A 72,089-nucleotide genomic window follows, 5' to 3' on the forward strand; every position below is an offset into this window, starting at 1 on the left:
GCAGTGCATGGATCGGGCACCGATCTCCTGACCAGCATCCTCATACATGCTGTGAGGCTGCTGAGTTCATGTCAGGAGACCCGCGGCCCATCCCAAGTGTAGACCGATATTCACCAACGGTTCCACTAGTCAGATTCCTCTAGTTAGATCAAGAGTTTACCTTGTCGTGGTGGTAGGCTTAAAAAATCTTTTGGTCAAAACAAAAGCTGATGGCTATGTATGTGATATGGTGTTAATGTGTGATTGGTGAGGATGTCGTGCAGAAGTGGAGTTGTAGCGCCCCCAATGCCACAGGGCCGAAGGGTACCCGGTACCGGGCCTCTGAGTCACTGTTCTGGGTTTGTCACGGTGGCTAGACCCGGTCCGTGACCCTGCTGAGGGGCGTACAATGAAGGTGGAGGTATGGTGATGATGTTATGATGTGGTGCAGGTCGCGGTAAATAACAAGGACACCAGGTTGCAGTCTCTTTACCTCTTTACTGAAGGCTTCAGGATCCTCAGTCCGGAATACGGTTAACCAGGCTGCGCAAGTCCGGCCGGTCCGATGGCACCTCCAGAGTTCCCTTTGCAGGTGGAAATCTGTGCCTACCTTCTAGCGCTTGTGTGTTGTGGTCCTCCCCTGCTGTGCTTACGGGATAGTCCCCACAACTGTTGTGTCTGTTTCTGAAGTTCCCTCACAACTCGATTATGATGTTCTGCTTCGTCCCCCAGATGATATGGCTAGGACGCACCCGTATGACGGGTAGGCTCGGAGGTCTTCCGGGACCCTAGAGTCGCCCCTCTCCAAATGTTGCCCCCTATGTTTTCTTAGGTGATTTGAGTGAGACAGCCCGCCTATAACTGACTGTCCTGATGTAGGTTTGAAGTAAGGCCTGGAGCTCAATACTTCCTCGGCGTTCCGTCCACTGGCTACGCGCCTCAGTAGGATGTTGCCTCGTCTTACAGCATGACTCCTACTGGTGTTTCTCCTTGTTGCGTTGATCTTGTTTCTCACTCAGCACAATAAACCTCGCTTCTTGTCCTTTCTTGGGGTACCGCCGCGATGAAGTGCAGGCGCGGTCCTGTAACATTCTCTCTGTTCGCTAGGCCTCTGTCAGGATCCCACCCCTGACAGGGACCCCCCTGAATCTTCCCCTGCAACACCCTCTGCCACAGGATGTTGCCTGGTTCCAACCCAGTCAGCTTCTCACTAACTTCCTATCCAACCCCCAGTTTTACCAGATTGTGAGGAGTGGCCTAATACATAGCACCCTTAGCTCCCCCTGGAGGCCAGACTGTGAAGTGTATTGGTGTCTGTGATACCTGGTCAGGTGAACTCCTTCAGTGCCATCAGACATACCATAGCCCCCCTTAGCGGTGGAGCATCAGTACTGCAACGACCAGGACTCTGGGGTGCTGCAGAGTTTTTCCAAGAGAGGGCAGAGGGACTGTGGAAGGTTTGATGGGTGGAGGTGGAGCTAGGGTGGAGGTGGAACTGGGGGTTGAGCCTGGGTGGAGTTTGATGGGGGGCCCCAAAATTTTGACAGTATGGGGCCCTGAAATCCCTAGTGGCATCCCTGGCCGGGTGCAGTGACGGGTATTGCCGTAAGAGACTCATCCGAGTTGTTCGCAAGTGAGTTTGAGCCCTAAGAGTTAGTGTAGGTCTGCAACTGTTCAGTCCACGACTCCTGAAAAACCAACAGTCCTTTTTAGGGCCAATTCGGGGGTCCCGAGATTGCAGCGCTAGGTAGGCAGGGGAGTCTGTGTACGCATATGACATCAGTGCAAGGCCTGCAGGCACTGTATGTGCGTACATAGCTCTCGCTGCATGCCTCCAAAAGCTCCATTACTGTCTGTGCTGCTTATTTAACATATATCTAGCTGCAGTTTTCTGTGGCTTTTTTCTTCACCTGATACTTGCTCTTTTTATTCTAAAGCATTCCATAGCTCCCTTATTTTAACAATTATTTGCTTGTTCACGCTGCCTACTACAGCCAGGTTATTGAAATCTAAGAACGTGCAAATCAACTTTTTTTTTTTGTCCCAGACACCAGATGTGAGTGCGCCAAAAAATCTTTTTTTTTTTTTTTCGTCATAGCCAACTTGTTGACACAATTTAGTTGTGCCAAAAAAAATCAAGGCCACATTTACATCAGTCTGTTATGTGAGGCTGATGGCTGGTTTATCGGTGGTGGAAAAATCGTAGCTTTGCATGCATAAATTTCATAGTTCTGTCTGCTAGCCTTGTTCCACTCTTTTTCTTTTAATTTTAAAAATTTTCCACCCCCCAAAAAAAAAATTATACAGTCTGTTATGTCAGGCTGAGGCCTGTTGTATCTGTGGTGGAAAAATCGTAGCTTCGCAGGCATAAGTTTCATAGTTCTGTCTGCTAGCCTTTTTCCATTTTTTTTTTTTTTTTTTTAAATTATCCAAAAAAAAAAAAAAAATTACATTCTGTTATGTCAGGCTGAGACCTGTTGAATCTGTGGTGGAAAAATCGCAGCTTTTCAGGCATACGTTTCATAGTTCTGTCTGCTAGCCTTGTTCCACTCTTTGTTTGTTATTTTAAAAATTCTCCAAATCCCCCCAAAAAAACTATGCAGTCTGCTATGTCATGCTGAGGCCTGTTGTCTCTGTGGTGGAAAAATCGCAGGCATACGTATCATAGTTCTGTGTGCTAGCCTTTGTCTCCTTTTTTAAAAAATAAAAAATTTCACTCCCCAAAAAAATATTTTATACAGTCTGTTATGTCAGGCTGAGACCTGGTGTATCTGTGGTGGAAAAATCGTAGCTTTAAAGGCATACTGATCAGATATAATTTTGTTCCAAATAAATACATTTGTGATGAGCTTTTGAAATAGTTCAGTAGACCATTTAAAATGAGCAAGGCAAGGGGCAAGGGATGGGGAAGTAGACATGATGCTGATGGTGCATGCAGAGGACAAGGCCGTGGCCAAGCTGAAAGTGGGCCAGAACAAAGACTCACATCTTCTCGCTCGACCTAACTGTCCCAGTTTCTAGGGGATCGCAGCACATCACTATTGAAGCCAGAGCAGTGTGAAACGGTTGTTGGTTGGATAGCAGATAATGCTTCCAGTCACTTACCCACCACCACCACCATGTCTTCCACACTGTCAAGTCTGAGTAGCCATGAGTGTGGACTGGATATTCCTCACTCTGATCCTCCTTCCTCCCACCATGCCGAGTGTCCTGATAAAACTGATCACACACTTGGACACTCCAAAGAGCTGTTCAGTTTTCCCTTTCAAGATTCCATACTCTCGGCTGGTCAATTTGAAGTGGGGCCAGATGAGATTGCATGTAGTGATGCCCAAAGCTTTAACCAGCCACGGTCACATGAAGGCAATGGTGGGAAAGTGTAACAAGAGGGGAGTGATGATGAGACAAAATTGCCAGAAAGTCAGGCGGAGGACCAGGGTGCGGATGTGGAAGACGAGGTGGTGGATGACATAGTGACTGACAGAAAGACATGCACATCGAGGATAGCAGCACAAATGGGGAAGGAGGCATATCACCCCAACAGGCAGGAAGAAGCAGTGTGGTGGCCATAGACAGAAGACATGCATCTGTTCCTCGTAACACCAAAATGAGGGAAGTTGCCATTTCAACTGTTAGATCTTCCCGAGTCTGGTTATTTCCAATGACCCCAGTCATTGGAACATAAGAGGAAGTATCCAGCCAACGCCACAGTCCAAATATTCTAACATTTATTTTCTGCTTGTGCTTGAAATGTTGCCTTTTAGGCTCGTTGAGATGGAAGCTTTCCACCACCTGATGGCAGTGGCTGTCCCAAGGTACTTGATCCTCAGTCGCCACTATATCTCCCAGTGTGCTGTACCAGCATTACTCCAGCGTGTGTACCACAACATTACCCGTACCCTCAACAATGCTGTTACTTGAAAAGTCCACCTAACCATGGAAATGTGGACAAGTGCTTGAGGCAAGGGACGGTACATCTCACTGACAGCGCACTTGGTTAACATAGTGGAAACCGGGACCCAGTTGGACGTTAGGATGGAACACATCCTCCCCACGCTGAGGATTGAGGGCCCTACGTCAATCACGGTTGCCCCCACAGTCTACAGCTCCTGCACCTCCTCCTCCTCTTCAGCCTCCATCACTGAAATCAGCACATCAGTCAGAAGCTGGAAGCACTGCAGCACTGTCTCTGCCAAGTGATAATAGGCTGTGATGAAGCTAATCTGCATAGGTGACAAACTGCACAATGCAGAAGAGCTGTGGACAGCGCTGAAAGAGCAGTCAGATATTTGGATGACACCGCTGAACCTACAGCCAGGCACTGTCATGTATGACAAAATATCCAGAACCTGGTAGTAGCTCTGAGGCAAGGTGAGCTCACACACATACCTTGCTTGGCCCATGTGCTTAATCTCATGGTTCAACATTTTCTGAAAAGCTACCCAGAGCTGCCGGATCTGTTTGTGAAAGTACGCCGTCTGTCTGACCATTTTAGAAAGTCAGCTACAGCCTCAGCCGCACTTGCCGTGCTTCAGCAGTGTTTGCAGCTTCCAGCTCACCGACTGGTGTGTGATGTCCCCACGCGCTGGAACTCTACGCTGCATATGTTGGAAAGGATTTGTGAGCAGAAGAGGGCAATTGTTGACTACCAACATCAACAAAGCCGTCGATATTCAGTTCAGACTCCACACATAAGACCTCAGGAGTGGACATGAATGTCAGACATATGTACCATCTTACAAAACTTTGAGGACTGCACCAAGATGGTGAGCGGTGATGACGCCATAATTAGCATCACCATCCTGCTTCTCAGCATTCTGTAAACCTCACTGCTCACAATTAAAGAGGATGCACTGCAGGCAGAGCACGAGGATATGGATCAAGGAAACATACAGGGAATTACTCTCAGCCCAGCCCCATGTCTTCCCAACATTGATTGGTAGTCAATGAGGAGGAGGAGGAAGAACAGTAGCTACTTTCATGTGCTATAGAGGGTACTACAAGCACAGCTGTCATACCGTCTGTTCAGCGGGGATGGCCTGAGTAAAGGGAGGAGGAGGAGGACAGCATGGTTAGTCATCCTATTGGTGAGGACACGGAAGTCTTGTCTGTTTGCAGTCTGGCACGCATGGCTGACTTTATGTTGCGCTGCGTTTCACGTGACCCTCGCATTATAAAAATTTTTGGTGACACTCATTACTGGTTGGTGACACTTCTAGACCCACGCTACAAGGAGAACTTTCAATCTCTTCTGCCAGAGGCAGAGAGGTGTACTAAAATGTTGCAGTACCAGAGAGCCCTTGTAGCGGAATTACTTAGAAAATTTCCATGTGAGAACGCTGGCAGCAGACATCAGAGTTTGTTGTACAACCAAGGAGTCCAAGTGAGAGAGACAGAAGTGCAATCCAGCTTAGGCAGGGAACAATGGCAAATGTTTGGGACACTTTTCTCAGGCCCTCCCATCGTGCCATGGCAGACGCAAGGGGTGCTGTCACAAGAAGTGCAATGTTTGGGAAGATGCTGAAGAAGTACCTTGCAGATCGTACAAACATCCTCTGGGATTCCTCTGTGCCTTTTAATTATTGGGTATCCAAGCTGGACACGTTGCATGAACTGGCTCTCTACACCTTGGAGGTCCTGGCCTGCCCTGCTGCTAGCGTTCTGTCAGAGCAGATTTTTAGTGCCGCTGGTGGAATTATAACAGATAAGCTCATCCTCCTGTCAACTGAAAATGCTGACAGGCTAACTTATCAAAATGAACAAGGGCTGGATTGGGCAAGACTTCTGTACACCACCAAGTGAAAACAGCAAAACATAACCTCTAATACATTTTCTTTTTTGGGAGATGTATTCTCATGCACCTGTTTACAACCACACATGGGTATACGCTTCCAGATTGTGTCTGTTTGTTGTTATCCTCCTCATCCACAACCAGTAGAACACCAGGGTGAACGGATTCCGTGATGTCAAAGTCACAATTTTTTTTGTGCAAGCGTGTTTTATGATGCCCGTTACCAATTGGAAACCAAAACAAATGTTACCCCCACAGGGTGAAATATCATAAAAAAGAGATGTACGTCTATTATTCCCATTTATTCTTATATTTTCCGTTTTCCCTATCTCTGGACAGTCCTCTAATGAGGTATTGTATACCTCTACAATAGAAAATAATTCAAAGACTTTTATAATATATTTTTATTTATAGCCCTGTCTCTGAGCTGTTGCTAGGGACAAAAATATCTCATTGGACACATTTTGGCTTCAAATCTGTGAACCTGTGTTTGCCCCTCTTTTTTTTTATTTACTTTCATCGGTGGATTCACATTTTTTTTTATTTGTTTTATTTCATTATGATTTATCTTTATGTCTCCACATTCTCCACCACTAGATCATCAGGTTTAACGTCTTCTGTTCTGCTACACAGTCATTTTTTTGGCAAGGGTGTCTATGATGCCCATAGTAATATTTTTAAAATATTTACCCCATATGGGGAAATGTTTGTCAGCCCATACACTTAGTGTATGGGCATTACAAGCCTAGGACACCCGCTCCTTTAAATTGGACCTAGTTTTTAATGAGGCTTTCCTCAGGCTCCACCTCTCATCATTTTTCACCACTAGATCACCAGGGTTCACATCTTCTGTGCTGCTACAGACTGTCAATTCTTTGGCAAGTGTGTCTGTGATTCCCATAGTATATTTTTAAAAAATGTACCCCCCTTGGGGAAATGTTTGTCAGCCCATGCACTGCGTGTATGGGCATTACAAGTCTAGGAGACACACTCCTTTACATTAGACCTAGTTTTTAATGAGGCCTTCAGCAATGTCTACTCATTCTCCACCACTAGATCACCAGGCTTAACATCTTCTGTGCTACTACAGACAGTCAATTTTTTGGCAAGGGTGTCTATGATGCCCATACTATATTTTAAAAAAATTTACCCCTCATGGGGAAATGTTTGCAGGTCATATACTTAGTGTATGGGAATTACAAGTCTAGGAGACTCACTCCTTTAAATTGGGCCTAGTTTCTAATGAGGCCTTCCTCCACCTCTCATCATTTTCCACCACTAGATCACCAGGGTTCACGTGTTCCGTGGTGCTACAGGCAGTCAATTTTTTGGCAAGGGTGTCTATGATGCCCATAGTATATTTTAAGAAAATGTATTCCCCTTGGGGAAATGTTTGTCAGCCGTGCACTGCGTGTATGGGCATTACAATTCTAGGAGCACACTCCTTTACATTGGGCCTAGTTTTTAATGAGGCCTTCAGCAATGTCACCTCATTCTCCACCACTAGATCACCATGCTTAACGTGTTCTGTGATGCTACAGGCAGTTCAATTTTTGCCAAGCCTGTCTATAATGTCCATAAAAGATTTTTTTAAAAAGTACCCCCATGATGAAATTTTTTTCATCCCATGCACTTCGTGTATGGTCGTTACAAGCCTAGTAGACCCGCTCCTTATCATTGGACCTAGTTTTTAATGGAGCCTTCCTCCACCTCTCATCATTTTCCACCACTAGATCACCAGGGTTTACATGTTCCGTGCTGCTACAGACAGTTAATTTTTTGGCAAGGGTGTCCGTGATCCCAATTAAATATTTTTTTCACAAATATATCCCCCATGGGGAAATGTTTGTCAGCCCATACGCTTAGTGTATGGGCATTACAAGTCTAGGAGGCACGCTCCTTAACATTGAGCCTAGTTTTTAATAATGACTTCCTCCCCATATCATCATTCTCCGCCACTAGAACACCATGATGAACGTGTTCTGTGCTGCTACAGCCATTCAATTTTTGGCCAATGGCATCTATGATCCCCATAAATAATTGTTTAAAAATGTAACCCCCATGGGGAAATGTTTGTCAGCCCATGCACTTAGTGTATGGGCCTTACAAGTCTAGGAGACATACTCCTTTGTAATGGGACAGTTTTTTTATGAGGTTTTCCTCCGTGTTTCTTCCAAAGGGGATTGGGGTGTGTGCAAATTTGGGTCAAGGCGGAACTTGCATTCAATGCATAAGGAAACAGTATGGCGGGACCAACTGAAGAATGTGAAGTGGGTTTTCCTGTGGCCATCCAGTACCTGGGTTCAAACGCTTATTGGAGTGCATATAACTTGATAGCAGATGTGTCTCCTTATGTGTCACACACCACATGGCCAGCTAGGGTTGTTAAATGGTACAATGACATTTCCAAGTGATATGCATTTGTATTGGTTGAAAGCAATGTAAAAGTTGAAAAACGCATCAAAAACGTAGCGTGTGAACATAGCCCTAGTGGTGGAGGAACATTTTGGTCTGGGGTTAATTATTTTGCCTTATATACAAGTCATTACGCTGGAAAGGATGTACCTTAACATATTTCCCAGCAAAATCTAATTTGAGTTTGTTTTTGTATGTTTTTTGGTGCACCTGTAAAAATGGTGGGAAACTCTGACAACATTGCTTACAGCTGTGACCTTGGAGTCAGAAATGCTTCCAGGGGCGATCCCCATGATGTTTCCATGTAATTTGAGCAGGATTTCCATCATTTTCACATGTTTTTAGACCTAAAAAGGACCCCCGGGGGGATCGCAGTAAAAATACTCGGGTTTCCCATAGAATTACATTGGGCTCATTGCTCGTGTCGAGTACCTGAGTATTCCAATTTGCTCGACCCTAGCAACGAGCACCCGAACATTTTAGTTCTCGCTCATCACTAATTACGAGTGATTTTATTCACAGTAGCTCTGTATATTGTGTCAGTGTATAGGTAATACAGTGATCATTAGTGATATTATATCCAGAAGCTCCATATATAGTGTGTGTTTAGGTAATACAGTGACCACTAGTGACATTATACACAGGAGCTCTGTATATAGTGTCAGTGTACAGGTAATACAGTGACCACCAGTGACAATATATACAAGAGCCCAGTATATAGTTTTGGTGTGTAGGTAATACAGCAACCACCAGTTACATTATACACAGGAGCTCTGTATATAGTGTCAGTGTACAGGTTATACAGTGACCACTAGTGACATTGTACACAGGAGCTCAGTATATAGTGTAAAGGTAATACAGTGATCATCAGTGCCATTATACAGAGTAGGTCTGTATATAATGTATTGTGTACAGATAATACAGTTATTACCAGTGACATTATACACATGAGCTCTGTATATACTGTCAGTGTACAGGTAATACAGTGATCGCCAGTGAAATTATACACAGGAACTTTGTATATAGTGTTTAGTGTACAGATAATACAGTGATCACCAGTGACGTATATAGGAGCTCTATATTTAGTGTCAGTGTACAGGTAATACAGTGATTACTGGTGACATTATACACAGGAGCTCTGTATATAGTGTCAGTGTACAGTTAATACAGTGATCACCAGTGACACTATACACAGGAACTCTGTACACAGTATGAAGTGTATATACTCTAGTTGAAGTCCTTCTTCACTTTTCTACTTCAACCAACACTGAACGCCATCACTTCTTCCAGCCAGGACTCATCTCTGTAAGAAATAACACACAGTCTTCAAAAGCTGATCCCTTCCAATCACCTTCCCCACTTTTTCCCTGACTTCTACACTACATCAGATGAAGAAAAAAAGCGATGTAGTGTCGCCCTGCACAGTAAGAGGACCCCCCTTTTGTTCCCTCCATGGAAAACAGTTTCCTATAAAGCAAATTATATTACAGTAGTAATAATGTCCCTAATAGGACCCCAAATAAATTATGCTCACGACATATAACATGTTCCTCATTCTGGCCCCCAAACAATAATTAAGTCCCTCATCCTGGCCCCCTTTATTTAATAATCTCGCCCATCCTGGCCCCCTTTATTTAATAATCTCGCCCATCCTGGCCCCCATAATTTAATACTCTCTCCCATCCTGGCCCCCTTTATTTTGTAATATGCCCCAGCCTGGCCCCTCTATGTCCCTGGCCCCCTATGTCAATTGTGCAGCCTGACCCCCCAGATATCCATACTGGCCCCCATATGTCCCTTGTCCTGCCTCCCCATATATCTCTTCTGGACCCCCATATATCCATCCGGGTCCATTGTCCTGGCCTCCCCCATTAATCCATCCTGGCTCTCCCCATATACCCATCCTGGTCCCACTTATATATGCATCCTGGACCCCCATATGTATGCATCTTGACCCCCTATATATGCATCCTGTCTCTCACATATATAACCATCCTGGCTCCCCAATATATATCCATCCTGGCTCCCTATATATATATATATATATATATATATATATATATATATATATCCATCCTGGACCCCTATATATCCTTCCTGGCCCCCGATATATGCATCATGGTCCCTTGTCCTGCCCCCCATAAATCCATCCCGCCCCATATATTGATCCTGACCCCATATATATGCATATTGGCTCTACCATATATCCACCCTTGCCCCCCATATATTTGCATCCTGAATCCACCATATATATATATCCATCCTGGCTCCCCCATATATATCCATCCTAGTACTGCACCCCCATATATCCTCCAGACCCCCCATATATATATCCATTCTTGCCCCCCATATATATGCATCCTATTCTCTTGTCCTGCCCCCCAAATAAATCCACCCTGGCCCCCATATATCGATCCTAGACCCCCATATATATGCATCCTGCTCTACCATATATCCATCCTGGCTCCACATATATATGCATACTGGCTCCCACATATATATGCATCCTGCCCCCCCCATATATATGCATCCTGCTTCATTGTCCTGCTCCCCCCATAAATTCATCTTGCCCCCCCCTTATATATATGCATCCTGGCTCTACCTTATATCCATCCTGGTCGCCCATATATCTGCATCCTGGCCCCCCATGTATATGAATCCTGGTACTTTGTCCTGCCCAAATATATATATAGTGGCCTTTCCATATGTATCCATCCTGGCTCCCCGTGCCCCATATGTATCCATTCTGGCCCCTCATATGTATTCATCCTGGTTCTTTGTCCTGTCCCCCAAAGATCCATCCTGCCGTCCCCCTAGTATCCATCTTGGTCCTTTTTTTCCTGCCCCCTATATATCCAACCCCTTATCCTAACCTCATGGAGAGAGACAGACAGAGAGACAGACAGAGAGAAGATTCCTCTTACCTTCCTGCTCTGCCAGTCATGGGCGCCATCCTCCTTCTCTGCAGGTCTGGCGCACACATAGTAAAATTGCCACCCACCTAGCAGAGCCTGGCGACTGATGTGCACCCATTGCATGTGGCACATGACACTGACATCATACGCCGGTGACGACAGGTACACACTTGCCAGTATTGATCGGGACATGCAACACCATGGTTTAGGTAATGACCGCTGCATGCGTGTGCCCCTGCTATTTCTCTGTCTGCGCTTTTAAAGGGCCTGTGCTCCTAAAAACGACAGACTTTTTTTTCTTTTTTCTTTTCCTTTTTCTCCTCCTCTCCTTCTTCCCACTGCCAAGGACCCACCAGGGATTTCCCTGATACCCTGCCAGGCCAATCTGACTCTGGTGGCCATGGATGTTGGCCTTCCCCAGCCTAAAAATAGCGGCCTGCCGCCTCCCCAGAAAAGGTGCATTTATTAAATGCACAATTTGGGAATTTTGCCATGCTCTTTTCACTTGTCGTGGTGCAGTGGCAAGTGACACAATATTTGTGCTGTTGAGGTCAGCTTTGTAATGTCAGCTGACATCAAGCTCAGGGGTGAGTAATGGAGTGGCATCTATCAGACACTCCTATTACTAACCCCATAAGTTTAAGTTAAAAAAAACACACACACAGAAAAAAGTCCTTTAATTTAAATAAATACACAGAAACAACTCCTTTATTTTAAATAAACACTCCCCAACCTATTTTACTCATTTATTACAGTAAAATTAAAAACAACAAAACACCATTTTCCCCACCTGTTCACCGATAATCCATTTGTCACACAAAGAGGACAACTCTAGTTCAACTGGATTGCATGGCTGAGCTGCGTAATGATGCTACTACTCTGCTGTGAATCCAGGAGGGACTGAGCTGAGCTTGAGACCCTCTGCCTGTGACCAGCGGTAACCTGAATGATGTCACAACAGGTCACTGAAGCTGCATTTTAAGGCTCAGCTTAGAAATGTTTTGAATCTGAACACCATCTGCATGATGGGGCATTTCGAGCAAAAAAGGAGATACTCCCTCACAAGCCATGGTCCTGAATGCCAGCATTTCAAAATTACTGACCTTTGAAATGCTGCCATTTTGGTTGATGGAAACTGATAGTCCCACAGTATTTATTTTCCAGCTGCTACTACTTTTCAAGGTGAGTCATCCCTGCTATGCATACACATGTGGGGGAGCAAATCAGGTGTGCACTGCGCAATGCCATCAGTGGCAAGGTTCACATAACAACTGAAATGTGGACCAGTAAGCATGGCCAGGGACGTCACTTAACCCTAACTGCCCCCCTAGGCCAATGTAGTGGTGGTTGGGCCAGAATCGGAAGGCGATGGACCACATGTCCTACCACCATGGAGGACTGCTGGATGTTCCTCAATTCATTTTGCCTCTTCCTCCTATTCTGCTTCCTCCATGTCTTCTCATTCAATCACAGTAAGATCTGTACCACCAACTTGAGCACAGTCGGAGTAAATGAATGCAGGTGGTTCTGAAACTGATCAGTTTGGGGGATATCCCATACCGCACAGTAGCTGTGACATCAAAGATCAAATGACAAAAAAAACTGACTGTCAGATTCATACTAGTGTGAATAGGTGCATACCAGGAGGAGCTACCTACATGTACAATATACAAAAAAGGTGCACTATATCATGCTAAGACATATCAATGTGAAATATTTGAAAAAAGAACAGCAATATGGCTTTTGAATATTAGGAAAAAAATTTGAGATGCTTAGCAGAAAATTTGGCCAAATTATATCTGCCGATCAACCATCGTCAAGGTGGTCTCAAAAACTGATGACTGAGAGTCTCAAAATCGTTTTCCTAATATTCAAAAGCCGTATTGCTATTCTTATTTCATATATTTCACATTAACATGCCTTAGCATGATAGAGTGCAACCTTTTTTTCTATATTGTACATGGAGGTAGCTCCTCCTAGTATGCACCTATTCACACTAGTCTGGATGTGCCAGTCAGTTTTTTTGTCATTTGTATGTTAGCTTACTGACCGAGCACTCCACCCTTCAACATGTGGTGAATTTAATTATGGCAGGTTCCTACTTACCCATAAATGCAGGCATTGGTGACAGAGGTGTCCACATTCATACAGGAATTCAGACATCAGCCTAGGGGCTCATAATCACTTGCACGAGACTCGGATGAATACCCGGCGCTGCTGTTGGCACTCAGATCGGAGCGTGCAGCCGCATAGGAATACATGCAGCCGCACGCTCCGCTCCTCTGTGCCACGTGCAGTGCCGGGTATTGCCATGCGAGACTCATCCGAGTCTCGCGCAAGCGAGTATGAGCCCTAAGAGAGGTGTTCATACACGTAGGTATCCATAAGTTTTTGAAACCACTTTGATGATGGTAGATGGGCAGATAACAACATGGGTTTACAAGGGACTGTCAAACTAATCTGATAAGCTTCTATGAAGAGGTAAGTTCCGGACTGGACCAAAGAAATGCAGTGGATGTGGTGTATATGGACTTTTCAAAAGCTTTTGATACAGTGCCACACAAAAGGTTGATACCTAAAATGAGAATAATGGGGATAGGGGAAAATATGATTAAGTGGATTAATAACTGCCTCAGAGGTAGGAAACAAAGGGTGGTTATTAATGGAGCACACTCGGACTAGATCACAGTTAACAGTGAGGTATCACAGGGGTCAGTATTAAGCCCACTTCTTTTTAACATATTTATTAATGACCTTGTAGGGGGCATACTGAGTAGAATTTCAATTTTTGCCGATGACACTAAACTCTGCAAGGTAATCAATACAGAGGAGGACAATTATATTACAGGATGATTTATGTAAACTAGAAGCTTGGGCTGACAAATGGCAAATGAGCTTTAATGGGGATAAATGTAAAGTCACGCACTTGGGCAGAAGAAATAAGATGTATAATTATGTGTTTAATTGTGAAACACTGGGCAAAACTGTCACTGAAAAAGACCTGGGAGCATGGGTGGATGACAAACTCACATTTAGTGGCCAGGGTCACACAGCTGCTGTAAAGGCAAATAAAATAATGGGATGCACTGAAAAAGGCATAGATGTTCATGAGGAGAGCATAATTGTACCTTTATACAAGTCACTAGAGCAATCACGCTTAGAATACTGTGTACAATTCAGGTCTCCGGAGTATAAGAAAGACATAGCTGAAGTACAGCTGGTGCAGAGAAGAGCGACCAAGGTTATTAGAGTACTGTGTAGTCTGCAATACCAAGACAGGATATTACACTGGGGGTTACTTAGTTTGGAAAAATTAAGGCTAAGGGGTGATCTTATTACTAAATATTACTTAATGTATAAATACATGAGGGGACAGTACAAAGACCTTTCTAATGATCTTTTTACTCGTAGACCTGAGACAGGGACAAGGGGGCATCCTCTAGGTCTAGAGGAAAGAAGGTTTAATAATAATAACAACAGATGTGGATTCTCTACTGTAAGAGCAGTGAGACTATGGAACTCTCTGCAGTATGATGTTGTAATGGGTGATTCATTACAAAAATTTAAGTAGGTTCTGAATGCCTTTCTTGAAAAGTATAATGCTGCAGATTATATACACTTGATTCCTTGATAGGGTGTTGATCCAGGGAACTAGTCTGATTGCTGTATGTGGAGTCGAGAAGGAATTTTTTCCCCCAATGTGGAGCTTACTATTTGCCACATGGGTTTTTTTGCCTTCCTCTGGATCAACATGTTAGGGCAAGTTAGGTTAGGATATGGGATGAACTAGATGGACTTGAAGTCTTCCTTCAACCTTAAAAACCTTTTTACTATGATATAATTTGTCCAAATTTTATGCTAAGCTTTTTTTTCCTAATATTCAAAAGCCCTATTGCTATTCATATTTCATATATTTCACATTGACATGCCTTAGCATGACAGAGTGCAACCTTTTTTTGGATATTGTATATAGAGGTAGCTCCTCCTGGTATGCACCTATTCACACTAGCCTGGATGTATCAGTCAGTTTTTTTGTCATTTGTATGTTAGCTTACTGACCGAGCACTCCGCCTTTCAACATCTGGTGATTTTACTTATAGCAGGTTCCTACTCACCCATAAATGTAGGCATTGCTGACAGAGGTGTCCAGATTCACCCAGTAATTCAGACATCATCCTAAGAGAGGTGTTCATACACGTAGGTACCCATCAGTTTTTGAGACCACCTTGATGATGGTTGATGGGCAGGTATAATTTGGCCAAATTTTATGCGTCTCCAATTTTTTTTCCTAACATTCAAAAGCCATATTGCTATTCATATTTCATATATTTCACATTGACATGACTTAGTATGATAGAGTGACATCAAAGGTCAGACAAATGAGTGGTTGCTGCTGCTGCACCTCAAGCCTGGACTGATGGTGTGCGATAACAAATAAAATCTGGTAGCAGACCTGGGCCTAGCCAGTGTAACAAACATACATCCTGAAAAATAACCAAGCAACATGGCCAGTGCTGATGACACCATCTGATGCTACAATACTACTTGTATGCCTGCTGGAAACATCACTGCAGGCAATGATGCATGACGTTGTGGTGCAGTAGAGACAGGGACCATTTTCAACATCATCAGGCTGGTTATCCACACATGTCTCGGAGGATGGTTTGTTGTACTAACAGCAGCCTGGTACACAAGAGTCAAGCCAGGGGACAGAGTTAGAGGTTGAGGAGGAGGAGGAACAACAGCCATGTTCATAGCAGGGTGGTTCTAAGATCAGCTCATAGGCATCGCTGGAGCATGGCAAGGGGGATAGTGAGGACCCAGACAATACATCTTCCACTGAAGACAGCTTATCATTGCCTCTGGGCAGCCTGTGACACATATATGCTGCAGTGCATGTGCAAAGATAGCCGAGTTGTCCATTTTGTCACCAATGCAGATTACAAGGTGGCCACCCTGCTGGATCACTGGTACAAGAACAACCTTCCATCATTGTTTCTGTCACTGGAGCTGGATCGAAAAATGTATCAATACAAGAACGCAGTGGTAGACAAATTACTAACGGCATTCTCACCTGACAGCAGTGACTCAGTGAAATAACAAGGCAGAGGCAAAGGAGGAAGTCACCAACACAGCTGTGGCACCACCACCACCACCTCAAAATGCAGGGTTAACATGGCCACAATTTGGCAGAACTTTGAGCACATCACAATATCTGACACCACCATGTGATACTGCCCGTATCAGCAGGAGGCAGCATTTCATTAAAACGATGGAAGAGTAAGTGTCCACACATATCCACACAACAATGAGCGGGATTGGCACCCACCTGTGAACTGTTGATTGGACTCAACCTTAATTGGCTGGATTTTTTCATCACGTCTGCAGCTCCCATACTTCTCTCCTGCACATATCCACATAGTAATTGATGTGTCTGCCCTATTTAACTATTGGGTGTCCAAATTGAATACATGGCCAGATTTTACTCTGTATGCCTTGGAGGTGCCACCCTTCTTTGCAGCAAGCATCATGTCAGTGCATGTCTTTAGCGTGGGGAAGCTAACATTCATAAAAATGAATTAGGCGTGGATCACACAGGACTTCTCCACCACTTTGGCTTACTAGACAATTATACCAGCCTCTCCCACACTCTATTTTGCATTTGTTTCATTTTGTTGTTTCCCCAAATTTAAGTAAAAAAATACAGATTCAATAAAACAATGTTTGCCTCCTCCCCCTCTTCCACATCCACCTTCCACTCTCCTTCACACTGTCCTCCACTTGGACACTTGGACCTTTGCCTCATAGTTCAATTTTTTGGTATATTTTGTTGCTTTCTTTGTTGTCACTGTTATTTTTCAAAATTTTCCTTAAAAAAAGCGTTCAGCTTCAGTGACCTGCAGTGACATCATTGAGATTACCACCGGTCACAGGCAGTGGTTCTCAGGCTAATTATGGAGTTAGCAATTTTAGATGCTTCTCCATTACTAACCCCTTGGCTTGATGTCAGCAGATATTACAAAGCTGACATCAACATCACAATTATTACCCTACATGACACTGCACCAGGGAAAGTGAGAAGAGCAGGGCAAAGTGCCAGAATTAGCGCATTTAATAAATGTACCTTTTGTAAGCTGTGTGCTGCTATTTTTAGGCTGGGGAGGGACAATATTCATGGTCCTTATCAGTCTAAGAATACCTGCCCACAGCTGTCTCCTTTAGCTTGGCTGGTTGGAAAAAATGGGGAGGACCCCATGCTGTTTTTTAATTATTTATTTAAATAATTTAAAAAAAACAGCATGGGGACCCCTCTGTTTTTAATAACAAGCCAAGATAATGTTGGCAGCTGAGGGATGCAGCCTGCAGCTGTCGATTTTGCTTGTGTCAGTTATCAAGAATAGAGTGGACCCCACGACATTTTTAAATTTTATTTATTTATTGCACAGGCATTCAGAGATGAATACTTTCATCATCGTAAGCCTGCTCTCAATGCTATCAGTGAGATCAGCCAAATGATAATTACAGTAGTAAATTCATCAGCTGACACCTGTGACCAGCGGTAGCATTTTTACCACCAGTTACAGCTGCATATGCACTGACTTGACAACTGGAACATTGGCCCACATGGCGGATTATGCCTTGCGTATCCTCAAAAGGGACCCACACATTATAAAAATGATGACAGATGACGATTACTGGTTGGCCTGCCTCCTTGATCCTCGCTATAAAGGCAAATTGCAAAATATCATGCCACATGAGAACCTCCAACAGATATTGACAACCAAACTAGCTACTCTTGTAGACCGTTTGATTCAGGCATTCCCAGCACACAGCGCCGGTGATGGTTCTCACACGAGCTGCAGGGGGCAACAGGGCAGAGGTGTTAGAGGTGCACAGATCAGAAGTGGCGTAGGACAGAGGGGTTTTCTGACCAGGTTGTGGAGTGATTTCGCAATGACCGCAGACACGACAGGTACAGCAGCATCCATTCAAAGTGACAGGAGACAACATTTGTCCAGTATGGTTACTAACTATTTTTCCTCCATTACCGATGTTCTCCCTCAACCGTCATTCCCCTTTGATTACTGGGCATCCAAAATAGACACCTGGCCTGAATTGGCTGAATATGCATTGCAGGAGCTTGCTTGCCCAGCAGCTAGTGTGCTGTCAGAAAGAGTATTCAGTGCTGCTGGTTCAATACTGACCGAAAAAAGGACTCGTCTGGCTACCCAAAATGTTGATGATCTAACCTTCATTAAAATGAACCACTCATGGATTTCAAATTATTTTGCCCCACCTTTCCCGGCTGACACCTAGCTTTCCTGTAAAAAGGTCTTGCTTTGGGACTGGTGTTACTGACTGTTCCAATCTCGTAATTTGCAGCTGCTGTTTGTCCAGCATACGACATCTTTACACCTCCCTAAATGCCCTAGCTCCCCCCACGGGGCCGTTGTCTCGCCACTTGTGGCAAGCACCCGTCAGAGTGCCATTTGTCTGAAGAGGTGGGTGTGCCCACTTTTGGTCGATGGCACTGGCACTGGGTTCCTCATAGTACAATGAAGTGTCTCTGGCGGTGGTGGCGCGCACCCAACGTCAGACACACCGTTGTAACATGAGGGGCCCTGGGCTTGTACCGCCAGCCAGGAGAGAGTGTCCCCCCCAAGGTAAAACAGTGCTCTACCACTTGCAAAATTATCTGTCGCTACTCCACCACTTTTTAGTCTATGCACTGAAATCCTTCCATGCCTGGCACAGACAATAACAATTTGTTGACATGTATGATGCTAGTTAAAATAGTCAGGGGCCCTGTCCTACATTTACACCAGTAAATACTTTGCGCAAAATTACAATGTCTGAAAGTCAGCATAGGAGCACACCCCTGTACCTAAGTATGCCACCCTTTTTTTTTGGGGGGGGGGGTTGGGTTTTTTTGGGGGAGACATTAACATCTTGTTTGTTTTTGGGAGTACTTACTGTGTCAGACACTCCTTCCAATTGTCCTCCACTGACCACACCAATGCTGCCTGTGTACCCCTGTAACCAATTTAAAATTGCATAGAGCCTATTTTATTATTTTAGGCCTAGGAAGTCTGTCTGCGGTCCCTCCTTCCAATTGTCCTCCACTGACCAGACCAATGCTGCCTGTGTACCCCTGTTGCCAAATTTAAGCTGCATAGAGCCTATTTTATTATTTTAGGCCTAGGAAGTCTATCTGCGGTCCCTCCTTCCAATTGTCCTCCACTGACCACACCAATGCTGCCTGTGTACCCCTGTTGCCAAATTTAAGCTGCATAGAGCCTATTTTATTATTTTAGGCCTAGGAAGTCTGTCTGCGGTCCCTCCTTCCAATTGTCCTCCACTGACCACACCAATTCTGCCTGTGTACCCCTGCCACCTAATGGAAGCTGCATAGAGCCTATTTTACTATTTTGGGCCTAGGAATTCTGTCTGCGGTCCCTCCTTCCAATTGTCCTCCACTGACCATACCAATGCTGCCTGTGTACCCCTGTTGCCAAATTTAAGCTGCATAGAGCCTATTTTATTATTTTAGGCCTAGGAAGTCTGTCTGCGGTCCCTCCTTCCAAATGTCCTCCAATGACCACACCAATGCTGCCTGTGTACGCCTGTTGCCAAATTTAAGCTGCATAGTGCCTATTTTATTATTTTAGGCCTAGGAAGTCTGTCTGCGGTCCCTTCTTCCAATTGTCCTCCACTGACCACACCAATGCTGCCTGTGTACCCCTGTTACCAATTTAAAACTGCATAGAGCCTATTTTATTATTTTAGGCCTAGGAAGTCTGTCTGCGGTCCCTCCTTCCAATTGTCCTCCACTGACCACACAAATGCTGCCTGTGTACCCCTGTTGCCAAATTTAAGCTACATAGAGCCTATTTTATTATTTTAGGCCTAGGAAGTCTGTCTGCGGTCCCTCCTTCCAATTGTCCTCCACTGACCACACCAATGCTGCCTGTGTACCCTTGTTGCCAAATTTAAGCTGCATAGAGTCTATTTTATTATTTTAGGCCTAGGAAGTCTGTCTGCGCTCCCTCCTTCCAATTGTCCTCCACTGACCACACCAATGCTGCCTGTGTACCCCTGTTGCCAAATTTAAGCTGCATAGAGCCTATTTTATTATTTTAGGCCTAGGAAGTCTGTGTGCGGTCCCTCCTTCCAATTGTCCTCCACTGACCACACCAATGCTGCCTGTGTACCCCTGCCACCTAATGGAAGCTGCATAGAGCCTATTTTACTATTTTGGGCCTAGGAATTCTGTCTGCGGTCCCTCCTTCCAATTGTCCTCCACTGACCAAACCAATGCTGCCTGTGTACCCCTGTTGCCAAATTTAAGCTGCATAGAGCCTATTTTATTATTTTAGGCCTAGGAAGTCTGTCTGCGGTCCCTCCTTCCAATTGTCCTCCACTGACCACACCAATGCTGCCTGTGTACACCTGTTGCCAAATTTAAGCTGCATAGAGCCTATTTTATTATTTTAGGCCTAGGAAGTCTGTCTGCGGTCCCTCCTTCCAATTGTCCTCCACTGACCACAACAATGCTGCCTGTGTACCCCTGTTACCAATTTAAAACTGCATAGAGCCTATTTTATTATTTTAGGCCTAGGAAGTCTGTCTGCGGTCCCTCCTTCCAATTGTCCTCCACTGACCACACCAATGCTGCCTGTGTACCCCTGTTGCCAAATTTAAGCTGCATAGAGCCTATTTTATTATTTTAGGCTTAGGAAGTCTGTCTGCGGTCCCTCCTTCCAATTGTCCTCCACTGACCACACCAATGCTGCCTGTGTACCCTTGTTGCCAAATTTAAGCTACATAGAGCCTATTTTATTATTTTAGGCCTAGGAAGTCTGTCTGCGGTCCCTCCTTCCAATTGTCCTCCACTGACCACACCAATGCTGCCTGTGTACCCCTGCTACCAATTTAAAACTGCATAGAGCCTATTTTATTATTTTAGGCCTAGGAAGTCTGTCTGCGGTCCCTCCTTCCAATTGTCCTCCACTGACCACACCAATGCTGCCTGTGTACCCCTGTAACCAATTTAAAACTGCATTGAGCCAACTTTTTTAGTTAACACATACTACCTTTGTCTGTCTGCGCCACTAAATCACGCTCTCCTCCACTGAAAAAGCTGAGCTTCAACCTTCAGGCTCTCATTAAGTATTTTTAATTGTAACACGGCAATTGCCCTACTACATGGGTTGGGGCCTAGTAACGGTGTCTGCCGCTCCTTGGTGTTCTCCTCCTCCTTGGTGTTCTCCTCCAGGTTTCCTTGTCTGAGCTTCAACTTTCAGGCTCTCATTAAGTATTTTTAAATGTAACACTGCAGTTGCCCTACTACTTGGGTTGGGGCCTAGTAACGGTGTCTGCCGCTCCTTGGTGTTCTACTCCTCCTTGGTGTTCTCCTCCAGGTTTCCTTGTCTGAGCTTCAACCTTCTGGCTCTCATTAAGTATTTTTAAATGTAACACTTTTGTTGCCCTACTACTTGGGTTGGGGCCTAGTAATGGTGTCTGCCGCTCCTTGGTGTTCTCCTCCAGGTTTCCTTGTCTGAGCTTCAACCTTCTGGCTCTCATTAAGTATTTTTAACTGTAACACTTTTGTTGCCCTACTACTTGGGTTGGGGCCTAGTAACGGTGTCTGCCGCTCCTTGGTGTTCTCCTCCTCCTTGGTGTTCTCCTCCAGGTTTCCTTGGCTGAGCTTCAACCTTCTGGCTCTCATTAAGTATTTTTAACTGTAACACTTCTGTTGCCCTACTACTTGGGTTGGGGCCTAGTAAGGTGTCTGCCGCTCCTTGGTGTTCTCCTCCTCCTTGGTGTTCTCCTCCAAGTTTCCTTGTCTGAGCTTCAACATTCTGGCTCTCATTAAGTATTTTTAACTGTAACACTTTTGTTGCCCTACTACTTGGGTTGGGGCCCAGTAACGGTGTCTGCCGCTCCTTGGTGTTCTCCTCCTCCTTGGTGTTCTCCTCCAGGTTTCCTTGTCTGAGCTTCAACCTTCAGGCTCTCATTAAGAATTTTTAAATGTAACACTTTTGTTGCCCTACTACTTGGATTGGGGCCTAGTAATGGTGTCTGCCGCTCCTTGGTGTTCTCCTCCTCCTTGGTGTTCTCCTCCAGGTTTCCTTGTCTGAGCTTCAACCTTCTGGCTCTCATTAACTATTTTTAACTGTAACATTGTTGTTGCCCTACTACTTGGGTTGGGGCCTAGTAACGGTGTCTGCCGCTCCTTGGTGTTCTCCTCCTCCTTGGTGTTCTCCTCCAGGTTTCTTTCTCTGAGCTTCAACCTTCTGGCTCTCATTAAGTATTTTTAACTGTAACACTTTTGTTGCCCTACTACTTGGGTTGGGGCCTAGTGACGGTGTCTGCCGCTCCTTGGTGTTCTCCTCCTCCTTGGTGTTCTCCTCCAGGTTTCCTTGTCTGAGCTTCAACCTTCAGGCTCTCATTAAGTATTTTTAAATGTAACACTGCAGTTGCCCTACTACTTGGTTGGGGCCCAGTAACGGTGTCTGGCGCTCCTTGGTGTTCTCCTCCTTGGTGTTCTCCTCCAGGTTTCCTTGTCTGAGCTTCAACCTTCTGGCTCTAATTAAGTATTTTTAACTGTAACACTTTTGTTGCCCTAATACTTGGGTTGGGGCCTAGTAACGGTGTCTGCCGCTCCTTGGTTTTCTCCTCCTCCTTGGTGTTCTCCTCCAGGTTTCCTTGTCTGAGCTTCAACCTTCAGGCTCTCATTAAGTATTTTTAAATGTAACACTTTTGTTGCCCTACTACTTGGGTTGGGGCCTAGTAATGGTGTCTGCCGCTCCTCGGTGTTCTCCTCCTCCTTGGTGTTCTCCTCCAGGTTTCCTTGTCTGAGCTTCCACCTTCAGGCTCTCATTAAGTATTTTTAAATGTAACACTGCAGTTGCCCTACTACTTGGGTTGGGGCCTAGTAACGGTGTCTGCAGCTGCTTGGTGTTCTCCTCCACTGAACAAAGCAGTGCCGCCTGTTTCCTACTGTTAGCAATTTAGAACTGCATTTAGCCTAGTTACTTATTTGGCCCTACTCACTGTGTCAGCCTCTCATTACAGTTGTCCTCCACTGAACAAAGCAATGCCGCCTGTTGTGAACTCTATTTTTGGGCTCCCTCTAGTGGTCACAAGCGGTACTGTGTAGTGTTGTCTTTCTGCAGGTTGGCAGCATCAGCTGGTTCGTTATCCTTGGTTGGTTTCCTATTTAGCTCACCTGGATACTCAGTTCCTTCCCTGCTATCAATGTATTCAGTGCTCTTCAGATTCCTTGTGACTACCTTGCTCCCAGTCTCTCCAAGACAAGCTAAGTTTTTGTTTGTTCATTTTTTGATTATCAGCATTCATCATGTTTCTTGTCCAGCTTGCTAAAATGTGATTTCCTCGCTTGCTGGTTGCTCTAGGGGACTGAGTTTCTCCCCCCACACCGTTAGTTGGTGTGGGGGTTCTTGAAATCTCAGACTGGATATTTTGTAAAGGTTTTTTACTGACCGCATAGATTCCCTTTTCTATTTTCTGCTATCTAGTATTAGTGGGCCTCATTTGCTGAATCTGCTTTCACCCCTGTGTATGTGCCTTCGTCTTACCTCACCTTTATTATTTGTTGGGGGCTTCTATATCTTTGGGGATTATTTCTCTGGAGGCAAGAGAGGTCTTTCTTTCTCTCTAGGGGTAGTTAGTTCCTCAGGCTGGCTCGAGATGTCTAGGATTTTTAGGCACGTTCACCGGCTACTTCTAGTGTGTTTGGATAGGTTCAGATTTGCGGTCAGTCCAGTTTGCCACCTCCCTAGAGCTTGTCCTATGTTTGTTACTTAGCTGGAGTAATTTGTGATCCTCAACCACTAAGGATCATAACAGTATAGCAGGCCAAAAAGTGTTTAATGCATCGCAGAAGTGGGATAAAAAGAAGACCTGAGTACATTTTTTTTTTCCTCCCGCTTTTCCTTTGCTGCAGTCTGTTTAGCTTCTTTCATCCCCTTGAACTCTGGGTGGTTTTGAGCTCAGCTGCAGACATGAATATTCAGACTCTGACTTCTAGTGTGGATCATCTTACGGCACGGGTGCAAAGTATTCAGGATTTTGTTATTCATAGCCCTATGTCAGAACCAAAGATACCCATTCCTGAGTTGTTTTCTGGAGATAGATCTAGGTTTCTAAATTTTAAAAATAATTGTAAGTTATTTCTATCTCTGAGACCTCGTTCCTCTGGTGATTCCGCTCAGCAAGTTAAAATTGTTATCTCCTTGTTGCGTGGCGACCCTCAAGATTGGGCTTTCTCTCTGGCGCCAGGAGATCCTGCATTGCTTAATGTAGATGCATTTTTTCCGGCTCTTGGACTGCTTTATGAGGAGCCTAATCTTGAGAATCAGGCAGAAAAAGCGTTGCTGGCTATCTCTCAGGGTCAGGATGAAGCAGAGGTGTATTGTCAAAAATTTCGGAAATGGTCGGTGCTTACTCAATGGAATGAGTGTGCCCTGGCTGCAAATTTCAGAGAAGGTCTTTCTGAGGCCGTTAAGAATGTTTTGGTGGGGTTTCCCACCCCTACAAGTCTGAGTGATTCTATGGCTTTAGCCATTCAGGTTGATCGGCGTTTGTGGGAGCGCAAATCTGCTCATCCTTTGGCGGTATTTTCTGAACAGAGACCTGAGTCTATGCAATGTGACCGAACTCTGACCAGAATTGAGCGACAAAGTCATAGACGTCAAAATGGGTTGTGCTTTTACTGTGGTGATTCTATTTATGTTATCTCAGCATGCTCTAAACGCTTAAAAAAATTCGCTAAACCTGTCACCATTGGTACTATACAGCCTAAATTTATTTTGTCTGTTACTTTGATTTGTTCTTTGTCGTCCTACCCGGTTATGGCTTTTGTGGATTCGGGTGCTGCCCTGAATCTGATGGATTTATCGTTTGCCAGGCGCTGTGGTTTTGTCCTGGAGCCTTTGGAATTTCCTATTCCTCTGAGGGGAATTGATGCTACGCCATTGGCTGAGAATAAGCCTCAGTATTGGACGCAAATGACCATGTGCATGACTCCCGTACATCAGGAGGTGATTCGCTTTCTTGTTCTGCATAATTTGCATGATGTTGTCGTTTTGGGTCTGCCATGGCTGCAGGCTCATAATCCAGTTTTAGATTGGGAAGCTATGTCTGTGTCAAGTTGGGGTTGTCAGGGAATTCATGGCGATACTCCGTTGGTGTCTATTTCTTCTTCCACTCCTTCTGAGGTCCCTGAGATTTTGTCTGACTACCAGGATGTATTTGATGAGCCCAGGTCCAGTGCCCTGCCCCCTCATAGGGATTGTGACTGTGCTATAAATTTAATTCCTGGTAGTAAATTTCCTAAGGGACGACTTTTTAATTTGTCTATACCAGAGCATGCCGCGATGCGGAGTTATATAAAGGAGTCTTTGGAGAAGGGACATATTCGCCCATCCTCTTCCCCTCTTGGTGCAGGATTTTTGTGGCCAAGAAGGACGGTTCTTTGAGACCTTGTATAGATTATCGTCTTCTGAATAAAATCACAGTCAAATTTCAGTATCCTTTGCCACTATTGTCTGATTTGTTTGCTCGGATTAAGGGTGCCAGTTGGTTCACCAAGATAGATCTCCGTGGTGCGTATAACCTTGTGCGCATTAAGCAGGGAGATGAATGGAAAACAGCATTTAATACGCCCGAAGGCCATTTTCAGTACTTGATGATGCCTTTTGGACTCTCTAATGCCCCTTCTGTGTTTCAGTCCTTCATGCATGACATCTTCCGAGAATATCTGGATAAATTTATGATTGTTTATCTGGATGACATTTTGGTCTTTTCTGATGATTGGGAGTCCCATGTGAAGCAGGTCAGGATGGTGTTTCAGGTCCTGCATGCTAATGCTTTATTTGTGAAGGGCTCAAAATGTCTCTTCGGAGTACAGAAGGTCTCCTTTTTGGGTTTTATTTTTTCTCCTTCTACTGTGGAGATGGACCCAGTCAAGGTCCAGGCTATTCATGACTGGACTCAGCCCACATCTGTTAAGAGTCTTCAGAAGTTCTTGGGTTTTGCTAATTTTTACCGTCGTTTCATCGCTAATTTTTCTAGCGTGGTTAAACCTTTGACGGATTTGACCAAGAAGGGTTCTGATGTGACTAATTGGTCTCCTGCGGCCGTGGAGGCCTTTCGGGAGCTGAAGCACCGGTTTTCTTCAGCTCCAGTCTTATGTCAGCCAGATGTCTCTCTCCCCTTCCAGGTCGAGGTTGATGCTTCTGAGATTGGAGCAGGGGCTATTTTGTCACAGAGAAGCTCTGATGGCTCTGTGATGAAGCCATGTGCTTTCTTTTCAAGAAAGTTTTCGCCTGCCGAGCAGAATTATGATGTTGGTAATCGGGAGTTGTTGGCTATGAAGTGGGCATTTGAGGAGTGGCGACATTGGCTCGAAGGAGCTAAACATTGTGTGGTGGTCTTGACTGATCACAAAAATCTGATTTATCTTGAATCTGCCAAGCGCCTGAATCCTAGACAGGCTCGTTGGTCGTTGTTTTTCTCCCATTTCAACTTCGTGGTCTCATACCTGCCTGGTTCAAAGAACGTGAAAGCTGATGCACTTTCTAGGAGTTTTGTGCCTGACTCTCCGGGAGTTTCTGAGCCGGCTGGTATTCTCAGAGAGGGAGTGATTTTGTCTGCCATTTCCCCAGATTTGCGACGAGTGCTGCAGAAATTTCAGGCGGATAGACCTGACCGTTGTCCACCAGAGAGACTGTTTGTCCCGGATAGATGGACCAGCAGAGTTATTTCCGAGGTCCATTCTTCGGTGTTGGCGGGTCATCCTGGGATTTTTGGTACCATAGATTTGGTGGCTAGGTCCTTCTGGTGGCCTTCCTTGTCGCGGGATGTGCGTTCCTTTGTGCAGTCTTGTGGGATTTGTGCTCGGGCTAAGCCTTGCTGTTCTCGTGCCAGCGGTTTGCTTTTGCCTTTGCCTGTTCCGAAAAGGCCTTGGACGCACATTTCCATGGATTTTATTTCGGATCTTCCAGTATCTCAGAAAATGTCTGTCATCTGGGTGGTGTGTGATCGTTTTTCCAAGATGGTCCATTTGGTGCCCTTGCCTAAGTTGCCTTCTTCCTCCGTTTTGGTTCCTCTATTTTTTCAGAATGTGGTTCGCTTGCACGGCATTCCTGAAAATATTGTGTCTGATAGAGGATACCAGTTTGTGTCCAGGTTTTGGCAGACTTTTTGTGCTAAGATGGGCATTGATTTGTCTTTTTCGTCGGCCTTCAATCCTCAGACTAATGGCCAAACCGAGCGAACTAATCAGACGTTGGAAACTTATTTGAGATGTTTTGTTTCTGCTGATCAGGATGATTGGGTGACTTTTTTGCCATTGGCCGAGTTTGCCCTTAATAATCGGGCTAGATCTGCTACTTTGGATTCGCCTTTTTTCTGCAATTCTGGTTTCCATCCTCGTTTTTCTTCGGGTCAGGTTGAGCCTTCTGACTGTCCTGGGGTGGATTCTGTGGTGGATAGGTTGCAGCAGATTTGGAACCATGTGGTGGACAATTTGAGGTTGTCACAGGAGAAGGCTCAGCGCTTTGCCAACCGCCGCCGCGGTGTGGGTCCCCGACTTCATGTTGGGGATTTGGTGTGGCTGTCTTCTCGGTATGTTCCTATGAAGGTCTCCTCTCCTAAATTTAAGCCTCGCTTCATCGGTCCTTATAAGATCTTGGAAATCCTTAACCCGGTGTCTTTTCGTTTGGATCTCCCAGCATCGTTTGCCATTCATAATGTGTTCCATAGGTCTTTGTTGCGGAGGTATGTGGTACCTGTGGTTCCTTCTGTTGAGCCTCCTGCTCTGGTGCTGGTCGAGGGCGAATTGGAGTACGTGGTGGAGAAGATTTTGGATTCTCGTATCTCTAGACGAAGGCTTCAGTATTTGGTTAAGTGGAAGGGCTATGATCAGGAGGATAATTCCTGGGTTGTCGCCTCTGATGTTCATGCGGCCGATTTGGTTCGTGCCTTCCACGCGGCTCATCCTGATCGCCCTGCGGGTCTTGATGAGGGTTCGGTGACCCCTCCTCAAGGTGGGGTACTGTTGTGAACTCTATTTTTGGGCTCCCTCTAGTGGTCACAAGCGGTACTGTGTAGTGTTGTCTTTCTGCAGGTTGGCAGCATCAGCTGGTTCTTTATCCTTGGTTGGTTTCCTATTTAGCTCACCTGGATACTCAGTTCCTTGCCTGCTATCAATGTATTCAGTGCTCTTCAGATTCCTTGTGACTACCTTGCTCCCAGTCTCTCCAAGACAAGCTAAGTTTTTGTTTGTTCATTTTTTGATTATCAGCATTCATCATGTTTCTTGTCCAGCTGGCTAAAATGTGATTTCCTCGCTTGCTGGTTGCTCTAGGGGACTGAGTTTCTCCCCCCACACCGTTAGTTGGTGTGGGGGTTCTTGAAATCTCAGACTGGATATTTTGTAAGGGTTTTTTACTGACCGCATAGATTCCCTTTTCTATTTTCTGCTATCTAGTATTAGTGGGCCTCATTTGCTGAATCTGCTTTCACCCCTGTGTATGTGCCTTCCTCTTACCTCACCGTTATTATTTGTTGGGGGCTTCTATATCTTTGGGGATTATTTCTCTGGAGGCAAGAGAGGTCTTTCTTTCTCTCTAGGGGTAGTTAGTTCCTCAGGCTGGCTCGAGACGTCTAGGATTTTTAGGCACGTTCACCGGCTACTTCTAGTGTGTTTGGATAGGTTCAGATTTGCGGTCAGTCCAGTTTGCCACCTCCCTAGAGCTTGTCCTATGTTTGTTACTTAGCTGGAGTAATTTGTGATCCTCAACCACTAAGGATCATAACAGCCGCCTGGTTAGTCCTGTTACCAATTTTGAACTGCATTTAGGCCACTTTATTATTTGGGCCTAGATCTGTGTTTCCTCCTCATCCTGCCCATTGCCCAGCCATTGCTAGATTAGCCCGCTGGTACATTGACCCAGACCACTACATTCCCCTTGCACTCTACACAGCCTGAATCTGACCCTGCTGAAAGTCTGGTTCCTCTTCCCACATATTATACCATCTTACACGGGGACAAAGAGGAAGGTGCAGGTGAAAGTGCAGGTTCCTTCATCAGGTGGGGGGGCCCACTCATTGGCGACGTCACTGGCACAGGGCCCCTCATAGTACGCAAAAGTGTCGCTGCCGGTGGGAGGCACCCCCGCCATGCAAACACACCGCCGTACTGTGAGGGGCCCTGTGCCAGTGCCAATGCGAACAAGTGGGACCCCCTGCTTGCTCAGGATCACAGCACTTGCAACGTTGCAATACTTACCTCTAACTGCTCCACCGCCGTGACGTAGTCCACGTTTCCTGGGCCCACTAAAGACTTGAACCAGCCCTACCCCCCACAACTTTAGCCAAATGACCCCCCGATTTTCAATGGCTACCTATTATTGTAAGGTAAATTAAGATTGACAAGCTTAAGTAACAAGAATTGATGTTTTTGGCATTAAAATGGGCACTGTAGGTGTTTTCCTGGCCTCCACTCACTGCCGACTATGCTTCCCCATTGACTTGCATTGGGTTTCGTGTTTCGGCCGAACAACGACCCAGACTTTTCAAGAAGATCGGCCAATTTCACTCGACTCGACTTTTGACAAAGTCGGGTTTCCCAAAACCCGACTCGACCCCAAAAAAGTAAAAGTCGCTCAACCCTAGTAGACATGGAACTTACTGTAAAGCCTCATTCAGACATCAGATTTTTTTTGCTACAGTGGGGGAAATAAGTATTTGATCCCTTGCTGATTTTGCAACTTTGCCCACTGACAAAGACATGAGCAGTCTATAATTTTAAGAGTAGGTTAATTTTAACATAGATAGGCAGAATATCAATAATAAAATAAAGAAAATCACATTCAAGATTCTGCAGGTGAACAACTGGCTATGTCGATGGTGCCATCAGCAAGGATTTGGATTTCTGGATCAAGGAGTGAATTACCTATACAATGGACTGCTTGCTAGAGATGTGGTGCACCTTACGAAGACTGGAAAACATGTATTTGGAAGTCGCCTTGCTGCACTCATCAGCAGAGCTTTAAACTAGAACAATGTGGGATGGGAAGAAAAAGGCCAGAAAAAGCCATACACCTGACAAATACTATTGAGAACTCTGCTATTAGAAGTGGAAAGAAAGAGAAAAGACAAAACAATCTAAATAATAAAAATATTGGAGGAAGAGAAACCAATCACAAACTAAAATGTTTCCATACAAATGCACAGAGCATGGGTAACAAACAAGGAGAAATGGAACTACTAACACAGGAGAACAAATATGATGTAATTGGAATCATTGAAACTTGGTGGGACAATACATATGATTGGAATAAAAGGCTAGAAGAATACAACTTATTTGCAAGAAACAGACTTGATAAACGAGGAGGAGGTGTCACATTGTATGTTAGAAAAGCGTATATCTGCACAGAGATTGAAGCTTCAGAGACTGGGAGTTCTGTGAAACTGTTTTAGTAAGAATGCAAGGAGAGAACAACAGAAAGGACACCATTGTAGGCATTTACTACAGTTCGCCTGTGCAAGCTGAAGATATGGATGAACTCTTTATGCATCAAATGGCCAAGTTCTCCAAAAAATATGACATAGTGGCCATGGGAGATTTCAACTATCTAAACATTTGTTAGGAATCTCTCTCAGGCAAAATTAACAGGTCAAGCAAAATCTTATCCTCTCTTGCTTACAACTTTGTCTTCCAAAAGGTAGGGGAGAAAACAAGGGATCTGCTACCTTAGCTCTAATCCTTATAAACAGGGAGGAAATGGTTGAGGAAGTAAGAGTGGCTGGGACCCTAGGAGGTAGCGACCATGCTATTTTAGAATTTTGGAAACTAGATAAGGAAGATTTCAGAAAGGCAGATTTTAAGGGACTCAGAAATAGAATTGGAGGGATTTAATGGCTAGATATCCTTAACCCCCAAGAGTGGTTTGCACGTTAATGACGGGCCAATTTTTACAATTCTGACCACTGTCCCTTTATGAGGTAATAACTCTGAAACGCTTCAAGGGATCCTGATGATTCTGACATTGTTTTCTTGTGACAAATGGTACTTCATGATATTGGTAAAATTTATTTGATATTACCTGCGTTTATTTGTGAAAACAAAATGGAAATTTGGCAAAAATTTAGAAAATTTTGTAATTTTCCAAATTTGAATTTTTATGCCCTTAAATGACAGAGATATATCACACAAAACACTTAATAAGTAACATTTCCCACATGTCTACTTTACATCAGCACAATTTTGGAATTTTTAAGGGTTAAAAGTTGACCAGCAATTTCTCATTTTTACAACACCTTTTGTTTAGGGACCACATCACATTTGAAGTCACTTTGAGGGATCTATATGATAAAAAATAGCCAAGTGTGACCCCATTCTAAAAACTGCACCCCTCAAGGTGCTCAAAACCACATTCAAGAAGTTTATTAACCCTTCAGGTGTTTCACATGAATTTTTGGAATGTTTAAAAAAAAATGAACATTTAATTTTTTTTCACAAAAAAAATTACTTCAGCTCCAATTTGTTTTATTTTACCAAGAGTAACAGGAGAAATTAGAGGGCAAAATTTATTGTTCAATTTGTCCTGCGTACGCTGATACCACATATGTGGGGGTAAACCACTGTTTGGGCGCATGGCAGAGCTTGGAAGGGAAGGAGCTCCGTTTGATTTTTCAATGCAAAATTGACTGGAATTGAGATAGGACGCCATGTTGCGTTTGGAGAGCCCCTGATGTGCCTAAATATTGAAACACCCCACAAGTGACACCATTTTGGAAAGAAGACCCCCTAGGAACTTATCTAGATGTGTGGTGAGCACTTTGACCCACCAAGTGCTTCACAGAAGTTTAAATAAATTAGAGCCGTGAAAATAAAAAATCATATTTTTTCACAAAAATGAAATTTTCGCCCCCAATTTTCTATTTTCCCAAGGGTACCAGTAGAAATTGGACCCCAAAAGTTGTTGTGCAATTTGTCCTGAGTATGCCGATACCCCATATGTGGGGGTAAACCACTGTTTGGGCGCATTGCAGAGCTCGGAAGGCAAGGAGCACTGTTTTACTTTTTCAACGCAGAATAGGCTGGAATTGAGATGGGACACCATGTCGCATTTGGAGAGCCCCTGATGTGCCTAAACATTGAAACCCCCACAACTGACACCATTTTGGAAAGTAGACCCTGTTAGGGTTGGCGGAACGCACCAAATATATTTATATATAATAATATTATATATCATATAATATTTATATCACAAAAGTTGTTGTCCAATTTGTCCTGAGTACGCTGATACCTCATATGTGGGGGGAACCACTGTTTGGGCGCATGGCAGAGCTTGGAAGGGAAGGAGCGCCGTTTGGAATGCAGACTTAGATAGACTGGTCTGCAGGCGTCACGTTGCATTTGCAGAGCCCCTGATGTACCTAAACAGTAGAAACCCCCACAAGTGACCCCATATTAGAAACTAGAGCCCCAAGGAACATATCTAGATGTGTTGTGAGAACTTTGAACTCCCAAGTATTTCACTACAGTTTGTAATGTAGAGCTGTGAAAATAAAAATATTTTTTTCATAAAAAATATATTTTAGCCCCTGGTTTTGTATTTTCCCAAGGGTAACAGAAGAAATCGGACCCCAAAAGTTGTCCAATTTGTCCTGAGTATGCTGATACCCAATATGTTGTGGTAAACCACTGTTTGAGAGCTTGGAAGGGAAGGAGCACTGTTTTACTTTTTCAACGCAGAATTGGCTGGAATTGAGATCAGACGCCATATCGCATTTGGAGAGCCCCTGATGTGCCTAAACAGTGGAAACCCCTGAATTCTAACTGAAACCCTAACCCAAACACACCCCTAACCCCAATCCTAACCATAACCCTAACCACACCCCTAACCTAAACATGCCCCTAGCCCTAATCCCAACCACACCCCTAACCCCAACGCACCCCTAACCCCAACACACCGCTAACCCTAAACCCAACGCTAGCCACATTCCTAACTCCAACACACCCCTAACCCTAACCACACCCCTAACCCTAATCCCAACACTAATTTCCACCGTTAATGTAATCCAAACCCTTACTTTAGCCCCAACCCTAACCCTAACTTTAGCCCCAACCCTATCCCTAACTTTAGCCCCAACCCTAACAATAACCCTAACTGTAGCCCCAACCCTAACTTTAGCCCTACCCCTAAGTTTAGCCCCAAAATAACCCTAACTTTAGCCCCAGCCCTAACCCTAACTTTAGCCCCAAACCTAACCCTAAATTTAGCCCCAACCCTAAAGCTAACTTTAGCCCCAACCCTAAAGCTAACTGTAGCCCCAACCCTAACAATAGCCCTAACCCTAACTTTAGCCCCAACCTTAACTTTAGGCCCAACCCTAACCCTAACTTTAGCCCCAACTCTAACACTAATCCTAATGGGAAAATGGAATTAAATACAATTTTTTTTAATTTTATTATTTTTCCCTAGCTAAGGTGGTGATGAAGGGGGTTTGATTTACCTTTATAGTGGGGTTTTTAGCAGATTTTTATGATTGGCAGCCATCACACACTAAAAGACGCTTTTTATTGCAAAAAATAGTTTTTGCGTCTCCGCATCTTGAGAGCTGTAATTTTTCCACATTTTGGTCCACAGTCATGTGAGGTCTTGTTTTTTGTGGGACAAGTTGACATTTTTACTGTAAAATATCACTGGCGCTCACCACTAAGTACCCACTGGATAAGTGGGAGTATGATGTGAGATCCCCCAGCTGCTGGAATCACCAGAATATGTGCCACTTCTGTATAAACAACAATAATCTAAATACCAGATATCACGCTAAGGGGATAAAGACAAGGATGCCACTAAACACATAAGTGCAATCAATACGTGTTTGCCCTAACCAGAGACCTGTAGCAACATGTTAAATACTTGTAAGCACGCAATATAGTGTGAAACGTCCTTACACGGCTAATAAGGCCCACTGACTGCAAGAACGATGTGGCCGTGTGCACATGAATCATAGAACACTTACCCCCCCAAGGCTGGGTCGGTGTCCTGCTGCTGCGTCAGGACAGGAGAGTAGGGGCAGAGTGGCGAGGGGTGCAGACAGCTGAGCCTTTCCCTCCAAGGCTGTACCTGTGCCCGGAGGACACGACTGCTACCTTCAACCCCAAGCAGGAATACTCAAACGCATTCCACACATTTGACACACTAGTCACTGCGGACATCAGAAGATTACAAAAAGGTAAAAGGGTGCATACATCACACAATTTACATTTTCAAGAAAGGAGATCCCTAAGGAGTCTGCAGGCTAGCAATGATATTATCGTCCGCCCGCTGGACAAGGGTGGGGTAATTGTCATCCTAAGCTGGCAGTCCAGCATAGAGGGTGGCAGCTCTATCTTTAGCACTGATGCACTTTATCTCCCATGCAAGCTAGTCCCCTGATGATCCTGCTTGCAAAGAAACGCGTTGGGACCTTCTAACAGGGAGAGTGTAGGGTTTGTTATATTGTAGGGGTAGCTGTGGACTGTCCTTGTAAGGGCAGGAGTTCGGGGATTGAGATCCATTGATAGCCCCGCAGGGATTGACAGGGAATTGTCTCCTGAGGTCGTGCCATAACGGACTTTTCCATAGAAGCACCACTGGGGCTCCATTCCTCTCATCCTCGACAATTGGTGAGATTGTTGCATTATTATTATTATTCTCCCAATTGTTTGTACCCCTCTTTATTTTTCAGTATATGATTGGCTGCTAATATTAATGCAACCAAGGCACCCGTTTATTTGTTTGGGTACTTGATAAGTGCCATTGGTTTATGCTTTTTTGTCATTAAACCAGGTTCCTTGGTTTAAGTGTCGGGACACTGGACTACTGCCTGTGTCCTTACATAAATCCTGATTAGTACCTATCTACGTATGGTACGCTATTTATCTGCACATACTTAGTGGTACTTTTTATTGACACATTTTTTGGTGACACATTTTTTTCATATAGTTCTTATAGTTATTTATTAAAAGTTATGTTTTAATTCCTGCTTGAGCTATATTCCCTCATCCTAAGCTGGACCAAATACCAGGAGGAAGCGGAACGACTCCTTGGGGATACAATCACCTATAGAAAATTAATTGGTGATCCAACCCCACACTTTGTGAAGAAACTTAACTGCTTATGTCTAAAGGGGAAATCACTGGGCATTTTAAACAAAAAAGAATTTATGTTCGTGATGAATCACAGTCCGAATGTGGCCATTTTTTACCATATACCTAAGGTGCATAAAAACTTGACGGATCCTCCAGGTAGGCCCATCATTTCGGGTATTGGCAGCCTTACGGCAAATTTATCCCGGTACGTGGACACCCACCTACAGAAATGTATGCCCCTTATACCGTCCTATCTGAAGGATACGGGGCACACTTTGGAAATTTTAGAAACGATCAAGTGGGACCCCAAATATCTCCTGGTAACTCCAGATATTAAATCCCTATACACTGTCATTAATCAGGATATAGGCTGCCAGGCGTCGGGATATTTCCTTCAAAAATTGGCAACATACTCCATTAATCAAATTGAGTTCATACAGGAGTGCATAACATTTATCACTAGGCACAATTATTTTATGTATGAGGGTCGATTCTTTTTACAAACATGGAGAACAGCAATGGGGATGCGATTTGCCCCCTCGTTCGCTAATATATATGTTGCCAAGTGGGAGGAGTCCTTTATTTATGAAAATGGTAAACTACGTACAGGGGTGGCATTATGGCGACGATTTATTGATGAAGTTATACTCATCTGGGAAGGTTCTCGGGCCGACCTAGATTCATTTATTCTTGGTTTAAATACCAACGACTTTGGCCTGGAATTTACACCTACTATACGTGACATCACTATCAACTTCCTGGATCTTAATATCTTTGTGGAAAGGGGCCACATATACACTAGATGTTTTCACAAGGAGGTGGATTCGAATAGTTTTATCCATACTACCAGCTAACACCTGCCGGTATGGCTCACAAACATCCCGAAGGGACAATTTACTACAATTTGACGCAATTGCACTAACTTAAGGGATTTTGAACAGGAATCTGAACATTTAACACAACAGTTCCTGGAGAAGGGCTATTCTCGGCCATTAATTGAACAGGCAGCAATCGAAGTAAGGGCCTTACCTAGGAGTACCCTGGTGCATAAACGGAGACCGAATATCCAAGTAGCTGCAACTATTCCCGAATAGTGTTGAGCATTCCGATACCGCAAGTATCGGGTATCGGCCGATACTTAGCGGTATCGGAATTCCGATACCGAGATCCGATACTTGCCGCGTATCGGATACCGGAATCGGAAGTTCCCAGGATTCAAACTGCACAAATTTGCACTAAATCAGCCAATGAGAATGATTCCAAGTGTGGGCACATCCTGTTCAGCATGGAGGGCATGAAACTACTGGCAAGGCTGTGATTGGCTGCTGAAATGATGTCATGATGCAGTTTAAAAGTCGCTGGCGCCATTTTTCGCTCACTCTGCTGTGAATTCAGTTAGTGACAGGACGCTGTTTGCTGACTGAGGGCCAGTTTAGAGATAGCTATTTGCTTCTTTGTGCTTTTCCAAGGCTAATTTAGCAAACGCTGTGTTCACCTACTAATCACCTTGCTTTTGCCTTGCAGCGCTGTTTTCACAGCGATCTGCAAGGTCTGTGTGTGTGTGTGTGTGTGTGTGAGTGCAGCCCACTCTCTAGTCTGTGTGCAGCCATAGGCCATCCATGGCTGGTTGTATTCAGTTCAGGGAGGGTGGTTCATTGCCTCATACTGTTCTTTTTTTTTTTTTTTTTTCAAGTAGTGTAGTCTGCTGCTCATTTTTTCTAATAATTCCTATTAGTGACTTTCCACCTGTATCCAGCTAACTTGTGGAAAAACACTACATAGGATAAAGTAGAGGAGGTTTTTTGGGCCTTGCAGCGCCGTTTACGGCTTTCTGCACAGTCTCCGTGTGACTGCAGCTCACCCTGTAGTCTGTGAGCAGCCATAGCCTGGTTGTATCCAGCTCAGGGTTGTTCACTGCGTCATACCGTAAAATCAATTTTCCTTTTGATTTAAGTAGTGCAGGCTGCTGCACATTTTTTCAAAAGATTCCTATTAGTGTCTTTCCACCTGTATCCAGCTAACTTGTGGAAAAACACTACATAGGATAAAGTAGAGGAGGTTTTTTGGGCCTTGCAGCACCGTTTATGGCTGTCTGCACGGTCTCCGTGTGACTGCAGCTCGCCCTGTAGTCTGTGAGCAGCCATAGCCTGGTTGTATCCAGCTCAGGGTTCTTCACTGCGTCATACCGTAAAATCAATTTTCCTTTTGATTTAAGTAGTGCAGGCTGCTGCACATTTTTTCAAAAAATTCCTATTAGTGTCTTTCCACTCGTATCCAGCTAACTTGTGGAAAAACACTACATAGGATAAAGTAGAGAAGGTTTTTTGGGCCTTGCAGCGCCGTTTACGGCTGTCTGCACGGTCTCCGTGTGACTGCAGCTCTCTCTGTTGTCAGTTCAGCCCCCAAAAAATAAATAAATAATAAAGTTCACCAAACACACCACTTTACATTTCTGTAGGCCACATTAGCACGTATTAAAGTCTAGTCCACACTTTAGAAAATTAGTGTTTCCTATACCTGTTAGGACTCGGAGCTGTTCAGGAATAAGTACACAAAGCCGTTAGTACTTTTCTGCTTATCTTTATCAGTCAACCAAGATGAAGAAGGCAGGGAGTAAGGCACGTGGGCGTGGGCGCGGAGCAGGGAGAGGACGTGGGGATTCTGTGCCTGCTGCGGGCACCGGTGACTCCTCAGCACCCAGTTTCACCAGGGAACAGTCTTTCATGCGCAGCTTTGTCGCAGAGCGCCGTACACCGCTGCTGCGTGAAGACCAAATTGAAGCCGTTGTTGGATGGATGGCAGCTAACGCATCAACTTCAATTAGTGCCACATCCTCACAGACACAGAGCACTGGAGAGCAGCCATCTGTCTCTTCACCACCTGCCAAATTGGCCAGGCAGACAGAGATCCCAGGACAGGAGCCGTCTCTACTTCTGTTCTCTGAATCTCTTGGCTTGGAAACAGGGGGCCAGCCAAGCAGCATTGGAGAAATGGAAGAAGAGGCAGGGTGCAGTGATGCCCAACAGCTTTTTCTCTCTGAGTCTGAAGAGGCGGGTGGGCCAGTGCCTCCGGTCACCACATCGCAGGCCGCATCCGCTGATGATGACACTCAGGTGCCACTTTCTGGTGCGTGCTCTGCTGCTGAGACTACCCAGGAGGAGCAGTTGGTGGCAGAGGGTAGTGTAGATGATGAGGTCTGTTGTGAAATTGGATTCTGGGCTCCCCCGGTGGCCACTTGTGGAATTTAACTTGTGTGCATCATCCCCTCTGTTCACCTGCTCCTATCAGGATGTGGGAGTCGCTATATAACCTTGCTCCTCTGTCAGTTTCATGCCGGTCAACAATGTAATCAGTAGCCTTTCTGTGCTTGTTCCTGCTACTAGACAACTCCCAGCTAAGTTGGACTTTTGTCCTTGTGTGTTTTTGCATTTTGTTCCTGTTCACAGCTGCTGTTTCGTTACTGTGTCTGGAAAGCTCTTGTGAGTGGAAATTGCCACTCTGGTGTTATGAGTTAATGCTAGAGTCTTAAAGTAATTTCTGGATGGTGTTTTGATAGTGTTTTCTGCTGACCATGAAAGTGCCCTTTCTGTCTTCATGCTATCTAGTAAGCGGACCTCGATTTTGCTAAACCTATTTTCATACTACGTTTGTCATTTCATCTTAAATCACCGCCAATATATGTGGGGGCCTCTGTCTGCCTTTTGGGAAAATTTCTCTAGAGATGAGCCAGGACTGTCTTTCCCTCTGCTAGGATTAGGTAGTTCTCCGGCTGGCGCTGGGCATCTAGGGATAAAAAAACGTAGGCATGCTACCCGGCCACTTCTAGTTGTGCGGCAGGTTTAGTTCATGGTCAGTATAGTTTCCATCTTCCAAGAGCTAGTTCTCATATATGCTGGGCTATGTTCTCTCACCATTGAGAATCATGACAGTTTGACCGGCCCAAAAAAGGGTTAAATTACTGGCTGAGAAAGGAGAGAAAAAAGAAAGTCTGCTACAATTTTTTTTTTTTTTTTCCCTCTAGTTCTGAGTGTGCTCTTAATTGAATCACTTGCTAGTCTGCCTATACTGCAGCCTTCCTCTCTTCCTCTCCTTCTAATCCTTGAATGGCTCTGTGTTCACCTGTTTCAAATGGATCTTCAGAGTGTAGCTACAGGTTTGAATAATCTCGCCACAAAGGTACAAAATTTGCAAGATTTTGTTGTTCATGCACCTATGTCTGAGCCTAGAATTCCTTTGCCTGAATTCTTCTCGGGGAATAGATCTCACTTTCAAAATTTTAAAAATAATTGCAAATTGTTTTTGTCCCTGAAGTCTCGCTCTGCCGGAGACCCTGCACAGCAGGTCAGGATTGTAATTTCCTTGCTCCGGGGCGACCCTCAAGACTGGGCTTTTGCATTGGCACCAGGGGATCCTGCGTTGCTCAATGTGGATGCGTTTTTTCTGGCCTTGGGGTTGCTTTATGAGGAACCTCATTTAGAGCTTCAGGCGGAAAAGGCCTTGATGTCCTTGTCTCAGGGGCAAGATGAAGCTGAAATATACTGCCAAAAATTCCGCAAATGGTCTGTGCTTACTCAGTGGAATGAGTGCGCCCTGGCGGCGATTTTCAGAGAAGGTCTCTCTGATGCCATTAAGGATGTTATGGTGGGGTTCCCTGTGCCTGCGAGTCTGAATGAGTCCATGACGATGGCTATTCAGATCGATAGGCGTCTGCGGGAGCGCAAACCTGTGCACCATTTGGCGGTGTCTACTGAGAAAACGCCAGAAAATATGCAATGTGATAGAATTCTGTCCAGAAGCGAGCGGCAGAATTTTAGACGAAAAAATGGGTTGTGCTTCTATTGTGGTGATTCAACTCATGTTATATCAGCATGCTTTAAGCGTACTAAGAAGCCTGACAAGTCTGTTTCAATTAGCACTTTACAGTCTAAGTTTATTCTATCTGTGACCCTGATTTGTTCTTTGTCATCTATTACCGCGGACGCCTATGTCGACTCTGGCGCTGCTTTGAGTCTTATGGATTGGTCCTTTGCCAAACGCTGTGGGTATGATTTGGAGCCATTGGAGGCTCCGATACCTCTGAAAGGGATTGACTCCACCCCATTGGCTAGTAATAAACCACAATACTGGACACAAGTGACTATGCGTGTTAATCCGGATCACCAGGAGGTTATTCGCTTTCTGGTGCTGTATAATCTACATGATGTTTTGGTGCTGGGATTGCCATGGCTGCAATCTCATAACCCAGTCCTCGACTGGAGAGCTATGTCTGTGTTAAGCTGGGGATGTAAAGGAACTCATGGGGACGTACCTTTGGTTTCCATTTCATCATCTATTCCCTCTGAGATTCCTGAATTCTTGTCTGACTTTCGTGACGTTTTTGAAGAACCCAAGGTTGGTTCACTACCTCCGCACCGGGAGTGCGATTGTGCCATAGACTTGATCCCGGGTAGTAAATACCCTAAGGGTCGTTTATTTAATCTGTCTGTGCCTGAACACGCTGCTATGCGAGAATATATAAAGGAGTCCTTGGAAAAGGGACATATTCATCCTTCGTCATCTCCCTTAGGAGCCGGTTTTTTCTTTGTGTCTAAGAAAGACGGCTCTTTGAGGCCGTGTATTGATTATCGACTTTTGAATAAAATCACGGTTAAATATCAATATCCGTTACCACTGCTTACTGATTTGTTTGCTCGTATAAAGGGGGCCAAGTGGTTCTCTAAGATTGATCTCCGTGGGGCGTATAATTTGGTGCGAATCAAGCAGGGGGATGAGTGGAAAACCGCATTTAATACGCCCGAGGGCCATTTTGAGTATTTGGTGATGCCTTTTGGTCTTTCAAATGCCCCTTCAGTCTTCCAGTCCTTTATGCATGACATTTTCCGCGATTATTTGGATAAATTTATGATTGTGTATCTGGATGATATTCTGATTTTTTCGGATGACTGGGACTCTCATGTCCAGCAGGTCAGGAGGGTTTTTCAGGTTTTGCGGTCTAATTCCTTGTGTGTGAAGGGTTCTAAGTGTGTTTTTGGGGTTCAGAAGATTTCCTTCTTGGGATACATTTTTTCCCCCTCTTCCATCGAGATGGATCCTGTCAAGGTTCAGGCTATTGGTGATTGGACGCAACCCTCTTCTCTTAAGAGTCTTCAGAAATTTTTGGGCTTTGCTAACTTTTATCGTCGATTTATTGCTGGTTTTTCTGATGTTGTAAAACCATTGACTGATTTGACTAAGAAGGGTGCTGATGTTGCTGATTGGTCCCCTGATGCTGTGGAGGCCTTTCGGGAGCTCAAGCGCCGCTTTTCTTCCGCCCCAGTGTTGCGTCAGCCTGATGTTGCTCTTCCTTTTCAGGTTGAGGTCGACGCTTCTGAAATCGGAGCTGGGGCGGTGTTGTCGCAGAGAAGTTCCGACTGCTCCGTGATGAGACCTTGTGCTTTTTTTTCCCGTAAATTTTCGCCCGCCGAGCGGAATTATGATATTGGGAATCGGGAGCTTTTGGCCATGAAGTGGGCTTTTGAGGAGTGGCGTCACTGGCTTGAGGGGGCCAGACATCAGGTGGTGGTTTTGACTGACCACAAAAATTTAATTTACCTTGAGTATGCCAGGCGCCTGAATCCTAGACAGGCGCGCTGGTCGTTGTTTTTCTCTCGGTTTAATTTTGTGGTGTCTTACCTACCGGGTTCTAAGAATGTTAAGGCGGATGCCCTTTCTAGGAGTTTTGAGCCTGACTCCCCTGGTAATTCTGAGCCCACAGGTATCCTTAAAGATGGAGTGATATTGTCTGCCGTTTCTCCAGACCTGCGGCGGGCCTTGCAGGAGTTTCAGGCGGATAGACCTGATCGTTGCCCACCTGGTAGACTGTTTGTTCCTGATGATTGGACCAGTAGAGTCATCTCTGAGGTTCATTCTTCTGCGTTGGCAGGTCATCCTGGAATCTTTGGTACCAGGGATTTGGTGGCAAGGTCCTTCTGGTGGCCTTCCCTGTCACGAGATGTGCGAGGCTTTGTGCAGTCTTGTGACGTTTGTGCTCGGGCCAAGCCTTGTTGTTCTCGGGCTAGTGGATTGTTGTTACCCTTGCCTATCCCGAAGAGGCCTTGGACGCACATCTCGATGGATTTTATTTCGGATCTGCCTGTTTCTCAGAAGATGTCTGTCATCTGGGTGGTGTGTGACCGTTTCTCTAAGATGGTCCATCTGGTTCCCTTGCCTAAGTTGCCTTCTTCTTCCGAGTTGGTTCCTCTGTTTTTTCAAAATGTTGTTCGTTTGCATGGTATTCCGGAGAATATCGTTTCTGACAGAGGGACCCAATTCGTGTCTAGATTTTGGCGGGCATTCTGTGCTAGGATGGGCATAGATTTGTCTTTTTCGTCTGCTTTCCATCCTCAGACTAATGGCCAGACCGAGCGGACTAATCAGACCTTGGAGACATATTTGAGGTGTTTTGTGTCTGCGGATCAGGATGATTGGGTTGCTTTTTTGCCTTTGGCGGAGTTCGCCCTCAATAATCGGGCCAGCTCTGCCACCTTGGTGTCCCCGTTTTTCTGTAATTCGGGGTTTCATCCTCGATTTTCCTCCGGTCAAGTGGAATCTTCGGATTGTCCTGGAGTGGATGCTGTGGTGGAGAGGTTGCATCAGATTTGGGGGCAGGTGGTGGACAATTTGAAGTTGTCCCAGGAGAAGACTCAGCTTTTTGCCAACCGCCGTCGTCGTGTTGGTCCTCGGCTTTGTGTTGGGGACTTGGTGTGGTTGTCTTCTCGTTTTGTCCCTATGAGGGTTTCTTCTCCTAAGTTTAAGCCTCGGTTCATCGGCCCGTACAAGATATTGGAGATTCTTAACCCTGTGTCCTTCCGTTTGGACCTCCCTGCATCCTTTTCGATTCATAATGTTTTTCATCGGTCATTGTTGCGCAGGTATGAGGTACCAGCTGTGCCTTCCGTTGAGCCTCCTGCTCCGGTGTTGGTTGAGGGTGAGTTGGAGTACGTTGTGGAAAAGATCTTGGACTCTCGTGTTTCCAGACGGAAACTCCAGTATCTGGTCAAATGGAAGGGATACGGTCAGGAGGATAATTCTTGGGTCACTGCCTCTGATGCTCATGCCTCCGATCTTGTCCGTGCCTTTCATAGGGCTCATCCTGATCGCCCTGGTGGTTCTGGTGAGGGTTCGGTGCCCCCTCCTTGAGGGGGGGGTACTGTTGTGAAATTGGATTCTGGGCTCCCCCGGTGGCCACTTGTGGAATTTAACTTGTGTGCATCATCCCCTCTGTTCACCTGCTCCTATCAGGATGTGGGAGTCGCTATATAACCTTGCTCCTCTGTCAGTTTCATGCCGGTCAACAATGTAATCAGTAGCCTTTCTGTGCTTGTTCCTGCTACTAGACAACTCCCAGCTAAGTTGGACTTTTGTCCTTGTGTGTTTTTGCATTTTGTTCCTGTTCACAGCTGCTGTTTCGTTACTGTGTCTGGAAAGCTCTTGTGAGCGGAAATTGCCACTCTGGTGTTATGAGTTAATGCTAGAGTCTTAAAGTAATTTCTGGATGGTGTTTTGATAGTGTTTTCTGCTGACCATGAAAGTGCCCTTTCTGTCTTCATGCTATCTAGTAAGCGGACCTCGATTTTGCTAAACCTATTTTCATACTACGTTTGTCATTTCATCTTAAATCACCGCCAATATATGTGGGGGCCTCTGTCTGCCTTTTGGGAAAATTTCTCTAGAGATGAGCCAGGACTGTCTTTCCCTCTGCTAGGATTAGGTAGTTCTCCGGCTGGCGCTGGGCATCTAGGGATAAAAAAACGTAGGCATGCTACCCGGCCACTTCTAGTTGTGCGGCAGGTTTAGTTCATGGTCAGTATAGTTTCCATCTTCCAAGAGCTAGTTCTCATATATGCTGGGCTATGTTCTCTCGCCATTGAGAATCATGACAGAGGTCCTTGACCCATCGTGGCGTGAGGGACAGGAAGGTGGTGGGAGCAGCTCAGAGGAAGAGATTCCTAGAACGGGCCAAAGAGGTAGAGGGAGGGGGAAGACTGCGCAGCCTGTAGCCTGTTGTGGATTCTGTTGGTGGGCTCCCTCTGGTGGTTACTGCTGGTACTGGGTGACTTTGGTGGGTTGCGGCCTTTGGTTTCCACCTGTCCATCAGAGGCTGGGTGTTTCCTATTTTACCTGGCCTTTCTGTCATTTCCCTTGCCGGCTATCAATGTGTTCAGATGTGCTCTGTTTGGTTCCTGCCTACCTGCTCCCAGATCTTTCAGGATAAGCTAAGTGCTGATTTTCAGTTGTTTGGTTTTTGGTCCAGCTTGCTTAGAATGTCTCTATGCTAGCTGGTTGCTCTAGTGGACTGAGGTTCTCCCCATGTGCCATGAGTTGGCACATGGGTTCTTGTAATCTCAGGATGGTTTTTTTGATTAGGGTTTTTTGCTGACCGCTCAGTCCCCTTTTGTGTCATTCTGCTTTCTAGTTTTTAGCGGGCCTCTATTTGCTAAAGCTATATACATCATCTCTATGTGTGTGCCTTCCTCTCATTTCACCGTCAATACATGTGGGGGGCAACTATACCTTTGGGGTTAATTCCTCTGGAGGCAAGTGAGGTCTTGTTTTCTCTGCAGTACTAGTTAGCTCTTAGGCTGGTGCGTGGCGTCTAGAACCAACGTAGGCACGCTCCCTGGCTATCTCTAGTTGCGTTTGTCAGGCGTAGGGCAGCGGTCAGCCCAGATTCCATCACCCTAGAGCTCGTCCGATATTTTGTTATACCTTGCTTGTCCTGTGCTATCCCTAGCCATTGGGGATTCATGACAGTATAGCCGGACCACAAAGTGTTAATTGTTTGGGCTGAAGCAGGAGGAAAAGAAGTGTTCAAGGAAATTTTTTTTTTTTTTTTTTTTTCCTTCAGAGTTTTGCTGCCTAGCCCTTAATTGCTGTCTAGCTGCTTCTTACCTCCTCTTAACCCTTGAATGGCTCTGATCTTAGCTGTTTGTCATGGATGTCCAGAGTTTGGCTTCCAGCCTGAGTAATCTCGCGGCAAAGGTTCAAAACATACAGGATTTCGTTGTTCACACTCCCATGTCTGAACCTAGAATTCCTATTCCAGAGTTTTTTTCTGGAGATAGATCTACCTTCCTGAATTTCAGGAACAATTGTAAATTGTTTCTCTCTTTGAAATCTCGCTCCTCTGGAGACCCTGCTCAACAGGTCAAGATTGTTATATCGTTCCTACGGGGCGACCCTCAGAATTGGGCATTTGCATTGGCACAAGGGGATCCTGCGTTGCTCAGTGTGGATGCGTTTTTTCTGGCATTGGGATTGCTCTATGAGGAACCTAACCTAGAGATTCAGGCTGAAAAGGCTTTATTAGCCCTCTCTCAGGGGCATGATGAAGCGGAAATATATTGTCAGAAATTTCGGAAATGGTCGGTGCTTACTCAGTGGAATGAGTGCGCCCTGGCTGCAAACTTCAGAAATGGTCTTTCTGAGGCCATTAAGGATATTATGGTGGGGTTCCCTGCGCCTACAGGTCTGAATGAGTCTATGGCTATGGGCATTCAGATTGATCGGCGTTTACGGGAGCGCAAACCCGTGCACCAGTTGGCGGTGTCTTCTGAACAGGCACCTGAGACTATGCAATGTGATAGAATTCAGTCCAGAAGTGAACGGCAAAATTATAGGCGGAAAAATGGTTTGTGTTTTTATTGTGGTGATTCAGCTCATGTTATATCAGCATGCTCTAAACGCACAAAAAGGGTTGATAAATCTTTTGCCATTGATACTCTGCAGTCTAAGTTCATTTTGTCTGTGACTCTGATTTTTTCACTGTCTTCCATTTCCGTCGATGCCTATGTGGATTCAGGCGCTGCCCTGAGTCTTATGGATTGGTCATTTGCTAAACGCTGCGGTTTTAGTCTAGAGCCTCTGGAAGTTCCTATTCCTCTGAAGGGAATTGATTCTACACCATTGGCTATGAATAAACCGCAGTATTGGACACAAGTGACCATGCGCATGACTCCCGTTCATCAGGAGGTGATTCGCTTCCTTGTACTGTATAATTTACATGATGTACTAGTGCTTGGTCTGCCATGGTTACAAACTCATAATCCTGTCCTGGACTGGAAAACAATGTCTGTGCTAAGCTGGGGATGTCAGGGGGTTCATGATGATGCAACTCCGATTTCAATCGCTTCATCGACTCCTTCGGAGATCCCTGCGTTTTTGTCAGATTATAAGGATGTTTTTGAGGAGCCTAGGCTCAATTCGCTCCCTCCTCATAGAGAGTGTGACTGTGCTATAGAATTGATTCCTGGCAGTAAGTTCCCTAAGGGTCGTTTATTTAATCTGTCACTGCCAGAGCATACTGCTATGCGGAATTATATTAAGGAGTCCTTGGAAAAGGGACATATTCGTCCATCTTCGTCCCCTCTGGGAGCAGGTTTTTTTTTCGTGGCAAAAAAAGATGGTTCCCTGAGGCCTTGTATAGATTATCGCCTTCTGAATAAGATTACAGTCAAATACCAGTATCCATTGCCATTATTTACTGATTTGTTTGCTCGCATTAAGGGGGCTAGGTGGTTCACTAAAATAGATCTTCGTGGTGCGTATAATCTGGTGCGGATAAAACAGGGTGATGAGTGGAAAACCGCATTTAATACGCCTGAGGGCCATTTTGAGTATTTGGTAATGCCTTTTGGACTCTCCAATGCTCCGTCAGTCTTTCAGTCCTTTATGCACAATATTTTCCGTGAATATCTGGATAAGTTTATGATTGTGTATTTGGATGATATTTTGGTGTTTTCTGATGACTGGGAGTCTCATGTTCTACAGGTCAGGAAGGTGTTTCAGGTTTTGCGGGCCAATTCTCTGTTTGTGAAGGGCTCAAAGTGTCTCTTTGGAGTCCAGAAGATTTCTTTTTTGGGGTACATTTTCTCTCCTTCTACTATTGAGATGGATCCCGTTAAGGTTCAGGCTATTTGTGACTGGACACAACCTACATCTGTTAAGAGCCTTCAGAAGTTCTTGGGGTTTGCTAATTTTTATCGTCGGTTCATTGCTAATTTTTCCAGTATTGTTAAACCTTTGACTGATTTGACTAAAAAGGGTGCTGATGTTGCTGATTGGTCTCCTGCGGCCGTGGAGGCCTTTCGGGAACTTAAGCGCCGGTTTTCTTATGCTCCTGTGTTGTGTCAACCAGATGTGTCACTTCCTTTTCAGGTGGAGGTTGATGCTTCCGAGATTGGAGCGGGGGCGGTTTTGTCACAGAGAAGTTCTAATGGCTCGGTGACGAAGCCATGTGCTTTCTTCTCTAGAAAATTCTCGCCCGCCGAGCGCAATTATGATGTGGGTAATCGGGAGCTTTTGGCCTTGAAGTGGGCATTTGAGGAGTGGCGTCATTGGCTTAAGGGTGCTAAACATCGCGTGGTGGTCTTGACTGATCACAAGAATCTCATTTACCTTGAGTCTGCCAGGCGTTTGAATCCTAGACAGGCTCGTTGGTCATTATTTTTTTCTCGTTTCAATTTCGTGGTTTCATACCTGCCAGGTTCAAAGAATGTGAAGGCAGATGCTCTTTCCAGGAGTTTTGTGCCTGATTCTCCTGGAGACACTGGGCCTGCTGGTATCCTTAGGGATGGGGTAATATTGTCCGCCGTATCCCCAGACTTGCGACGCGCATTGCAGGAGTTTCAGGTGGATAAACCGGATCGATGTCCACCAGAAAGACTGTTTGTTCCGGATGATTGGACCAGTAGAGTCATCTCCGAGGTCCATTCTTCTGTGTTGGCTGGTCATCCTGGAATATTTGGTACAAGAGATTTGGTGGCCAGGTCTTTTTGGTGGCCTTCCTTGTCTAGGGATGTGCGTACCTTTGTGCAGTCTTGTGAAGTGTGTGCTCGAGCTAAGCCTTGCTGTTCACGGGCTAGTGGGTTGTTGTTATCTTTGCCCATCCCGAAGAGGCCTTGGACGCACATTTCCATGGATTTTATTTCTGATCTCCCGGTTTCACAGAAAATGTCCGTTATCTGGGTTGTGTGTGACCGCTTTTCTAAGATGGTTCATTTGGTGCCCTTGCCTAAGTTACCCTCCTCCTCTGAGTTGGTTCCTTTGTTTTTTCAGAACGTGGTTCGTTTGCATGGGATTCCGGAGAATATCGTTTCTGACAGGGGATCCCAGTTTGTGTCTAGATTTTGGCGGACGTTTTGTGCCAAGATGGGCATTGATTTGTCTTTCTCGTCTGCATTCCATCCTCAGACGAATGGCCAGACGGAGCGAACTAATCAGACCTTGGAAACTTATTTGAGGTGTTTTGTTTCTGCTGATCAGGATGACTGGGTTGCTTTTTTGCCACTGGCCGAATTTGCTCTTAATAATCCGGCTAGTTCTGCCACGTTGGTCTCTCCTTTTTTTTGTAATTTGGGGTTTCATCCTCGTTTTTCCTTTGGTCAGGGGGAATCTTCGGATTGTCCTGGAGTAGACGTGGTGGTGGACAGGCTACATCAGATTTGGAATCAGGTGGTGGACAATTTGAAGTTATCTCAGGAGAAGACTCAGCAGTTTGCTAATCGCCGTCGCCGCGTGGGTCCCCGACTTCTTGTTGGGGACTTGGTGTGGTTGTCTTCTCGTTTTGTCCCTATGAAGGTCTCTTCTCCTAAGTTCAAGCCTCGGTTCATCGGTCCTTATAGGATCTTGGAGATTCTTAACCCTGTATCTTTTCGTTTGGATCTCCCAGCATCGTTTGCTATTCATAATGTGTTCCATCGGTCGTTGTTGCGGAGGTATGAGGTGCCCATTGTTCCTTCGGTCGAGCCTCCTGCTCCGGTGCTGGTGGAGGGAGAATTGGAGTATGTTGTTGAAAAGATCTTGGATTCTCGTGTTTCCAGACGCAAACTCCAGTATTTGGTTAAGTGGAAGGGTTATGGTCAGGAGGATAATTCCTGGGTGGTCGCCTCCGATGTTCACGCGACTGATTTGGTCCGCGCCTTCCATAGAGCTCACCCTGATCGCCCTGGGGGTTCTCGTGAGGGTTCGGTGACCCCTCCTCAAGGGGGGGTACTGTTGTGGATTCTGTTGGTGGGCTCCCTCTGGTGGTTACTGCTGGTACTGGGTGACTTTGGTGGGTTGCGGCCTTTGGTTTCCACCTGTCCATCAGAGGCTGGGTGTTTCCTATTTTACCTGGCCTTTCTGTCATTTCCCTTGCCGGCTATCAATGTGTTCAGATGTGCTCTGTTTGGTTCCTGCCTACCTGCTCCCAGATCTTTCAGGATAAGCTAAGTGCTGATTTTCAGTTGTTTGATTTTTGGTCCAGCTTGCTTAGAATGTCTCTATGCTAGCTGGTTGCTCTAGTGGACTGAGGTTCTCCCCATGTGCCATGAGTTGGCACATGGGTTCTTGTAATCTCAGGATGTTTTTTTTGATTAGGGTTTTTTGCTGACCGCTCAGTCCCCTTTTGTGTCATTCTGCTTTCTAGTTTTTAGCGGGCCTCTATTTGCTAAAGCTATATACATCATCTCTATGTGTGTGCCTTCCTCTCATTTCACCGTCAATACATGTGGGGGGCAACTATACCTTTGGGGTTAATTCCTCTGGAGGCAAGTGAGGTCTTGTTTTCTCTGCAGTACTAGTTAGCTCTTAGGCTGGTGCGTGGCGTCTAGAACCAACGTAGGCACGCTCCCTGGCTATCTCTAGTTGCGTTTGTCAGGCGTAGGGCAGCGGTCAGCCCAGATTCCATCACCCTAGAGCTCGTCCGATATTTTGTTATACCTTGCTTGTCCTGTGCTATCCCTAGCCACTGGGGATTCATGACAGTAGCCTCCACTTTGGCACCCATTAGGAGCATGTCTGTTCCAAAAGCCAAAAAGGGCGCTCCCAAGACTTGCAGTGTCTGGCCCTTTTTTGACACAGTTGCAGATGACATTTGCTATGTCAAATGCAAGGTGTGTCATCACAAAGTCAAAAGAGGTCAAAATGTCAGCAGCCTCAATACCTCCAACATGTGGAAACATGTGCGGACCAGGCACGCGGCGTTGTTAGAAAAACACACTGAAGAGCTAGGCCAACCAACAGCGGCAGCTACCACCGCTTCAGCTCGTGTTGCCTCTTCCTCCAGCTCACACGCAGCTGGTTCGGCTTCCTCCCAGGATCGCCGTGGAAGAACCTCTGGCCCTGTTGTCGAGAGACCCACTGTAATTCCACCCGCAGCACCTCTTTCCCAGTCATCCACACACTCCCAGCCCAGTCTACAGCCATCGGTAGTACAGGCATGGGAGAAAAGGCGGCCTTTCTCGTCAAACCACCCACGAGCACAGGCTCTGACTGCAGGCATTGCCAAACTTCTGTCACTGGAAATGCTGTCATTCAGGCTGATGGAGACTGACAGCTTCCGTGACTTGATGTCATTGGCAGTCCCACAGTACAATGTGCCCAGCCGCTTTTACTTCAGCAGGCAAGCTGTCCCTGCCCTGCACAAGCATGTGGAGGGACACATAAAACACGCGCTACTGAACGCCGTCAGTAGCAAGGTCCACCTCACCACCGATGCGTGGACCAGTCAACATGGACAGGGGCGATACCTTTCCCTCACTGCCCATTGGGTTAATGTCGTTGAGCCGGGTACAGATCCAAGGATTGCAGGAATCCATTCTGTATGCATTGACTCCTCCTCTTACACCAGTTCCTCAGAATCATCGCTGCAGGAGCCGTCACATTCCACCTCCACATGGACCCGTGATGAACGTGTACCTGTTACGACCAACATGAGCACAGCCGTGGCCAAACGTCAACAGGCCGTCTTGAAATTAATTTCTTTGGGGAATCGAAGCCACACAGCGCAGGAGCTCTGGAATGCCATCAAGCAGGAGAGCGATGTGTGGTTTGTGCCAGCGAATCTCCAGCCAGGCATGGTAGTGTCTGATAATGGCCGAAATCTGGTGGCAGCTCTGGGCCTCGGCAACCTCAGTCATATCCCATGTCTGGCACATGTGCTCAATTTGGTCGTGCAGAGTTTTTTGAGGGACTATCCGGATCTTGATGCACTGCTGCACAAGGTCCGCCTAGAGTGTGCTCACTTGCGGCGTTCCAGCACAGCAAAATCGCGCATTACGGCTCTGCAGCGCCGACACCGCCTGCCGGAACATCGCATCATATGTGACCTACCTACCAGGTGGAATTCCACGTTACATATGTTGGAGCGGTTGTGTGAGCAGCAGCAAGCTGTAATGGAGTACCAGCTGCATCAGGCGCAAAGAAGTCGCACTCAGCGCCGTTCAGACTTCACAACCACAGAGTGGGCCACTATGAAGGACGTCTGCCAGGTTTTGCGTCCCTTCGATTATTCCACGCGGATGGCGAGTGCAGATGATGCACTAGTCAGCATGACTGTCCCCCTTATCTGCCTGCTTGAAAAATCACTGCAAGCGCTAAGGGATGATGTTGTGGAAGAGGTGGAGGATGAGGATTCACCATTTCCATCATCTTCTGGACAGTCAGCGCCACATGGTTCCTCACAAACGCGTAGGCAGGGGACACTTTGTGAGGAGGATGAGGAGGAGTCAATGGAGGAGGAAGACATCCTTCCAGAGGAGGGAGTTACACAATTGTCCAGTACTCAGTGTGTACAGCGAGGGTGGGGTGATGACGAGCGGGCAGAGATCACGCCTCCAGCAGGGGACAGCGTTTCTTGGCCAGTTGGCAGTCTGCAGCACATGGTGGATTACATGTTGCAGTGCCTGAGAAACGACCGCCGCATTGCTCACATTCTCAACATGTCTGATTAGTGGGTGTTCACCCTCCTCGATCCTCGCTACCAGGACAACGTAGAAAGCCTCATCACACCGTTGAACCGGGAGCGAAAAATGCGGGAGTACACACTGGTGAATTCCATCATCTTCTCCATTCCAAGTGAGAGAAGTGCTGCTAGTGCATTACAAAGCAGCTCAGTGCGTCCAGGCAGTGGAGGAGGCTCTGCACAAAGAGGGAGCAGAAGCAGTGCCTCTGCCCAAGGCAAGACCAGTATGGCCCAACTGTGGCACAGTTTTTTGTGCCCGCCACAAAAGTCTACACCATCACAGACGGCTCCAGTCAGCAGGAGGCAACGGTTCCGTCAGATGGTGTCAGACTACATGTCTTGCCCTCTTGCCCTCTTGCCCTCTTGCCCTCTTGCTGTACTCCCAGACGGCTCTTCCCCTTTCAAGTTTTGGGTCTCAAAGCTGGATCCATGGCCAGAGCTAAGCCAGTATGCATTGGAGGTGCTGGCTTGCCCTGCGGCTAGTGTATTATCGGAACACGTCTTTAGTGCTGCAGGTGGTGTACTAACTGACCGTCGCATGCGACTATCCTCCGATAACGTTGACCGGCTTACTTTCCTGAAAATGAACAAGGCCTGGATCTCGCAGGAATTTGCCACTCCTCTTCCTGATTAAATAATTAGGTGACTGTCTACAGTATCCAGGTCTCCTGTTGTGTTCATCTTTCTACCACCTGAACTTTAATTCCTGGGCTCCAACACCGCCAGTTGAGGCTCAGAAGTGCCGTCTGCACAGTCAAAACATACGACCCAGTGTTATTGGGTTTCAGTAACGTCAGCTGATCCCCAGCTGTGTAGCCAGCAATGTGTCCTGCGACCGCCACGCTGGCACAACAACTTAAATGTAAGGGAACCTGTCCCCCCTGCAGGCATTTGTTACTGAAAGAGCCACTTTGTGCAGCAGTAATGTGCAGCTATTTTTGTTTAGCTCCTTGCACACGCAGAACTTAACACAAAATGTGTCCACTGATACCGTAAAACCGTCCCGGAGGTGGGACTTTCCTTCGTAATATGACGCAGCACAGCTGTCATTCCTACCCCCTTGGCGCCGTGGCCCGGCTCCTCAGCGTTGTTTGATTCTGTCCCGGAGCCTGCGCTGTTATGTTATCCCTTGGCCAGGCACACTTAGCGCTGCCCCTCTTCTGACATCATTTGGTGTCAGGCTGACTGCGCCTGTGCGGCCGCGCTGGCCAAGAGCCCGCCTCGCAGTGTCTTCTGATTTAATCCCACTGGGGGCCTGAGATCCATGGACATGCGCAGTGCATATCTGAACCTCCGCCTCTCACTCATCTCCCTACGCCTTCCTCAGACTGTGCGCCGTCAGCTGATCCCTAATAGCATGCCACGGCCGTGACCCGGCACAGTCTGAAGAAGCCATAGGGAGGGGAGTGAGAGGCGATGATATGCACTGCGCATGGCCACGGATCCCAGGCCCGCGGTGGGATTACATTAGACGACACTGCGAGGCGGGCTCTCAGCCAGCGCGGCCGCACAGGCGCAGCCAGCCTGACACCAAATGATGTCAGAAGATGGGCAGCGCTAAGTGTGCCTGGCCAAGGGATAACATAACAGCGCAGGCTCCGGGACGGAATCAAACAACGCTGATGAGCCGGGGCACGGCGCCAAGGGGGTAGGAATGACAGCTGTGCTGCGTCATATTACGAAGGAAAGTCCCACCTCCGGGACGGTCTCACGGTATCAGGGGACACATTTTATAAGTGTTTAGTTCTGTGTTTGCAAGGAGCATAATGAAAAGAGCCACCTTTTCCTTTTGCATCCTTTTTGCTGCATAAGCTGGCTCTTTCAGCTACAAACGCCTTGGGGGGGGTTAAAGGTTCCCTTTCGACTTTCTCCAATCAGGCTTCGGCCTACACTGTGTTCCTCTGCTCCTCCTGCTGTCCCTGGGCTCCAACACCGCTAGTTGTTGCCTGGTAGTGCTGTACGCACAGTCAACAGTCGCTCCTCTGTTATTGGGGTTCAGTAATGTCAGCTGTTCGCCAGCTGTGTGTGTGGCAATCCCTCTTATCTCCTCCACCTCCTCCTCCTGCTGTCCCTGGGCTCCAACACCGCTAGTTGTTGCCTGGTAGTGCTGTACGCACAGTCAACAGTCGCTCCTCTGTTATTGGGGTTCAGTAACGTCAGCTGTTCCCCAGCTGTGTGTGTGGCAATCCCTCTTATCTCCTCCACCTCCTCCTCCTGCTGTCCCTGGGCTCCAACACCGCTAGTTGTTGCCTGGTAGTGCTGTACGCACAGTCAACAGTCACTCCTCTGTTATTGGGGTTCAGTAACGTCAGCTGTTCCCCAGCTGTGTGTGTGGCAATCCCTCCTATCTCCTCCACCTCCTCCTCCTGCTGTCCCTGGGCTCCAACACCGCTAGTTGTTGCCTGGTAGTGCTGTACGCACAGTCAACAGTCGCTCCTCTGTTATTGGGGTTCAGTAACGTCAGCTGTTCCTCAGCGGTGTGTGTGGCAATCCCTCCTATCTCCTCCACCTCCTCCTCCTGCTGTCCGTGGGCTACAACACCGCTAGTTGTTGCCTGGTAGTGCTGTACGCACAGTCAACAGTCGCTCCTCTGTTATTGGGGTTCAGTAATGTCAGCTGTTCCCCAGCTGTGTGTGTGGCAATCCCTCCTATCTCCTCCACCTCCTCCTCCTGCTGTCCCTGGGCTACAACACCGCTAGTTGTTGTCCAGAAGTGCTGTCCGCACAGAGCCAAACACCTCGCCAATGTGTTAGTGGGGTTCAGTAATGCCTGCTGCTCCCCTGCTGTGTATACGGCAACGTGTCATGCGACCGCCACGCAGGCACAACAACTTAAATTTAAGGGAACCTGTCCCCCCCAAGGCATTTGTTACTGAAAGAGCCACCTTGTGCAGCAGTAATAATGATGCAAATGGAAAAAGTGGCTCTTTTTGTGGTGCTCCTTGCACACGCTGAACTTGACACTTATGAAATGTGTCCCCTCACACCGTTAAACCGTCCGGTCGGAGGGACTTTCCTTTGTCATGTGACGTAGTGTCTTCTGATTTAATCCCACTGCGGGCCTGTGATCCATGGACATGCGCAGTGCATATATTAACCTCCGCCTCTCTCTCATCTCCCTACGCCTTCTTCAGACTGTGCGCCGTCAGCTGATCCCTAATAGCATGCCACGGCCATGACGCCGCACAGTCTGAAGAAGCTGGAAGGAGGGGAGTGAGAGGCAAGGATATGCACTGCGCATGCCCATGGATCACAGGTCCGCAGAGTGATTACATTAGATGACACAGCGAGGCGGGATCTTGGCCAGCGCAGCCGCACAGGCGCAGCCAGCCTGACACCAAATGATGTCAGAAGATGGGCAGCGCAAAATGTGTGCATGGACAAGGGCTAATATAACAGCGCAGGCTCCGGGAAAGATTCAAACAACGCTGAGGAGGCGGCGCATGGCGCCAAGGGGGTAAGAATGACAGCTGTGCTGCGTCACATATCAAAGGAAAGTCCCTCCGACCGGACGGTTTAACGGTGTGAGGGGACACATTTCATAAGTGTCAAGTCCAGCGTTTGCAAGGACCATAATTAAAAGAGCTAAGTTTACCTTTTCCAGCATTAGTGCTGTACAATATGGCTCTTTCAGCTACAAACCCCTGGGGGGGGGTTTAAGGGTTCCCTTTCAACTTGCTCCAGTGCAGGCTTCGGCCTACACTATGCTCCTCCTGCTGACCCTGGGCTCTAACACCGCCAGTTGGCGCCCAGATGTGCTAGCTGCACAGAGAAAAACACCAGCCAATGTGTCAGTGGGGTTCAGCAACGCCAGCTGTACCCCTGCTGTGTAGCCGGCAACGTGTCCTGCAACAGCCACGCAGACACAAGAGACCTAAAGCTGCCTCCAGTGCAGGCTTCGGCCTACACTCCGCTCCCTCTACTCCTCCAGCTGACCCTGGGCTCTAACACCGCCAGTTGGGGCCCAGAAGTGCTGGCTGCACAGAGCAAAAACACCTCGCCAATGTGTCAGTGGGGTTCAGCACCGCCAGCTGTTCCCCTGCTGTGTAGCCGTCATTGTGTCCTGCAACAGCCACGCAGACACAAGAACTGAAATTGAAGGGAACTTGTCCCCCCTCCCCCAGGCGTTTGTATGTTTCACAGCCACCTTGTACAGCAGTAATGCTGCATGTGTGCAAGGTGGCTCAGAAACTTAATCCCCTTGCACACGTGGAACTGAACACATCTAAAATGTGTCCTCTGTGACCATTAAACCGTCCCTGAGGTGTGACTTTCCTTTGTAATGACACGCAGCAACCCCCTTGGTAGCGCTGCCCATCTTCTGGCATCATTGTTTGGCTGGCTGCGCCTCTGCGGCCGCCCTGGCCCACAAAACGCCCCTCGGTGTCTTATTTATTTTGACTGCGAGGGTGTGATTGATGGGCATGAGCAGTGCATATGTTCGCCTGTCCCTCATCTCCTTCGGCCTTCTTCAGACTGTGCGGCTTCATGGCCATGGCATGCGACAAGGGATCAGCTGACGCCGCACAGTCCGAAGCAGGTGTAAGGACCCGAGTGTGAGAGGCGAACATATGTACTGCGCCAGGCCATGAATCCCAGCCCTGCAGTGTTTTAACAATGTAAATACACTGCGGGGCTGGGATTCATGGTCATTGCGAACCTCACCGGCCAACATTAAATGATGTCAGAAGATGGGCAGCGCTAACAGCGCAAGGCCAAGGGATAACACGACAGCGCAGACTCCTGTGCAGCAAATAACGACGCTCAGGATGCCGCGCCCAGCACCAAGGTGGGATTTTTGACAGCTGGGCTGCGTCTCATTACAAAGGAAACTCACGCCTCCAAAACAGTTTGACAGCTTAAGGGCCTAAATGTTATACGTGTTTCTTTCTGCGTGTGCAAGGAGCAAAAATAAAAGACCAACCTTTGACTTGTGCAGCATTACTGCTGCCCAAGCTGTGGCTATTGTTGTTTGTAACCCCTGAGGGGGGGTTAAAGGTTACCTTTAAAATCGGTTCAATTAGGCTTCGGCCTACACTCTGCTCCACCTGCAGAGCCCGGGCTCCAACACCGCTAGTTGCTGTCCGGAAGTGCTGGCTGCACAGAGCAAAACACACGCCACTCTGTCAGTGGGGTTCAGCACCGCCAGCTGTTCCCCTGCTGTGTAGCCGGCATCGTGTCCTGCAACAGCCACGCAGACACAAAGCTGCCACCAGTGCAGGCATCGGCCTACACTCCGCTCCCTCTCCTCCTCCTGCTGACCCTGGGCTCTAACACCGCCAGTTGGGGCCCAGAAGTGCTGGCTGCACAGAGCCAAACACCTCGCCAATGTGTCAGTGGGGTTCAGCACCGCCAGCTGTTCCCCTGCTGTGTAGCCGGCAACGTGTCCTGCAACAGCCACGCAGACACAAGAACTGAAATTGAAGGGAACCTGTCCCCCCTCCCCCAGGTGTTTGTATGTTTTACAGCCACCTTGTACAGTAGTAATGCTGCATGTGTGCAAGGTGGCTCATAAACTTATTCTCCTTGCACACGTGGAACAGAACACGTCTACAATGTGTCCCCTGAGACCATTAAAACATCCCTGAGGTGTGACTTTCCTTTGTAATGACACGCAGCAACCCCCTTGTTAGCACAGCCCTTCTTCTGACATCATTGTTTGGCTGGCTGCGCCTCTGCGGCCGCCCTGCCCGACACAACGCCCCTCGGTGTCTTATTTATTTTGACTGCGAGGGTGTGATTGACAGGCATGAGCAGTGCATATCTTCGCCAGGCTGTCACTCAGCTCCTTCCGCCTTCTTCAGACTGTGTGGCTTCATGGCCGTGGCATGCAATAAGGGATCAGCTGACGCCGCACAGTCTGTAGCAGGTGTAAGGACACGAGCGAGAGGGGAACATATGTACTGCGCCAGGCCATGAATCCCAGCCCCGCAGTGTGAAACACTGTAAAGACACTGCGGGGCTGGGATTCATGGGCATCGCGAACCGCACCAGCCAACATGAAATGATGTCAGAAGACATGCAGCGCATGGCCAAGGGATAACGCAACAACGCAGACTCCTGTACAGCAAAATGCGATGCTCAGGAGTCCGCGCCAAGCACCAAGTTGGTATTTTTGCCAGCTGTGCTGCGTCTCATTACAAAGGGAACTCCCGCCTCCAAGACAGATTGACTCTATAAGGGCCAAAATGTTGTACGTGTTTCATTCAGCTTGTGCAAGGAACAAAATTAAAAGAGCAACCTTTGACTTGTGCTGCACTACTGCTGCATAAGGCGTGGCTCTTCTACTTTGTAACACCTGAGGGGGGGTTAAAGGTTACCTTTAAAATTGGTTCAATTAGGCTTCGGCCTACACTCTGCTCCCTCTCCTCCTGCTGACCCTGGGCTCTAACACCGCCAGTTGGGGCCCGGTACTGCTAGCTGCACAGAGAAAAACACCAGCCAATGTGTCAGTGGGGTTCAGCACCGCCAGCTGTTCCCCTGCTGTGTAGCCGGCATCGTGTCCTGCAACAGCCACGCAGACACAAAGCTGCCGCCAGTGCAGGCTTCGGCCTACACTCCGCTCCCTCTCCTCCTCCTGCTGACCCTGGGCTCTAACACCGCCAGTTGGGGCCCGGTACTGCTAGCTGCACAGAGAAAAACTCCAGCCAATGTGTCAGTGGGGTTCAGCACCACCATCTGTTCCCCTGCTGTGTAGCCGGCAACGTGTCCTGCAACAGCCACGCAGACACAAGAACTGAAATTGAAGGGAACCTGTCCCCCCTCCCCCAGGTGTTTGTATGTTTTACAGCCACCTTGTACAGCAGTAATGCTGCATGTGTGCAAGGTGGCTCATAAACTTATTCTCCTTGCACACGTGGAACAGAACACGTCTACAATGTGTCCCCTGAGACCATTAAAACGTCCCTGAGGTGTGACTTTCCTTTGTAATGACACGCAGCAACCCCCTTGGTAGCACAGCCCTTCTTCTGACATCATTGTTTGGCTGGCTGCGCCTCTGCGGCCGCCCTGCCCGACACAACGCCCCTCGGTGTCTTATTTATTTTGACTGCGAGGGTGTGATTGACGGGCATGAGCAGTGCATATCTTCGCCAGGCTGTCACTCAGCTCCTTCCGCCTTCTTCAGACTGTGCGGCTTCATGGCCGTGGCATGCGATAAGGGATCAGCTGACGCCGCACAGTCTGTAGCAGGTGTAAGGACACGAGCGAGAGGGGAACATATGTACTGCGCCAGGCCATGAATCCCAGCCCCGCAGTGTGAAACACTGTAAAGACACTGCGGGGCTGGGATTCATGGGCATCGCGAACCGCACCAGCTGACATGAAATGATGTCAGAAGACGGGCAGCGCATGGCCAAGGGATAACGCAACAACGCAGACACCTGTACAGCAAAATGCGATGCTCAGGAGGCCGCGCCAAGCACCAAGTTGGTATTTTTGCCAGCTGTGCTGCGTCTCATTACAAAGGGAACTCCCGCCTCCAAGACAGATTGACTCTATAAGGGCCAAAATGTTGTACGTGTTTCATTCAGCTTGTGCAAGGAACAAAATTAAAAGAGCAACCTTTGACTTGTGCTGCACTACTGCTGCATAAGGCGTGGCTCTTCTACTTTGTAACACCTGAGGGGGGGTTAAAGGTTACCTTTAAAATTGGTTCAATTAGGCTTCGGCCTACACTCTGCTCCCTCTCCTCCTGCTGACCCTGGGCTCTAACACCGCCAGTTGGGGCCCGGTACTGCTAGCTGCACAGAGAAAAACACCAGCCAATGTGTCAGTGGGGTTCAGCACCGCCAGCTGTTCCCCTGCTGTGTAGCCGGCATCGTGTCCTGCAACAGCCACGCAGACACAAAGCTGCCGCCAGTGCAGGCTTCGGCCTACACTCCGCTCCCTCTCCTCCTCCTGCTGACCCTGGGCTCTAACACCGCCAGTTGGGGCCCGGTACTGCTAGCTGCACAGAGAAAAACTCCAGCCAATGTGTCAGTGGGGTTCAGCACCACCATCTGTTCCCCTGCTGTGTAGCCGGCAACGTGTCCTGCAACAGCCACGCAGACACAAGAACTGAAATTGAAGGGAACCTGTCCCCCCTCCCCCAGGTGTTTGTATGTTTTACAGCCACCTTGTACAGCAGTAATGCTGCATGTGTGCAAGGTGGCTCATAAACTTATTCTCCTTGCACACGTGGAACAGAACACGTCTACAATGTGTCCCCTGAGACCATTAAAACGTCCCTGAGGTGTGACTTTCCTTTGTAATGACACGCAGCAACCCCCTTGGTAGCACAGCCCTTCTTCTGACATCATTGTTTGGCTGGCTGCGCCTCTGCGGCAGCCCTGCCCGACACAACGCCCCTCGGTGTCTTATTTATTTTGACTGCGAGGGTGTGATTGACGGGCATGAGCAGTGCATATCTTCGCCAGGCTGTCACTCAGCTCCTTCCGCCTTCTTCAGACTGTGCGGCTTCATGGCCGTGGCATGCGATAAGGGATCAGCTGACGCCGCACAGTCTGTAGCAGGTGTAAGGACACGAGCGAGAGGGGAACATATGTACTGCGCCAGGCCATGAATCCCAGCCCCGCAGTGTGAAACACTGTAAAGACACTGCGGGGCTGGGATTCATGGGCATCGCGAACCGCACCAGCTGACATGAAATGATGTCAGAAGACGGGCAGCGCATGGCCAAGGGATAACGCAACAACGCAGACACCTGTACAGCAAAATGCGATGCTCAGGAGGCCGCGCCAAGCACCAAGTTGGTATTTTTGCCAGCTGTGCTGCGTCTCATTACAAAGGGAACTCCCGCCTCCAAGACAGATTGACTCTATAAGGGCCAAAATGTTGTACGTGTTTCATTCAGCTTGTGCAAGGAACAAAATTAAAAGAGCAACCTTTGACTTGTGCTGCACTACTGCTGCATAAGGCGTGGCTCTTCTACTTTGTAACACCTGAGGGGGGGTTAAAGGTTACCTTTAAAATTGGTTCAATTAGGCTTCGGCCTACACTCTGCTCCCTCTCCTCCTGCTGACCCTGGGCTCTAACACCGCCAGTTGGGGCCCGGTACTGCTAGCTGCACAGAGAAAAACACCAGCCAATGTGTCAGTGGGGTTCAGCACCGCCAGCTGTTCCCCTGCTGTGTAGCCGGCATCGTGTCCTGCAACAGCCACGCAGACACAAAGCTGCCGCCAGTGCAGGCTTCGGCCTACACTCCGCTCCCTCTCCTCCTCCTGCTGACCCTGGGCTCTAACACCGCCAGTTGGGGCCCGGTACTGCTAGCTGCACAGAGAAAAACTCCAGCCAATGTGTCAGTGGGGTTCAGCACCACCATCTGTTCCCCTGCTGTGTAGCCGGCAACGTGTCCTGCAACAGCCACGCAGACACAAGAACTGAAATTGAAGGGAACCTGTCCCCCCTCCCCCAGGTGTTTGTATGTTTTACAGCCACCTTGTACAGCAGTAATGCTGCATGTGTGCAAGGTGGCTCATAAACTTATTCTCCTTGCACACGTGGAACAGATCACGTCTACAATGTGTCCCCTGAGACCATTAAAACGTCCCTGAGGTGTGACTTTCCTTTGTAATGACACGCAGCAACCCCCTTGGTAGCACAGCCCTTCTTCTGACATCATTGTTTGGCTGGCTGCGCCTCTGCGGCCGCCATGCCCGACACAACGCCCCTCGGTGTCTTATTTATTTTGACTGCGAGGGTGTGATTGACGGGCATGAGCAGTGCATATCTTCGCCAGGCTGTCACTCAGCTCCTTCCGCCTTCTTCAGACTGTGTGGCTTCATGGCCGTGGCATGCGATAAGGGATCAGCTGACGCCGCACAGTCTGTAGCAGGTGTAAGGACACGAGCGAGAGGCGAACATATGTACTGCGCCAGGCCATGAATCCCAGCCCCGCAGTGTGAAACACTGTAAAGACACTGCGGGGCTGGGATTCATGGGCATCGCGAACCGCACCAGCCAACATGAAATGATGTCAGAAGACATGCAGCGCATGGCCAAGGGATAACGCAACAACGCAGACTCCTGTACAGCAAAATGCGATGCTCAGGAGTCCGCGCCAAGCACCAAGTTGGTATTTTTGCCAGCTGTGCTGCGTCTCATTACAAAGGGAACTCCCGCCTCCAAGACAGATTGACTCTATTAGGGCCAAAATGTTGTACGTGTTTCATTCAGCTTGTGCAAGGAACAAAATTAAAAGAGCAACCTTTGACTTGTGCTGCACTACTGCTGCATAAGGCGTGGCTCTTCTACTTTGTAACACCTGAGGGGGGGTTAAAGGTTACCTTTAAAATTGGTTCAATTAGGCTTCGGCCTACACTCTGCTCCCTCTCCTCCTGCTGACCCTGGGCTCTAACACCGCCAGTTGGGGCCCGGTACTGCTAGCTGCACAGAGAAAAACACCAGCCAATGTGTCAGTGGGGTTCAGCACCGCCAGCTGTTCCCCTGCTGTGTAGCTGGCAACGTGTCCTGCAAATGCCACGCAGACACAACAGACCTACAAATGCCTCCAGTGCAGGCTTCGGCCTACACTCTGCTCCCCCTGCTGACCCTTTGCTCCAACACCGCTAGTTGGGGCTCTAGGAAGACAAGCTTGAATAGGTCCCCATCCTGGTTCCAGCACCGTCAGCTGTTTCCAGGCAGAGCCTTTGGCTTAGGTGCCTCCCTCTGGGTATCCGAGTTCCACCAACGTCAGGTGGTCCTTGGTAGTGCTTTCAGGCACGGGTACCTCCTGCTTAGTAACCGGGTTCCAGTAACGTCAGCTGGTCCTCGGTAGTTCCATTGGCTCTTGGACCTTCGGCTACCCATCCGGGTTCCAGTACCGTCAGCTGGTTCTCAGCAGTGTCTTTTGCTCTTGTACCTTCTGCTCCCCATGCTGGTTCCAGTACCGTCAGCTGGTTCCGGGCAGAGCCTTTGGCTTAGGTGCCTCCCTCTGGGTATCTGAGTTCCACCAAAGTCAGGTGGTCCTTGGTAGTGCTTTCAGCACGGGTACCTCCTGCTTAGTAACCGGGTTCCAGTAACGTCAGCTGGTCCTCGGTAGTTCCATTGGCTCTTGGACCTTCGGCTACCCATCCGGGTTCCAGTACCGTCAGCTGGTTCTCGGCAGTGTATTTTGCTCTTGTACCTTCTGCTCCCCATCCTGGTTCCAGTACCATCAGCTGGTTCCGGGCAGAGCCTTTGGCTTAGGTGCCTCCCTCTGGGTATCTGAGTTCCACCAACGTCAGGTGGTCCTTGGTAGTGCTTTCAGGCACGGGTACCTCCTGCTTAGTAACCGGGTTCCAGTAACGTCAGCTGGTCCTCGGTAGTTCCATTGGCTCTTGGACCTTTGTGGTAGCCATCCGAGTTCCAGTTCCATCAGCTGTTTCTCGGCATTTTCTCAGCCTACTTGTACCTTCTGCTACATTTCCAAGTTCAAGACCCGGAAGACCACCCCTAAGATGACGACGACACCAGAGACGACAACCACTGAGATGACGACGACCCTGGAGACGATGACCCTGAAGACCACCCCGATGACGACGACCCCGGAGACGACGACCCTGGAGACGACGACGACCTGGAAGACCGAGAAGCAGAAGAACAAGAGGCTGCAGAACAAAGAGCAGAAGAACATTAAGCATAAGACTAAATATCAGAGCAAAAGATATTATCTAAATTATAAGCAGAAGAAGACTAAGCAGTGTATGGGGGTGAGTCCGTTCCTCCCCGTGGTGCCCCTGGATAAAGCCTGATGCTGCAGGCCAAACTGAACGCGGACAAATGTAACTGTTTTGTGACAGGCAGAACGGAAGGTGTAATCTTCAAACTTTTATAGATAACAACTACGGGAATGCCTTTCACAAATAAGAATATGATGAAGAAGTTGAATATGAAGAAGATAATAGTAAAATAAAAAGAATATGAACAATGTAACAAAAAAAATAATAGGTAGAAGATGAAGAAGAAGATGAATAAGGTGAAGAAGTTGATGTCAAAGAAGCTGATGATGAGGATAATGAAGAAGAAAGTGTGGGAGAAGTAAAAAAGAAGGTGAAGGGCGTGGAAGTAGTGAAACATCAATATCTGACAAAATTAAAAAAAAAATAAAATAGTCAAAATCTTTCTAACGCCGAACGTCATAAAAAACAAAACAAAATCCTGCTATTCTATTAGATTGGGCTAAACCTCTGTGCCTTTAATGTCTCCGCCACGTCCCCCAATACATCCTACATTATTCTTAGTTGTTTTCCTTCATGTAGAATGAACCTACAAGTTAAGAAAGGGTTTATTTTAATTCCGATATTTTCGTCCCATTGACTTGTATTGGGATCGGGTATCGGTATCGGATTAGATCCGATACTTTGACGGTATCGGCCGATACTTTCCGATACCGATACTTTCCGATATCGGAAGGTATTGCTCAACACTATTCCCGAACAAATTAAACAACTGCAAATTATAACACAGTTCCATGCGGGGTATAGGCACTTCCAGGGGATCATTCGTAAGCATTGGGCAATCCTACATAGGGACAGGGTTATAGGGGAACACCTTCCACCATATCCCAGGTTTGTGTACAGGAAAGCACAGACAATGAATAACCTTTTAGCCCATACAGCCAAATTGTCTTTTAATAAGCAGGACCCGTTGCGGAGTCAGTCGTCCTGTCCAAGTATGGGATTCACGCCATGTGGGGGGTGTTTTTTCTGTGTTCAGACAGTTTTTAAGAAAACTCGTCAAGTGACATTTAGGGACTCAAACAATACTGAAGTATTCAGGATTTGCGATAAAATCTCATGCTTCTCAACAGGAATAATTTACCTGATCCAATGCCCATGTGGAAAACTTTATGTTGGCAGAACTAAGAGGAGGTTAATGGTACAGATAAAGGAGCATCTGAGAAATCTTCAAAAAGGGTTTTTAGGTCACCCCCTATCCCGTCACTTCAATGAAAAGCATAATAGGAGTATTAAGGATGTTCACTTTTGTGGGATTCAAAAGGTCCGACAAAACCCAAGGGTAGGCAACTTCCTGAAACAGATGTCCAAAATCGAATCGGAATGGATATTCAGGTTGGATTGCCTCGCCCCTAAAGGCCTTAATCATGAACTTGAACTACACGCCTTTTAGTTGGTGCACATGGTGGTGCACGTTCAACTTTTATCTTTTTAATTTTCGTGTCCTAGCGTATTCACATTTTTAGTATATTGATGAATGTCAGGTTGGTTGTGGTGTCTGTACGACACTTTTAGGACACTTTGATGTTTTTAGGGGTACACAGCCTCACATTGACGTACATATATATATATATATATATATATATATATATATATATATCTTTAAAGACACATAATTTCTGTACGTAGAGGCCTGTGGCTCTAGTTGGGCGTTCTTATGACATCACATTGGTGATTTTTAGCGATTTTTAGGGTATCTAGTAATAAAGTTTATTATTTATTTTTTATAATTTTTATATACACATGATTTTTATTGGGTGTCACACATATACACGTTGTTTAGGTTTCCGAAGTAATATCTGGTATAAGTCATGTCCCTTGTAGTAATTGTGATATAATTATAGGGTCCAGCATTGCGTGACGGCATTTGGATGCAAATATAGGTTTAGACAGGTAAAGTCAGCTGGGGCGGGTTTTGCAGGTTTTGGGGGCAGGTACACACTCTCAGCGTAGGCATATATAAGGGAAGCTCCAACACAGGGCTTCAACCCTGACAAAGAAGGGCGCATCCCTTCGAAACGCATCGGTTGCCTTTTTGTTCTTCACGCTGCTCCATAGCTCTGTGACGTCACATCAGAGCACACACCAGCAGATGCTGGCGGACATTTTTTTGTAGCCATTACCAGGGACACCACCAGCCGGGGCTCCTCTGGCAAGGCTCAGCCACCCGCACCCCTCGCCATTTTGCCTCTACTCTCCCGGCTTCCAGCTGCACAACTGCACGCAGCAGTCGCATCATCTGGACACAGACATAGCCTTGGTGGGAAAGGCTCAGCCGCCTGTACCCCTTGCCACTCTGCCTTTGCTGTCTCGGCTTCCAGCTGTACAGCCAAACGTAGCAGTCGTGTCCTCCGGGCATAGGTACAGCCTTGGAGGGAAAGGCTCAGCTGCCTGCACCCCTCGCCACTCTGCCCCTACTCTCCTGTCCTGACGCAGCAGCCGCATCATCCGGACATGGACCCAGCCTTGGGGGGGTAAGTGTCCTACGATTCATATGCACACGGCCACATCGTTCTCGCAGTCAGTGGGCCTTATTAGCCGTGTAAGGACGTTTCACACTATATTGCGTGCTTACAAGTATTTAGCGTGTTGCTACAGGTCTCTGGTTAGGGCAAACACGTATTGATTGCGCTTATGTTTTTAGTGGCATCCTTGTCTATATCCCCTTAGCGCGGTATCTGGTATTTCGATTAAAGTTGACATTTTTATTGGTACCATTTTTGGGCATGTGACATTTTTTGATCGCTTTTTATTCCGATTTTTGTGAGGCAGAATGACCAAACACCAGCTGTTCATGAATTTTTTTTGGGGCGGCGTTTATACCGCTCCACATTTGGTAAATTGATAAAGCAGTTTTATTCTTCGGGTCAGTACGATTACAGCGATGCCTCATTTATATCATTTTTTGTTTTGTCGCTTTTGTACGATAAAAACTATTTAATATAAAAGATAATTATTTTTGCATCGCTTAATTCTGAGGACTATAACTTTTTTATTTTTTCGCTGATGATGCTGTATGGTGGCTCATTTTGCGGAACAAGATGACGTTTTCAGCGGTACCATGGTTATTTATATCCGTCTTTTTGATCGCCTGTTATTCCAATTTTTGTTCGGCGGTATGATAACAAGTCGTGGTTTTTTGCCTCGTTTTTTTTTTTGGTGTTCACTGAAGAGTTATCTAGTGGGACAGTTTTATAGGTTGCATCATTACGGACACGGCGATACTAAATATGCGTACTTTAATTGCTTTTTTAAAAAAATGTAGATAAAGAAATGTATTTATTTGAACAATAGCGATCTCACAGGCACTGAAGGAGGCTTCCCGGCACCTGCTTTGAGCAGGCTCTTGAAAGCCACCTCCCTGAAGGACCCAGAAGGCCCCCCGCGGCCATTTTGGATCTGAGTCCTGCAGGGAGGAGGAGATAGGAGACCCTCGGAGCAACGCGATCACATCGTGTTGCTCCGAGGGTCTCAGGGAAGCACGCAGAGAGCCCCCTCCCTGCGTGATGCTTCCCTGTGCTGCCAGAACACTGCGATCATTTTTGATCGCAGTGTGCCAGGGGTTAATGTGCCGGGAGTGGTCCGTGACCGCTCCTGTCACATAGTGCCGGATGTCAGCTGTAATAATCCCCCCGTGAGCGCGGCCGATCAACTGTGATGTACTATCCCGTCACTGGGAATTAAGTCCCAGGTCACCTCGCCTGGATAGATATGGGATTAAAGGGTTAAGGACAAAAATATCCAGGAAGGATGGGAAATCATGAAAAATTAGATTCTCAAAGCACAATCATTAACAATTACAAAAAGAGGGAAGAATACGAAGCATTTAAGGAAACCAGGATAGACGAACACAGAACTTAAACACATGCTAAAAAGGAAGAAAAAAATGTTTATCATATGGAAAGAGGGAGGCATATCTAAAGAAGAATACAATGTTGTCTGCAGAACCTGCAGGACATGAATCAGATTATCTAAAGGTGGCAATGAATTAAGACTTGCAAGAGATGCCAAAAGCAATAAAAAAGGATTTTGGGGATATGTCAAAAGTAAAAAAAAAAATCAAAGATGCTATAGGATTTTTACAAGATGAAAATGATGAAATGGTAAGAAAGGATGTTGAGAAGGCCGATCTTTTAAATTCCAATTTTGCATCTGTTTTCTCTCAGAAAGGAAATGTAACATCAACTGATCTTCACTGTCCTATTAAAGAAATAGAATAATCCAGGATATCTGTAAACAGAAAGATAGTGAGGAAACACTTAGCTAACATACAGTGCCTTGCGAAAGTATTCGGCTACCTGGAACTTTTCAACCTTTTCCCACATATCATGCTTCAAACATAAAGATACCAAATGTACATTTTTGGTGAAGAATCAACAACAAGTGGACCACAATTGTGAAGTTGAACGAAATTTATTGGTTATTTTAAATTTTTGTGGAATTTCAAAAACTGAAAAGTGGGGCGTGTAATATTATTCGGCCCCTTTACTTTCAGTGCAGCAAACTCACTCCAGAAGATCTTTGTGGATCTCTGAATGGTCCAATGTTGTCCTAAATGCCTAATGATGATAAATATAATCCACCTGTGTGTAATCAAGTCTCCGTATAAATGCACTGGCTCTGTGATAGTCTCAGGGTTCTGTTTGAAGCACAGAGAGCATCATGAAAACCAAGGAACACAACAGGCAGATCCGTGATACTGTTGTGGAGAAGTATAAAGCCAGAGTTGGATACAAAATGATTTCCAAAACTTTAAACATCCCAAGGAGCACTGTGCAAGCGATCATATTGAAATGGAAGGAGTATCATACAATTGCAAATCTACCAAGACCCGGCTGTCCCTATAAACTTTCATCTCAAACAAGAAGACTGATCAGAGATGCAGCCAAGAGGCCTGTGATCACTCTGGATAAGCTGCAGAGATCTACAGTTGGACACTACACAAATATGACTTTTATGGAAGAGTGGCAAGAAGAAAGTCATTTCTCAAAGATATCCATAAAAAGTGTTGTTTAAAGTTTGCAACAAGCCACCTGGGAGACACACCACACATGTGGAAGAATGTGCTCTGGTCAGATGAAACCAAAATAAAACATTTTAGCAACAATGCCAAAGGATATGTTTGGCGTAAAGGCAACACAGCTCATCACCTTGAACACACCATCTCCACTGTCAAACATGATGGTGGCAGCATCATGGTTTGGGCCTGCTTTTCTTCAGCAGGGACAGGGAAGATGGCTAAAATTGATGGGAAGATGGATGGAGCCAGATACAGGACCATTCTTGAAGAAAACCTTTTGGAGTCTGCAAAAGACCTGAGACTGGGACGGAAATTTGTCTTCCAACAAGACAATGATCCCAAACAAAAAGCAAAATCTACAATGGAATGGTTCACAAATAAACATATCCGGGTGTAAGAATGGCCAAGTCAATGTCAAGACCTCAATCCAATCGATAATCTGTGGAAAGAGCTGAAAACTGCTGTTCACAAACGATCTCCATCAAACCTCACTGAGCTCGAGCTGTTTGCCAAGGAAGAATGTGCATGAATTTCAGTCTCTCGATGTACAAAACTGATAGAGACATACCCCAAGTGAATTGCAGCTGTAATTGCAGCAAAAGGTGGCACAGCAAAGTATTAAGTTAAAGGGGACGAATAATATTGCACGACCCACTTTTCAGTTTTTGAATTTCCACAAAAATTCCGTTGAACTTCACAATCGTGTTCCACTTGTTGATTCTTCACCAAAAATTTACATTTGGTATCTTTATGTTTGAAGTATGATATGTGGGAATAGGTTGAAAAGTAGTTCCAGGGAGTCGAATACTTTCGCAAGGCACTGTAAATGAATTCAAGTCTCCGGGTCCAGATGAATTACACCCCAGAGTACTGAAGGAGATAGCAGAAGAAATTTTTGAATCACTTTTCAAAATCTTTGAAAATTCTTGGAGAACAGAAGTCCCAGACTTGCTCTTCCATGTTGAGCCAAAAATGTGGGGTATTTATATCATCAGTGTGGGTTTGAAAGTAATAGGTGATTACTAATACATAGAAATGCTAGGACCACGTTCACTTTTGCCAATCTTAGTTTGATGAAACAAAAGGGCATATTTTTTTTTGTTTTCCCTTATGTGAAATTGCAGGTATTTGACAGTGATAGACAGGTAGACACATAATCTGTTAGATATAATGATTGAAATAGCAAATAGCATTGAAGCACCACATATATTTATAGAGCATTTGTGATATTAAATATTGAAAGAGGTAAATGTGGTGCTTGAATATGTGTTCCTTTTTCGCTAGTGGTTTAGGCTATGTGCACATGTTGCGGATTTACTGCGGACCCGCAGCGTTTTTTTCCGCGCAGAAGCGCTGCAGATCCGCAAGTGATTTACAATACAATGTAAATCAATGGAAAAAAAAAATGCTGTGCTAATGGCGCTGAAAATTCCGCACAGAAAACACTGCGGATTAAAAGAAGGAGCATGTCATTTATTTGTGTGGATCTGCAGCGTTTTTGTACCCATTCCATTATAGAAACGCAGGGGTAAAAACGCATGAAATCCGCACAAAATCCGCAGTAAATCCGAACAAAAGCCACACAAAAAATGCATCAAATCCGCACCTGCGTTTTCTGCCAAGAGATGCAGAATCCGCACAAAAAATTCCAGAGGCAAATCCGCAACGTGTGCACATACCCTTAGAGATGAAAAAAAAAGATGAGAAATAGATGGCACGCATACATAAATTTTATATTCATGGTGTCAGTGTTAATAATTCTGTTTCTATATTGTTGTACAGAGATGATTCATTTATAACATGAAACTGTGTAAAAGAATAAGGGTATGTGCACATGTAGGTGGGATCTCTGCGGATTTTTCCACACCTGTTTTTGTAAATCCACAGGTAAACCGCACTGCGGATTACCTGCAGAATTACCACGGATTTACTGCGATTTTTGTGTGGATTCCACCTGCGGTTTTACACCTGCGGATTCCTATTATGGAGCAGGTGTAAACCGCAGCGGAATCCGCACAAAGAATTGACATGCTGAGGAATAAATAACGCAGAATTTCCACGCGTTTTTTACACAGCATGTGCACTGCGGATTGGGGTTTCCATAGGTTTACATGGTACTGTACAACGCATGGAAAACAGCTGCAGATCTGCAGTGTCAAAACCGCTGCAGATCCACAGCGTGTGCACATACCCTGAGGCTTACAGTTTACAATGTAAACCTATGGAAACCGCAATCCGCAGTGCCCATGCTGCGGAAAAAAACGCGCAGAAACGCTGCGGGTTACATTCCGCAGCATGTCAATTCTTTGTGCGGATTCTGCTATGGTTTACACCTGCTCCTCTATAGGAATCCGCAGGTGTAAACCTGCAGGTGGAATCCGCACAAATTCTGCATAAAAACAGTGGTAAATCCGCGGTAAATCCGCAGGTAAAACACAGTGCCTTTTACCTGCAGATTTCTAAAATCCGCAGAGCACCTTTCTAAGTGTACATACCCTAAGAGGACTGCCTAAACTAATGAGAATAGGGACTAATGAAACACAGAAGATGAGGAGTTCAATTGGACTGGAAAGAGGTGGTTCCTTTTCCCTGGAAGAAAAAAGGGAAAAAAAACTGTGAAGCCTGAACTTCTTCAGAAGTCTTCCAAACAAACATTCAGATGCAACTCCATGATTAAGACCTGCCTGGGTCAAAACATGTTGGTCTCTGCGCCTTTTTTTTTTTAATCATGGGTGTATCCAAACTGCCTGACCTTTTTTGTTACCTGTTTTTAATATGAATAAATAAATAGATGTTTTAAGAAATCTAGGATTTCCTGGGATCATTGGTCCAAAGAGGCGCTGGATGTTAAATAAATACTTATCTCTCGCTGCAAAATGCAACAAAATTTATATAATTTATATTTATGTGGTTTTCTTTTTTTTTTTTTCATATTCTAGTTCTCAATGTTAAAATGAATCTACCCTGTTAAAATTATATACAAAAAAAGGTTGCACTCTATCGTGCCAAAACATGTCAAATATGAAATACATGAAATATGAATAGCAAAATGGCTTTTTGAACATTAGGAACACATTTTTGAGACGCTTAGCACAGAATTTGGCCAAATAGTGTGAGCCCATCAACCATCGTCAAGGTGGTCTCATTAATCTGATGGGTCCGTGACCTCCCTGTCCAGATGTGAACACTTACTGAAGGCCAATGTCTGTATGCTTGGGTGAATATGGACACCTCTCTCAGCAAAGCCTACATATGGGTTGGCCGGAACCAAGTGTGATAGGTGTAATTAAAAACCAGATGGTGAAGGGAGGAG

The sequence above is a fragment of the Ranitomeya variabilis genome, chromosome 5 (genome assembly GCF_051348905.1).
Source record: "Ranitomeya variabilis isolate aRanVar5 chromosome 5, aRanVar5.hap1, whole genome shotgun sequence".
NCBI classification, from domain to species: domain Eukaryota; kingdom Metazoa; phylum Chordata; class Amphibia; order Anura; family Dendrobatidae; genus Ranitomeya; species Ranitomeya variabilis.